General features: G+C 35.8%; 1 protein-coding gene across 1 annotated transcript; it reads right to left on the bottom strand.

Moving 5' to 3' along the window:
- Positions 1-21,690: 21,690 nt before the first annotated feature.
- Positions 21,691-51,603, bottom strand: LOC131982694 (heparan sulfate glucosamine 3-O-sulfotransferase 6-like). Its single transcript, XM_059347253.1, has 2 exons — positions 50,890-51,603; positions 21,691-22,367 (listed from the first exon to the last, which is right to left on the bottom strand). Exons 1-2 carry the CDS (start codon positions 51,399-51,401, stop codon positions 21,749-21,751), a joined length of 1,131 nt encoding a protein of 376 aa, XP_059203236.1. The 5' UTR covers positions 51,402-51,603; the 3' UTR covers positions 21,691-21,748.
- Positions 51,604-63,869: the final 12,266 nt, after the last annotated feature.

Here is a 63,869-nt window from a genome sequence, read left to right as displayed (position 1 = left end):
ATAAAACAATAACTTTGAACCTGACTGCAATGGCCAGATTTCTGTTCTGGAACTTTACCCAAAAAGGCAATTATTATCGTATTTATTTTTATGCATTTTCAGGACCTGTGTGTGTCAGCAGGTGGCAGTGCTGCGTCATCAGCACCATATTTCTGATTTCTGCCTTACAGTACTAGAGAATAAGCACAGTTTGGTTACACTGATTGATCTTATAAGTGTAAGTATGATCTATTTTACTGCAATATGTACTTAAACCAGCGAGAGATATGAAAATTCACATCCAAAGTGAGTCGACTTTTTGCCTGCTGGTTGATTGACATCAGAGTGGAAAGCTGCAGAGAACTGAGTTAATCTTGCAAAAATTAAATAGGAAAATAAACAAATAGAGGAATAAATGCAAAGGCAAATTATTACTTTTTAACCCTGTGATGCAGAACATATAAACACCTTCTAATGCACAACATGGGTCCAACATGACCTGCATTCATTTCCCATGCTATTTAATGCTGGTTGTGTGTTTGAATATCTTTTTTTATTTTTTCTAATTATTACAACAGATCATTATATACATTTTTCCTTTCATACTTTATGGAGAAAAATTGTTTTTGTATTATTACATCAAGTTTACACACACGGGTCAAAAATGACCTTGTGCATTAGAAGCGTAGTGATACAAAAAGTGATTCACTGAAATTAACAATTTGAGTATATGTGTAACTATGTTTGTCTTATTTTGAAGGTTTAACTTTAAAAGAGTTGTTAGAACCACCAGATTACATTGGAAAATCACATATTTTAACATTTGAGACTTATTAGAGCCACCAAATAATAATTTTCCATTGGAAAAACACCAATTTAACAAAAATAGGATAGTTAATATTTGTGTCTTCTTTGTCAGGTTTTAAATTGGTGACAACATATAAACACCTTCTAATGCACAACATGGGTCAAAAATGACCTTGTGCATTAGAAGCGTAGTGATAAAAAAAGGGATTTTACTCAAAAAGTAAGAAATGAAAACAAAACATTAGGATGTATGATGATCAAAAACAAGTTATTTTAGGAAAACCTGGAATACTGAATGATGAAATTAATTTATTGCAAAGATATAGAACATAAAAACTTAGTCAGGTCACTTTAGACCATGTTGTGCATCAAAAGGTTAAAAAGCTAATTTTTATGATTTATGTCTAATCCAGGGGTCTCAAACTCAAATTACCTGGGGGACGCTGGAGGCAGAATAAAAATGACCAAAAAAAAGACACAAAATTACAACAAAAGACACAAAATGATTTAAAAAAACACTAAATTACTTTAAAAAAAGGACACAAAAAGACAAAAAAAAGACACAAAATGACCAAAAATACACAGAATTACAAAAAAAGACACAAAATTATTTTAAAAATACACAAAATTACCAGAAAAAAGACACAAAATTGCAAATTACTTAAATATTTTTTTTCCTGTTGGTTTGTTGAAATAGATAGCTGCCAAGAGTTAATTTAGCCAAAAATTAAATAGGAAAATAAACAAATAGGAATTAAAACAAAGACAAACAAAAAAAGTATTTTTAAAGTCATGTTACATGTAATAATTAATTCATGCATTTGTAATATTTATGGTACATTTAATGATACATTTTTTTTTATTTTTCAAGTTTTTTCATATATTTTTTTATTTTGGCAGCTCCCATCCTCCATACAGTCACACCCAAAATGTCATCATGCTAATACTGATTATGATTATAAAGGCAGGGTAAAAAAAATATTCTGATAAATGCCAGCATAAAGAAAAAAAGCTGTGCTGTCTCCACACTAATAAAACCACGATGACTGTAATTTATTCTTGCTTTACTGAATCGATTTCATCTTTTCCTTTGGTGGCATGGTTTGGAAATCTTTCTTAAATGAACAGAAAAAACTCTCTGAAGCTAATAGTTAAACGGTCTCGTGGCTGATTGGTGAGTCACAGCTGAGACTAAAGTCTCTGTTCACCAAACGGTTTCAGAGAATAACTGAATAACTGGCTGGATTTTAAATGACCACTCCCACCCTCTGCAAAGTCAATTTCATAGTCTTAAACCAACTCTACCTACGGGTAGAAATAAAAGGAACCTGAACTTGATATATACACCACACTGCAAAAAAAACTGTCTAAAAACCAGATAAAAACAGTAAATCTGAGGGAAATGATCTTGCTTCATGGACAGATCACCTTTAGATTACCTTGACAAGATTTATTAAATTAAGATTATTAAATCTAGAAATAAGCATGTTGAACACTTAAAATAAGAAATTAACTTATCCAACACTTCTAAATCTTAAGTTTTTTTTTTATCTTGGTAAGAACCAAATAATCATCAGGTCACTCTGCTCGGGCCAGTTCATCACTGCTGGCAGCTTTAAGTCATTTTGTGTCTTCTTTAGTCATTGTGTGTCTTTTTTTTGGTAATTTTGTGTCATTTTTGTGTCTGTTTTGGTTATTTTGGTCATTTTGTGTCTTTTGTTGTGTCTTATTTAGTTATTTAGTGTCTTTTTTGGTCATTTTGTGTATTTTTTAGCCTTTTTTAAATCTTTGTAAGTAAGTCATTTTGTGTCTTTCTTTAGTCTTTCTTAGGTAATTTTTTAGTCATTTTGTGTCTTTTTTTAGTCCTTTAGTCCAACATCAAATGTGATTTTGAATCTTTTTTTTACTTTCAAAACACTATCATGCTCAATAAAGAATTTTAAATGTTGCAAATGTGACCAAAGGTGTCAAATCTACCATATAAGAGGGTTCCATCCAGTTCTATCATTTGATACTAAATCTATTTGAGCTTGTCTCCAGTTTTACTTGGTATATCATCATCAAACTGAAACTGGCCTCATGGAGTTTACAGCCAGAACTTTAGAGGTAAATTTACAGTAGGGCTCCACGCTGCTTTGTTTTCTAGTCTGGATGGAGTCAACAAGTCTGGATTATTTGGAGCTTTTGGAGACTCCAGAGGGTTAAAGAACATTTAAGTTGCTTCCAAACTTTTGTCCTGTAGTATATATATTACTGTATTTCCTCTGGGTGTGTACTTATGATAAGGATATTTCCTCCAGTCACATGAAGCAGCACAGTGTGAATAAATGTGCTGTCCCCTTCAGAGGCTTAAATGTGAAGTAGAGTTTATCCCAGATGAGTTCAAGTTGAGAAAATAGTCATGTTAGTGCGGGAGTTTAGAGGACTGAGGGTTTGGCGCCGGCTGCGTGTGGTTATTCATAAATTTGGAACACATTTAGCTGCTTGTTGGATTAGCTGGGATGTGTTTTCTTCACAAAGTTTGATGGAACACGTTTTGATGCATTTTTGTAGCTGCACAGTGAACCCTGTTGCCTTCTTCACTGTATGATGTCCGGTTCACAATTTAATACACCCAAAAAAAGACTCCTTTTGCCAATAACGTTTAATAAATCTGTGGTACACTGTAAAAAAATGTGTGTCTAAAAACCAGATAAAAACAGTAAATCTGAGGGAAATGATCTTGCTGCATGGACAGATAATTTACCTTGACAAGATTTCTATAATTAAGATTATTACTGCAAATTATTTGTTTCTTACCAAGATAAAAAATAAAAATAAAAACTTTAGATTTAGAAGTGTTTCTTTTGTAAATTTTTTGTCTCTTTTGGTCATTCTGTGACCAAAAATAGATGTAAAATGACCCCAAAAAAAGACACAAAAATGACCAAAAAAGACACAAAATGACCACAAAAAAGACACAAAAATTACCAAATTAATTAACAATCTTAATTTAAGAAATCTTGTCAAGGTAAATTATCTGTCCATGCAGCAAGATCATTTCCCTCAGATTTAGTGTTTTTATCTGGTTTTAGACACACCTTTTTTTGTAGTGTGGGGAGGTCATTTAATGCCTATTTTTGGTAATTTTGTGTATTTTTCTGTCATTTTATGCCTGTTTTTTTTTTGTCACTTTGTGTCTGTTTTGGTCATTTTATGCCTGTTTTTTGTCATTTTGTGTCTGTTTTGGTCATTTTTTGCCAGATTTGAGTCATTTTGAGTATTTTTCTGTCATCTTATGCCTGTTTTTAGTCATTTTGTGTCTGTTTTGTTCATTTTATACCTGTTTTTTTGGTCATTTTGTGTCTGTTTTGGTCATTTTATGCCAGATTTTTGTAATTTTGTGTATTTTTCTGTAATTGCATACCTGTTTTTTGTCATTTTGTGTCTGTTTTTTGTCATGTTGTGTCTGTTTTGGTCATTTTATGCCAGATTTTTATCATTTTGTGCAATTTAGATTCAGATTTACAAGTGTTAGATCATTTATCTTGTGTTTTTAGACACCCCCTTTTTTTGCAGTGTATTTCTGTTCATCAAGTGTAATTTTTACTTTCCGGCTGTGAAACCTTCATCGTAACCACATTCTTCCTGGACTGTTTAACATCTGTTCCAGGTTCAATTACAATTCTCCCACAGGCTTCTCTGTTTCCAGGATCAATCAGAGCCTCCATCAACCTGTCCCAGGCCGCTCCGCTGTAACCCGACTCCGTGTACATCATCGTCTCCCCACACCTGTAGGCCACGTTATCTCCCAGACTCACAGGACCCGGGAAGCCCGGGCCCTCAGGGGCCTAACGGGGTTATACGTGTCCATCAGTAGAGCAGTTATGACAGATTCAATTAGATTTGGGATCTGGGAAATGTTGCCTGAGAGAGTTAGGAGAGCGTGGCATGTGCACACAGGTGTCGTCTTTTATGAGATATGAATCATAGCGTTCATTGTCCCCGTGTGACTGGAGGTATTACAGCCTGGCAGCTTTTAACAAAGGCTTCAAAGCTGCTCAGCTCTGGTTTACCATTCAACCACATGAAGCGGCGTGTTGTAATGGAGCAGCAGCCGACCTGTGGAGGGAGATCTGACTCTTAAAGGGAGACTAAAGGGAGAACATGGAGACCTCAGCCTAACAACCCATCTAACAATGATGTCATCTGTGAGTTGAAATCAAGCCAGACAGCAGAGATCTCTTGTAAAAAAAAAAAAGTAGATTTTCTACCCTGCCCCATCTACAGGTACATCTCAAAACATTAGAATATCGTGAAAAAGTTCAATATTTTTTGTCAGTCATTTCAGAAAGTGAAACTCGTATATTATATATATTCATTACACATAGAGTGAAATATTTCAAGCCTGTTTTTCTTGTCATTTTGATGATTCTGGCTTAGAGATAATGAAAACACTAAACTCAGTGTCTCAGAAAATTAGAATATTTTGAAAAAGTTGAATATTTGAGTCCACAGTTGGTATTTTGTGTCTTTTTGGGTCATTTTTGCATCTATTTTTGGTCATTTTGTGTCTTTTTTGGGCCAATTTGTGTCTTTTTTTACAGGTACATCTCATAAAAATAGAATATCGTGAAAAAGTTCTATATTTTTGGTCAATTATTTCAGAAAGTGACACTCATACATTATATATATATACATTACACATAGAGTGAAATATTTCAAGCCTGTTTTTCTTGTAAATTTGCATGAATTTTTAGATTTTTTTTCATCAATTTGTATTTTTTTCTCTTAAATTTGTGATTTTTTTCTCACAGAATTTGTAAATTTGAATTTTTTTTACGTACATTTTTTAATTTTTTTCTTGTAATTTTATTACATAAGATCAATTTAAAAAAAAGGATATTTTAAACACTGGACCAGCATATTCAACTGACCATCAATATTCTAGTTTTATACTGACACACAGAGTTGTGTTTTCATTATCTCTAAGCCAGAATCATCAAAATTACAAGAAAAACAGACTTGAAATATTTCACTCTATGTGTAATGAATCTATATAATGTATGAGTTTCACTTTCTGAAATGACTGACAAAAAATATTGAACTTTTTCACAATATTCAAATTTTTTGAGATGTAGCTGTAAGATGAGATACATACAGTATTTGGTTGAATATGAATCTTGTTTAACACCGACTGTAAGATGCAACATGTGACTTATTACTACTGACATGCTGACAAACATCAGTTCATCAGTGGAGAGGAATCTATCATGCTGCAGGTTACTGGGTCAAATTTCTCAGATTCACACAGAAAACAGGTTGAACACAAACACGGGCTTGAACATGTATCCATCCATAGTTCATATGGATCCATGGATGGATTACTGGAACAGGCCCAGGGGCCCAAGGGGCCGAAGGGGCCTAGGGGATCACAAAATGATCACAACAAGCTGCTTAATGACTGAAAAAAGTGCAAAGTGACCAAAAACATACAAAACACTGACTACAAACTACCTAATACGACCACAAAGAGAACAAAAGTTACTATTAAGAGACGCAAAACAACTACAAGGAGCCGCAAAACGATGAAAATTTATGCAAAACCAGCTTCTTTAGCAACATGTAGTTTTTCTTTCTTTTTACAGAGTCCAGGAAAGCTAGTCTTTGTGTGAAGAAACATGTAGAAAAAAATAACCAACAATCTCATTTTGTTTAGAAAATGAATGCACATATGAAATACTTAACAGGAACACCCAACTGGCTATGAATGGGGGCCACTTTTGAAAAATGACAGGAGACAGCTCAAGTTATCCTCCCCCGGCACTTTAAAAAAAATATTTATAAAAAAGCTCTATTTTCTGTTCTTTTCTTCTTCTTCTTTTTTTTTTTTTGTCATTTTTCTGTCATTTTATCTACATTCACATTACAAAAAAATCCCCATTACGAATGTATTTATTTTCATTGTGAATTAGAAAATAATCGGTGGGTCACACAGCACCCTTTTTGTCCCCCAGGCCACAAGTTTAGTACGACCGAAAGAAAGAGATTGCGGATACAAGCGGCTGAAATTAGTTTCCTTTGTAGGGTGGCTGGGCTCTAGCCTGGGTTTACCCATAATGCCTTGTGCGCTTGATTTCATTTCGAACCTGCAGCCAGTCTGGAAACCACGGCCGTTTCTTAGCCCTGTTTTAGGGATCCAATCACAGAACGGGGAGGGACGGCAAGACGATGACGCGTACTACTCGGCAGACGGAAGCTTGTAGTTTTGTAGTTTTCTTACGGATCCAACATGGCTGCTGCAGACGAGAAGCTCTCTTTGGATCTAGCTGTAGACGCCGTTTTAAATAGTTTAGAGCAAAAGTTGATTTTAAAAGAACAACGTTTGACTTTAAACTCCTGTTTCACCACCAAAAAGGATGTTTTAGCCTTTCTTCCGACAGGATTTGGCCAAAGCCTAATCTACCAACTAGCCCCGCTACCGCTCACTGCTGTAACCACGGTGATCTGGCTACGAGCCGGGGGACAGCGGAGCCCCCAGAGACCCCCAGCAGCTCGTCTGTTGACCATAAAATCAGTGGATGTGTGTGGCTGAATGACATGAGGGGGAATAAGGCGTAAAAATAAATAATCTTGCAGAAAGCGAGAACTGGAGAAGCAAAGCAGCAAGCAACACTCACACACACTGCAGGTAGACTGTGAGCTGAAACTACAGAGCAGGCCCCCGGATAAGCGGAGGAAAATGGATGGATGGATGCTTTACACCATCCTTAGATGAATGAAAGGAATCTGAACATTTGAACAGCTTGTTCACTGACCTTTTATTTTGGTGCATTAAAGCTGCAGCCCACATGAAATGTATCCAACATGTGAAAATGATTTACAGCTTGGCAGAGTGTGTGTGTGTGTGTGTGTGTGTGTGTGTTCAGAAAATGACCATTCGTGATGCCTGGCCTTGCGTGCTGCACTGTATGTCACTAGACAGCGCTGCGGTGCGGCCATTCTTAGAAAAAACCACCAACACACACAACCATCGGAAGGGCTGAGTCAGACAGGATACATATGACATATCGCATCAGAAAGACACACACACACACACATGGCCAGGAAATTGATTTCATTTAACTTTTTGGAAAGTGAGTACGTTTACACTTGGAGGTCAACTCTGTGCTTTAATACACGCGGTCTTAGCCAAGGCACGCTCTCACTGGTTCTTTTGCATGTTATAAAAATCGCAAAGCATTTAATTAACCAGACTCATAATTAATAAACAAGTAGGTGGCAAGGTTATAATAGTTTTGGATTTTTTAAAATTAGTTTTAGTTTTAATTTCTTTGTGAATTCAGTTAGTTTTAATGAGTTTTTAGAGTTTGCTAGTTTTAATTAGTTTTTATTTTTCTGGGAAATGCTTAGTTTTAGTTTAATTTTTATTAGTTTTAGTGTTAGTTTTAGTTTTTTTGTAATGGGGTATTTGTTGGGTGCCAGATTAAAAAACAATAAATGTTCCTTTATTTCCTTTGTCTGATCCATCTCAGCCCCAATAAGTTTATTAAGTCATAAAACCAGATAGATGAAATAGATTTCATATCAACCAAAAATGTTTACGTATGAAAAAAGTTGACAAAGACATTTTCACTATAATTTTAGTTAAAGTTAGTTTTGTAACCACACAATACAGTTTCAGTTAGTTATCGTTTTTGAAAAAACTCTCGTTTTTATTTTTATTTCAGTAAAACGAAAATGTTTCGTTATGTTTTCGTTATTTCGTTAGTTTTCATTAACTATAATAACCTTATTGGGTGTCTGGAGATCAATATCACCATGCACTGTAAAAAATGTCTGTAGATTTTACGGTGAAAAACTGCTAAACCACGACAGTAAAAGACCGTAAAATTATGAATGGGTTAATTCAGTTTCACTAACAATGAAACACCATAAACGTATATATCAGCCAAAACAGTATTTTTTATAGTTTCGTTTTTTGAAACATACATTACTCCACTGTAAAATACTTTATTCATACAGTAAAAAATTTAATAAACTGGCAATCTTGAATGTAAAATCAACAGTGCTAATATCTTTTTACCATAATACTTAAAAAAGTTGCACCGTATTTATTACGGTAAAATTCTGGCAACCACAGCTGCCGGTTTTTACCGTAAAAACAACAGGGTTTTTTTTACAGTGTGGAGTAAATGAAGAGCCAGGAAGAAACAGGCTGGAGTGCTCTGAAGTTAAAAGGTGAGAAATGAACCGTGCTGACAGCCTTCTTTTGCCTCAAGACCAGTTGGCCTTGCTTGGCTTACGGGCAACTGCCGGCTGTTTGCACCTGAGAACTGTCCCTGATGGAGCTGAGACCAGAAGTGACAGTGGAAACAGAACTGGCCTTGGCACGAACTAGCTCTCCGGCATGTGGCGCATTAGTGGAAAGATAAAAAAGCCTTTATTCAGATGACAGTTGACAGTTTTAAAACATATGTACACAACCGGTCAAAAGTTTTAGAACACCCCAATTTTTCCAGTTTTTTATTGAAAATCAAGCAGTTCAAGTCAAATGAACAGCTAGGGAGGGTACAAAGGTAAGTGGTGAACTGCCAGAGGTAAATAAAAAAAGGTGAAATATAACGTACATTTCAGAATTATACAAGTAGGCCTTTTTTCAGGGAACAAGAAATGGGTTAACAACTTAACTCTATGGAGTCTTGGGCTATTTTGTCCATTTTTGAATTCTTTTCATGTCTTTGTAAGTCATTTTGTGTCTTTTTTTTTGTCATTTTATGTCTTTTGGTGTCTTTTTTTGTCATTTTGTGTGTCTTTTTGGTCATTTTGTGTCTTTTTTTTAGACCTTTAGTCCAACATAAAATGTGATTTTGAATCTTTTTTTTACTTTCAAATCACTATCATGCTCAATAAAGAATTTTAAATGTTGCAAATGTGCAATAATTTCAGAGTACACTGAGACATTAAACTGCATCATTTTCAATTAAATTCTGGAAAAGTTGGTGTGTTCTAAAACTTTTGACCAGTAGTGTATATCTTTATTTTCAAAGGAACAGACCTATTAAATGAATCAATTTGGCTGCGTCTGATAGTTTTTAAGCCCAGCTCTGTTCTTTTACCCTTACCTTAGTCATGTGGTTTTATTGGCCTTATTTAACCGTTTCCTGTGAACACGGAAGTTTATTTTGAAAAACCACGATGCATGTAAATAGGGGAATGTGACAAACTGTCCCTGACACGCCCAAGACCAAAGAAAATAGGTACTTTGTGCATTATACTAGTGCCTTGGAGCTTTCTTTTTTTTCTCCAAATCAATAACCAATTAGTGATTGTTTTATAAGCCAAACTTACGGGCTGAAATTCATTTTCGTAGAATAATGAATGGGTGCTTTGGCAAATGAAAGGAAACCATGCATGAAGGCCAGGTGTGAGGCTCCTTCAGTCCCAGTGATTGACTGCACCAAGTGTGTTCACATTTTGTTTGAAGAAGCAGGTGGAGGACGACGTGGGTAGCGTACCATGGAACAAACTGCAGGTTTAACAACTAAACGCAGCGTTTCATTAGTGAATTCTTTTTAACCCTTTATCGGGCGAAGAACTATATTTGGTAACTTCAGTGGATATCAATGAGGTCCCCATGTCTCTCTGTGAGGTCGTAGAACCACATGGATTTCTTCCAGCTAATCAGCAAAGATCAGGCTACCAATCAGTATGATAATAATATAATAATATTAACTTTATTGACCTTAATCTCCAAAGTAAAAGTGAAAAATTTAGGAAAAAAATATGCAAGAAAAAGTCGTACAAACAGAGTTATTCTTCAATGACTTGTTCCAGGAGAACTTGACTATGACGGCATATTAGGCCAAAATATGAATAAAAAATAAAAATCCCAAAAGTAGCAAATTTACTAGATTAAAGTGGGAAATGTACAAGAAAAAAAGTCGCAGATTTAAGAGATTTAAAGTGGCAAATCTGTGTGAAAAAGTCGCAGATTTACGAGAGAAAAAAAGGTGAAAAAAGCAACTTTTTTCTTGTAGATTCACCACTTTAAATCTCATAAATCTGCACATTTTTATATTCTCTAATGCAGTAGTTCTCAACCTTTTTGAGTCGCAACCCCCAATTTAACATGCATGTTGTCCACGACCCCCGCTCACTGAACAGAATTTCACACGCACAGTTCAGATCACCCAAAAAAAGAAACAAAATGACCAAAAAAAGGAAACAAAATGACCAAAAAAGACACAAAATGACCAAAAAAGGAAACAAAATGACCAAAAAACACACAAAATGACCAAAAAAAGGACACAAAATGACCAAAAAAAAGACACAAAATTACCCCAAAAAGAAACAAAATTACCCAAAAAAGGAAACAAAATGACCAAAAAAGGAAACAAAATGACCAAAAAACACACAAAATGACCAAAAAAAGGACACAAAATGACCAAAAAACCCCACAAAATTACCCAAAAAACACAAAATTACAAAAAAAAGACAAAATTACCAAAGAAGGAAACAAAATGACCAAAAAAGACACAAATTGACCACAAAATGATCAGAAAAAAGACACAGAATGACCAAAAAAGACACAAAATGACCCAAAAAGGAAACAAAATGACCAAAAAAAGACACAAAATGACTAAAAAAAGACAAAAAAAAACACAAAATGACAACCCCCCCCACAAAATGACCAAAAAAAAGACATTAAGTGACCAAAAAGACTAAAACACATTAACCCATGAACACTTTAACACAGTAGAGACAGAGCTGACTTCCAAAATGATTTGGCGACCCCCAGAAATCATCTCGCGACCCCAATTGGGGTCCCGATCCCAAGGTTCAGAATAGCTGCTCTAGGGTTGGAATGTGGAATTTGCAAGTATTTCAATGAGTGCCCTGTTAAGGGTTAATACAGATGTGTGTGAAGTTCCAAATTATGTTTTCCAGAATATTTTTTAATTGAAGAATGTAGTTTTATTTAAGTGTGAAAGGTTTCCATCCATTTGGCAACAGTGCAAGCTTCTCTATAAACTTTCATTGTTTTAAGTTTTACAATTTAAGGCCCAGTGAGCAGACTGGAGCTGGTATTTGCTGGCTAAAAAATGGAAAAACAGAAATATGCACTGAAACGTGTCCAGAAAAACAATGTTATAAAATCCTATTGTAAAAGTTCTTAATCCCATATCCCTTAAAAATGTTTTTAAAAAGTCCCCCAATTTTGAGCTGAGCTACCATGACCATTTTTAAAATCTCTGTAACCCAAATTACTCTCTCATCAATTAAAGATGGAGTCACAATTTAACAAGATGCTGTGAGGCCTAAACCACAGAGAAGAGAGAAAATCCCCGAGCATTTCTTCCCTGAATCGAAGGAGACTGCGGTACGGGTGGAAAATGTGTGGAGTCCTCAGTATGAACCGTCTTCATTTGTGGCTCCTCAAAGGAAAACCACTTTTACACTCTAATCCTACTTTTTATCTGCTGTGTAGAAGTCTGCCCCCCCTTTTCCTTCAGAGTGGTTCATCCCTCCCTCGGGGTGTTTCTGATTAGTCTGCCATGTGCCCATTATTCCAAAATATAAGAGCCACCGCACAAAATACATACACCCCTCATCACGCCTAATCTCGAATAGTCACAGTGGCCTGTAACTCAATCCACATTGGGCGATTTTCACTCATGCAAACAAATCCACAATGGTAGGAATTGATGGCATGCATTAAATTGTGGGCTCAAGTCCTTGGAAGCTGCACGCCAGCTAAAGCTAAACAAATTACTGTTCCCATGAGAAGGGAAGATCTGGAGCTCCACGGAACTTTAATTTATTGTCTTTGCCTTTTAGTCGTTTTGAACAGTTGTAATCCAGAATATTCTGTATTTTAAGCAAATTTGATGACGAATATCTTGTCCTCCTATCTATTTCGATTAAGTGAGTCTGAGATCTCTTTCTGACTTTAACCCTCTGGAGTCCACACCGGAGCAACACTTCTTCATGACGTTTCAACGTGAAAACGAAGCAGCATGGAGCCTGCTGGCAGCTTTTTTTTTTAGAAGTTTCCATGTTCAATTTAATGCATCAACCTTTTTTCAGCAAAGGTAAAAAAAACAACTCGACCAAGTGTAAGTTTTTGCAGAGGTTTTTCATATTTTGTGGCTTGCATTCAACATTTTTAATGCAATATTTTAATGCAATATAATATATATAATATATATTTTTTGTCTTTTGTCTGTTTTTTGTGTGATATTTGTCCATTTTTGTGTGTTATTGTGTATTTTTTGTGTGTTTTTGTGTGTGTTTTCTGTGTTTTTTTGGGGTGTTTTTTGTAAAAAATAATAAATAAATAAAAGAAAGAAAGTATGTTTTTACGTCTGATTTTGTGTTTTTTGTAAAAAAGAAAAAAAAGGGGGGGAAAGGTGTTTTTTATGTGTGTTTTTTTAATTTTGTGTGTGTTTTTGGTGTGTTTTTGTGTGTTTTTTTGTGTTGAAAATGTTGATCCATTAAGTCAAAATGAAAAAAATAATAATCAGGTCATATCGGTGAGGTTGTGCTGAAAACAATGACACCAACATGGCAGGTTGAACACTTTTTAAGTCGTTTATACAGGCTGACAAAACCAACAAAATAGTGCCAAACTCCAGAGGGTTAAGGTGTACTATCCACAATTTTCCTAAATACAATGAAAATACAATAACATTTGGTTGTGAAATAAAATAATCATTCCATTCAGGCAATATGGGGGTGCTAAATGTTTCATATTATATCCCTCTATGGTACGCATTATGATGCCAGTTAGGAAAAAACTTTTTTTTGTCTGAAAATAGACTAAATAAACATAATCTGCAGAAATTGTATAATTCCTTTTTAGTTTTTGGGGTTTGTTGTTGTATTATAACGTTGCACAAGTGAAAGAGAAAGTTTTCAAAGTTATTTTTAACATAATCTATTTAATAAACGTGAAAAAAAAATCAGTAGCTTCAACAGGGTACAAAACATAACATTTTAAATTTAAAAACATTATAAAAGGAACTTTTTTAACCAGTTTCTTGTACCATTGAACCAACGACCCATTGAAATTAATGTCTTGAACAGTCTAAGTGAATGAAACTATCAAAAATGAAGGTTTACTCACCTATCAGTAGGAATAGATTTATTTCCAGATGGAAAATGACCAGGAAATTATGGTCACAGCAAATCTGTTTCCTTTGGAAAAGTCTGCAAAATAGAGTTTCAATATGGCCTCCTGGAGGTCATGTGACAAATTAAAGTATTGCTATTGGTTCCCTATACTCTTCCCTGTTTCTTAAAGCATGCATCACTCAAAAAGATACATTGTAGAAATTTGACAGGCCAAAAATGGGGCAACACCGTACCATAGAGGGAAATATAATTTCTTGGTTTCTCACAATAAAGTATCTATTTTGGTATAAAGACCAGCCAATTAATAATACTGTTTATAAAAATGTGAAAATAACTCCCTCTGCTTTCAATCAGCTCCTTCCTGTGAGTGAATAAATCACAATGGTAGACTGAGGTTCAATGTTGAATGTTGCGTTTGCAAACCGTAAGCACCATATTTTGCATAGTATGCCTTTAAAAAAAGTGTCTTTTCTGATGCTTTTTAACACTTTTTCTGAGTTAATAACCAGCTCAAAATCTAACCAAGCACTGCTGTGGTTGTGAAGCTAAAGTTAAACAGCATAGCCTTTTTTTGGTGATATTTTAAACACTTTGTGATGTATTTTATAGCATATTAGCTACCCAGAAACCCCTCACAATGTTGAAAAATTACCGTCAGATTTATAAATTGTAAAACTATAAAGTTACATTTGTAATGGAAAGACGTTAAGGCGGCGGCCGTGAGAATGTCTGGAAGCGTGACACCACCGTACTCTGTTGAATCAACTCAAATCGTGAATTTTTTGAATTGCCGTACACCTAAAATATTGATGACAGAGTCGTAAAACATGACTAAGTGCTGGTGGTGTGTGCAGATTCTTGTGGGAGGTTGAATGTTCATGAGCTCATACAATATGTGCAAAGACAGACCAGAGGGAGAATGCTGTACACTGAAAAAAGTGTAACATGCAGTTGTTCATTCAAACTAATAACTGCCATTTAAAAGAGGATAAAATTATTGATTTGATTGTAAAACTCATTCTTTTTGCATTTAGAGACATCAAGTTTTATTTATACTGAACTAAATATACGTCCTAAGGATTTCTCTCAAGTTTTTATTTTCTTCTTCATGACTTGCAGGTAATATTTTTAGTTTGAGTCGAAAGCACTGTGTATGTAATATGTTGCATATAGTTCATATATTAAAGATTAATAAATACATTTAATGTAATCTGTTGGCCAAGGGTCTTTTTTTATAGAGTTTATAAGGTGGGAAACAAAAATGAGTTAAGTCAAATGAAATGTGAAAAATATAGTTTGGGTATATGTAAATAAATTAACTGGTGTCAATGCAAACATTAATTCAGTTAAAAGTGAATATATTAGGTAGGTTCAATTTAAATGTATTACACTGTAAAAAAAAATCTGTTTAATTTACGGTAAAATACCGGCAGCTGTGGTTGCCAGAACTTCACTGTAAAAATTACAGTGAGTGGATTTTCTATTCTAAATTTAAATGTAAATATCAGCAAAAACTGTAATTTAGACTGAGTATTCCTGTTATTTTTAGGGTAATTGTGTCATTCAATCACACATCATGGTATTTCTCCATAAATTTTGCATGAAAATGTTATATTTTTACAGCAAAACTGTGTGTTTCTTCCACTTTATGGCACAAAAAAGTAAAGGTTTTGTGCTATTCTTTGATTTGATTTTGATTAATTAAAAGTGTCTAATATGGTGATATACAATTTTTTATTTTAAGCCCTATTTCTGATGTATTTGACAGTGTTTTACTGTTATTTCTACAAAGATTTTTAACAGTGTAGTTTGGTTCAATAACTAAAATGTTAAAAAAATATTTTGGATCAAGGCAAAGAATTAAGGTTGAGTCAAATGCAGTTTTATTGTTTACATCAAGATAAAATAATCAGGTCAATAATAAGAAGTTACTCAATTTAGATTCTATGAAGTCAAATACTTTAGATGTGATATCTGGACATCATTTTTTTTAGTTTGAGCAACGTTATACTTTTTTCAGTGTAAGGCGTGTTTGCTTAGATCTCAGTTTTATATGGTTTATAATATGTGCAGAAGCTCATTTTGATGAATCTTCACGTCTCAATTTCAGGGACCGTGTTCTCAATTACTCCTTCATTTTTGTTGCTCCTTCTTCCTTTACCTCAAGTGAATTTCTCACATCATTACCAGTGTTTAGTGACAACCGTAGATTACACAGAATGTCCTGCTGATTTAATGAAACGTAACGACTGGGCTAGCCCTGCGAACATCGATGCTAACGTCTTCTGCAGATGGCAGAATGGGAAATCAGTTATCTTTAATGCCTGCTGCTGGGCTGGCACAGCAGAAACGCAGCACTATGACTGGTAATTCACAGTAATAAAAGTTGGCACAGATGAAGTGAGGCGAGCACATTTAAATTTTTAGCGAGGCCCACTAAAAACTAATGCCAGACATATAAAACACAGGGGGAATGTGACAGAAATACTGACTGGAATTAAAGGAGGCATGATGTATGGAAAGAGCCAAAGCAGTGGGATGTGTGCACGCACTAGCATGCTAATGTAACTACCACTTTCCACAAACAAAGCTTGATTGAATATTTTGGTTAATCATGAATTCAAGAACTGGTCAGCCATATTTCCATGCATTGTTTAAAACAATTAAATAAATAAAAACGTGCAGCTTAGTGTATTTTTCAGATTTTAACCCTCTGGAGTCTCCAAAAGCACCAAAGCATGACTTCTTCATGACATCCAGACTAGAAAACAAAGCAGCGTGGAGCCCTACTGTAAATTTACCTCTAAACTTCTGGCTGTAAACTCCATGAGGCCAGTTTCAGTTTGATGATGATATACCAAGTAAAACTGGAGACAAGCTCAAATAGATTTAGTATCAAATGATAGAACTGGATAGAACCCTCTTATATGTTAGATTTGACACCTTTGGTCACATTTGCAATATTTCAAATTCTTTATTGAGCATGATAGTGTTTTGGACGTTAAAAAAAAGATTCAAAATCACATTTTATGTTGGACTAAAGGACTAAAAAAGACACAAAATGACCAAAAAAAGGCACAAAATGACTTAAAAAAGACACAAAAAGACAAAAAAATTACTTAAAAAAGACTAAAGAAAGACACAAAATGACAAAAAAAAAAAAAAAAAAAGACGTAAAAAGACACAACAAAAGACACAAAATGACCAAAAAAGACAAAAAATTACACCAAAATGACACAAAAATGACACAAAAAGTTTTTAACATTTAGAATTTTTTATTGAGCATGATAGTGTTTTGGAAGTTAAAAAAAAGATTCAAAATCACATTTTATGTTCGGCTAAAGGACTAAAAAAAGACACAAAATGAACAAAAAAAAGACACAAAATGAACAAAAAAAAGACACAAAATGGATTAAAAAAAGACACAAAAAAAATACAAAATGAACAAAAAAAGACAGAAAACGACCAAAAAAGACACAAAATGAACAAAAAATGACCAGAAAAAAAGACAAAAAGAGAAGACAGAATGGCAAAAAAAAAAAAAAAAACACTGAAGACACAAAATGACAAAAAAAGGACACAAAAAGACTTATAAAGACACAAGAAGACATGAGAAGGATTAAAAAAATGGACAGAATAGCCGTATAAGACTCCATAGAGTTAAATGGGTTCCATGTTTGGTTGTTCCACCAGAGCAGATGTTTTCTTTTTCTTCCCTTTTTCTTCCGTACAGGATAGCGCCGATGAAAGAGAAGAGCTCTGCTGCTAATTCTGAGCCCAGAGAGGAAGGAGGGAGGGCCATCTGAGTGAGCTGACATCTTTCATAATTAAAGGCCTCAGACTGTACATGTGGTCTCACTGTGGAAGTGGCGACCGGGAGAAGTAGTGAGAGAGAAGAAAGACTTCTAGCGAGAGCCTGAGAGCATAAATAAAGCGTGGGGAAAGAGTGAGGAACAGCACAACAAGGTCTCAGGAGAGAGATTTGGTTTGTAACAGGGTTACCATGGAAGAACTGACCATTCACTGAATCTGCCCCCTTCAGTTTCTGTTATATTTGTCAAGTTTTACTTTAGAGACACAGCAGTGCCACAGTACACAACCATGGACTGAAACGCTAACAAAATAGCAAATGTCTAGCTAAAACTATGAGATTTAAGCACATCGTATGATTAAAACCCATTTTTATTCACTGGCTTTTAACTCAACATGAGCCTTTGCTCTGTTTTATTTGTTTTTATTTGTTCTTTGTGTTTTTTTAAAATTAAGATTCATTTCAAAATTGAGATTCATTTTAAAACTTATGAATTTATTTACTGTTTTTTTTTTTACCCAGCTTGAGACTCGCTTTGTTTTAGTTGTTTTTGCTTGTTCTCTGTTTTTATTGTTGCTCTGTCCTGCCATGTACAGCTAACGCTGTCTTAAAGGGCTCTATAAATAAAGCTGATTTGATTTGATTTAATTTGATTATTTTAGGACTCTATGCACCAGAAAGGACAAGTAAGCCATTCGCTAGCTAATGTTAGCTTTATGTTAGCAAGCTAATGTTAGCTATATGTTAGCAAGCTAAGGCACTAAATACTGCATATCTTTCTGAATGATCCACATTCTACTACAACACCAGTTACATAGAGTCAAATGCTTTAGCTGGTAGTTAGCCTAAAACTGACTTTGGATAGTTTCAGGATCACAACGTTTTCTCCATTGCAACTGTCCCAAGTCTGTTTATGTCTGAACCCACTTTAGTCCTCTTAAAAGTTCAGTTTTTCTGTTTGTCAGCTTATAAAAACTTAGTTATGGGTTCTTCACCCTGTTGGTAGTGCATTTACCCTTTACCACACAGCAGCTTTTCTCATTTATTGGGCTTAAGTGTGCTCCATCTCCTTTGAGACACAGCGCTATTTAGCTGTAGTATCATAAGTATGCAAGTATATAGCGTAACTGTATCCTAAATCGGACACCGTTCGGCTAAGATTCTATCAAAATTTCACATCAACAACTAATATAAATGATCATGTTATGCTTCCAATCAATTAAATTGTGTTTAACTAAAGTCTAACTTCTAATCTTTCTAACCGTATATTGTTTTAACCGTGTAAGTTAGCATCGGGTTTACCAGAGTCGGCTAAAGGACGCTAACGCTGGTGAATTAGCCACTAGCACTAACTGTATCCCAAATCGGACACTTGGATATCCTCGCTGTAAAACAATGGAGGCTGCTGAGTTTTGGGGGGGAAATTGGATGTTTCTGGCTAAGCCAAATAAATAACACCATTATTAACTATTGTTATCAACACACCCGGACTGTACTTCTGTCCTTCACAATAAAATACAGTCCAGTAAAAACACAGATGTACTTTTAAGATCGTTGAGTGTCGCCCAAGCGTTCTTACTGCTTTCTCTCATCAGATTTACTTTCATATTGTAATTAAACATGCAAATCTCAATGTACATAAATTAAATTTCACATGTAGATTGTAAAATATGTATACATCAATTATATCTACACTGGTGGCGGCGATCTTATTCAAAATGACAGTGAACACACCGGAAAGTTTGCAGATGTGTCCGATTTGGAGTACTCTATAGCTTACATACTTGTAAACAGTGTGTTCTACTTTTGACTAACCAATGTTTTGGACAAACTTAAAGGTACTTTTTGACTGCTAGTACTGCTGTGTAAAAATTATTTTATGAGTAAAGAAGAAAAACTTTTTGTTAATTTAGTGGAACCCTTAACCCCACAAGCTAGTTTGAACGTTGGTGACTGTTGGTAGCTAGTTAGCGGACATGCTAACACCTGTTTCATCCATATTTAAATATAAAAAATACTTTTGCTTGTGTTTTTGGTTTCGTAAAGGCTGAATTATTTTTCTAGCGGTCTAAAAACATCCTCAGTTTGCTTGACAACTTCACAGTAACACATGAAATGAAAACGGATAAATATCGTGTCAGATAAAACTTTACTTCACAACACAAAGCATCAGAGTCAGAATGAAGGTTTAATACACACCGTTGGCTTTGTGTACTTTACATTTTGAGTTTTAAATGGTTCAAAATAATCACAGATCAAAACAGTCATTTATTTGAAGTGTAACAGCAAATATAGTTCGTATTGTCCAATGCAATTCCAGCATGTGTTGCTTTAAGGAGAGATTTATCTACAGATGTTTATAAATGGAATGTGTGTATGTTGGTTTCTGATATTTGTTACAAATTTAATATTTACAGATGAGGTATCATTGGTATATCAACTGCAATGTACAGAGAAATACCCTGCAACATCATAGAAAGATATGTGGCATTTTAAAAGATAAGACATTTGGAAACAGTAAATGTAATGAAAGTATAAACGCAGTCAAAGTAACACTGCTAATGATTAAAAAGACATAGTGGTTTATCATGGAGTATGACTTTTTTTTTCCAATGTCCTGTCAATGAAAACATAATTCAGTTTTATGTCTTGGCTTGTCGTGTAATAAATACATTTCTCTCATAAAAAGAAATCTGTTACTGTTGCATTTTAAAAATATCAACAGAAACTATAAATATCAGCTTATTTTATTTTTTAAAACAAAAATTAAAAAATGATGGTCAAAGGCAATGTTTTTTTTTTTTTTTTAACTTTCCCTTTGGTTTGTATTTTCTAACTTCTGTATAACATTAACATACAAGCAAGAAAATGGTTTAATGGTTTATTAACTAAGCCATCGTGTAACTTGCATATTGGCAGCACTGTGTTCATGTTCGCTTCCACAAAAACAGTGACACACTGCAAAAAGGTGTCTAAAAACCAGATAAAAACAGTAAATCTGAGGGAAATGATCGTGCTGATTTCTTAAATTAAGATTATTAAATCTAGAAATAAGCATGTTGAACACTTAAAATAAGAAATTAACTCTTAAAATAAGATAAATTATGTAACACTTCTAAATCTAAAGTTTTTTTTTTATCTTGGTAAGAAACAAACAATTGTCAGTGAACTCTGCTCGGGCCAGTTCATCGCTGCTTGCAGCTTTAATTTTTATCTCTTTTGTACACTTTTGGTCAGTTTGTGACCAAAAGAAGATGTGAAAAGACACAAAAGACGTAAAATCACAAAAAAGACACAAAAAGACAAAAAAAACACCAAAAAAGACACAAAAAGACAAAAAAAAAACCACCAAAAAAAGACGTAAAATCAAAAGCGACACAAAAAGACAAAAAACATCAAAAAAAGACAAAAAAGACGTAAAATCACAAAAGGACATAAAAAGACAAAAAAAACCCACCAAAACAGACACAAAAGACATAAAATGACCAAAAAAGAAACAAAAGACGTAAAATAACAAAAAAGATATAAAAAGACAAAAAAAAAAAAAAAAGACAAAAAAGACACAAAAGACGTAAAATCGCAAAAAGACAAAAAAAAAAAAAAGACACAAAAAGACAAAAAAACACACAAAAGATGTAAAATCACAAAAAAGACATAAAAAGACAAGAGTTAATTTCTTATTTTAAGTGTTCAACATGCTTATTTCTAGATTTAATAATCTTAATGTAATATTTAGATTTATTAATCTTAATTTAAGAAATCTTGTCAAGGTAAATTATCTGTCCATGCAGCAAGATCATTTCCCTCAGATTTACTGTTTTATCTGGTTTTAGACTCCTTTTTTACAGTGTAGTTCATGTGCTGCATGTCACGTCGAGTCCACTGAGGCTTGTGGACGTCATATTCTTCTCCCCGTCCCTGAGAACGTTAGTCCCGTTAGTCCCGTTAGTCCCGTTAGTCCTGTTAGTCCTGTTAGTCCTGTGGAGCGTTAAACAGTCACTGACTTTTATCCGGGCTCTGACAGGAACCCCAGCATCAGTCCCAGCCAAAGTCCTGTCCACTCATCTGGTAGAAGCGGTGGTTGAAGGGCCGGTAGAAGTCCCTGAGCCTCTGCAGGACCTTGGGGGGGATCTGGGGATGAGGTCTTCCTTTAGACTTCCCCAGGCAGCGAGGTCTGCTGCTGCCCTCCGGCTTCTTCAGGCAGGGGAACCCTTTGGTCTGGTTGAAGTAGAAGTGTTTGTCTGAAACGACCCTTTTCAGACCCAGGAAGTCCTGGACCCGTCCCATCTCCCCGGCCGGGTCCGACACCAGCCGCTCCCCGCTGACAAACAGGAAGTGGGACAGGGGGAAGTGCTGCAGCCAGTTCTCCAGGTGTTTGGCGTAGAGTCCTATGCGCACGGCGCTCCACGTGGTGTCGATCAGCCCCGTGGTGGCGTTCTTCAGAGCCAGACTCTGGAAGGACGGCAGCCCCGGGTTCTTGGACAGGGTCTGGGTGTAGTCGGACACGGCCCGGGTCACCGGGTCCCGGACCACCACGATCAGCTTGGTCTGGCAGTTCATGGTGCAGACGCGGCCCGGAGCCTCCTTAGTGACGAAGTAGCTGGGCGTCTTCTCCATGGTGATCTGGCCGTCCAGCGTCCGAGGCATCAGGCTCCTGGAGGAAGAGAGAAAAGTGGTCAGACAGAATTCTGAGTCATTTCTGGAAGCAAAAACCAAAATGGTGGAGACTGTCCTTTTTTTGGGTAATTTTTTTTCTTTTTTTGGGAATTTTGTCTTTTTTTTTTAGTAGTTTTGTGTTTTCTTTTGGTCATTTTGTTTCTCTTTTAAGTAATTTAGTTTTTTGTCTGTCATTTTGTGTCTTTTTGGTCATTTTGTGTCTTTTTTTTGGTAATTCTGTGTATTTTTTGGTAATTTTGTGTCTTTTTTGGTCAGTAAAAACACCAAAATAGACACAAAACACGTAAAATCATTAAAAACACCAAAATAGACACTTTAATTTATCTTAATTTAATATTTAGATTTAATAATCTCAATTTAAGAAATCTTGTCAATTATCTGTCCATGCAGCAGGCATCAGGCTCCTGAAGGAAAAGAAAAAACTGGTCAGACAGAATTCTGAGTCATTTCTGAGAGCCACAATGGTTGAGACTGTTTCACACTGTTGTATATACAGAATCTAGCTAATGTGACACAGTTTGAAAGCTTCATTAGTGGTGCTCCCACATGTTGATCTTTTCTCAAGCATTTTTAACCCTTTGATGCACAACATAGGTTTAAGCATGGGTCTCAAACTCGCGGCCCACGGGCCAATTGCGGCCCTCGTGACGATATTTTGTGGTCCTCACCTTGATATGAAAGTTTAATGTGAGTTTTATATGAATGGCACTTTACCGTGTTGTGTGTCGAAGGTCCCTTTATTTGCTTTTTTTGGTAATTTTGTGTCTTTTGAAAATAATTTTGTGTCTTTTTTAAGAATTTTGTGGGGGGGTTTTTATAATTTTGTGTCTTTTTTTGGTAATTCTGTCTTTTTTAAATCATTTTGTGTCCTTGTTTGTTAATTTTGTGTCTTTTAAAAAAATAATTTTGTGTCTTTAAAAAAAATAATTTTGTGTATTTTTTAATAATTTTGTGTCTTTTTAAAATAATTTTGCGTTACTTTTTGTATCTCTACGCTTCTAATGCACAAGGTCATTTTTGACCCATGTGTGTAAACTTGATGTAATAACACAAAAACTATTTTTCTTTTGTATGAAAGGAAAAAATGGATATAATGATCTGTTGTAATAAAAAAAAGATATTCAAACACACAGCCAGCATGAAATAACATGGGGACGTAAAATCACAAAAAAAGACAAGTTAATGTCTTAGTGTTCAACATGTCTATTTCTAGATTAGAACAATCTTAATTTAAGAAATCTTGTCAAGGTAAATTATCTGTCCATGCAGCAAGATCATTTCCCTCAGATTTACTGTTTTTATCTGGTTTTTAGACAGTGTATGCAGTTAAATCACATGTGGGGTACACACAGACTTCAGTGAAAAGAACATGAAGAGATAACGTAAACACATTATAGACGCTAAACATTAAAGCAGCGCACAATCTGTGTGATTAAAGCTCCATACGCTGCAGTGTGTTTATGTACGAGGGCCCAGCTGAGCCTGTTCACCAGCACCATCCACTCTCTATGGGCCTGATGAGTCAAAACCACAAAGCCTCAACAACCACTTAACAGCAATTTCCTACAGATTTCCTACAGGCCCCCTCCTTTCTTCCTGCAGGAGAAGAGTAGCCCACCATGCCACCGCCACCCGCCACCACCCTCGCCTCCCCTACGGGTTCCTCCGAGGACCCAAACACACCAAAGTCAGGAAGTGGACCAGGATGGAGAGCTGCTGAGCTCAGCTAGTGAGTTAAACATATGGCTGCCATGAGGAGAGATGCTGGGGCCAATATGGCGTCTTATATATGGCCAGAAGAAATAAGATGAAGACGTTCATGTTTTTGTAATAATGGCACTTAGTTGGAATATAGGTGACTCTTGTAAGGGCCAATAAGGGCCAGTTCAGCAATAATAATTTAAGTTAATAACAGTTAAAAAAATTAATGATGAGAATTTCATTGTAATTCATGCAATGCTTAGAGTATGTTAGTTTAAAATATACAATTAGTAATGTTTAAAGGGTTAATAATGTTTCTATGCTTAAAATTTTACATTGTTATCATCAAAATGACCAAAAAAAGACACAAAATTACAAAAAAAGACACAAAATGACAGAAAAAAACCCTAAATTACTTAAAAAAGACACAAAATGACCAAAAAAGACACCACATTATCCAAAAAAAGATGCAGGATTACCAAAAAAGACACAAAATTATTTTAAAATATACACAAAATGACCCAAAAAAAGACACAAAATTACAAAAAAAAAGACACAAAATTACCAAAAAAAAAGACTCAGAATTACCAAAAAAAGGACAAAATTACCAAAAAAAACCCCACAAAATTACCAAAATAAGTAATTAAAGGGACCTTCCACAAACAACACGGTAAAACTCCCATTAAACTTTCATATCAAGGTGGGGGCCACAAAATATCGTCAAGAGGGCCGCAATTGGCCCACGGGCCGCAAGTTTGAGAACCATGCTATAGATCAATTTTGCATATTAATTCAATGTATTTTAATCTGTAATCCAAACCAGATATATCTTCTTCCATTCATATTTGAACTTTTCTTTGTTTCTTTGCTTCCTCTCTACAATACTTTACTAACATCTGCTGTCCTATAAACTCTCAGTATGATCTGGAAAAAGGCATTGTGGGTAATATGGTATTCCACATATCCGCCGTTTGTTCGTTTGTCCACATTTCTGACGTTGAGGCAGAATTAGGGTTTTGGTTTGATTAGGAGTTCCGAGACAAATTGTTATGCATGACAAATGGATGATGAGCAATGTTTAAAACAGCAAACAGACTGTCTGTAGTTCATTTACTCAACACATCTTATTATGGGACTGGAAACAGAGAGCTTTCATGTGGCTTCCTGTGAAATAAACAAGTAATGGAATATGTGAGCTTTAATGGTTTTAGATTAAAAGTCTGTTTGGAGTCTAAACATCAATGACAAGAGGCCGTTCAGAAATATTTACTGTAAGTAGATCACTGATGGACTCCCAAGGGAAATTTAATTCAATTTTGTCTGTTTTTCTGTGGTCAAACACTGATTAGATGATTAATAAAAAGCGAACTGTATCATTCATAAAGTAACGGTCCATTAGGCCCATTGTTTGATTCCAGATGTTGAGACAAAAATAACAACTGTGAGCCTTTAAGATGAAAAATTAATGGCAAAAGCAAAACATTCAATCAGTTTGATTGAGTTAACTCTTTGGAGTTTGGGGCTATTTTGTTGGTTTTTGACTCTTTTTCATTCTGCCTGTATATGCAACTTAAATAATGATCACCATGACATGTTGGTGTCATCTTTTTCAGCACAACCTCACCTGATTATTATTTTGTCATTTTGACTTACTGGATCAACAATTTGAAACACATAAAAAACATGCATAAAACAGACAGAAAACACATAAAAACACACAAAAAAACACATAAAAACACACAAAAAACACATAAAAACATGCATAAAAACACACAAAAAACACACAAAAAACATAAAAACATGCATAAAACACACAAAAAACATAAAAACATGCATAAAAACAAACATAAAAAAACACACAAAAAACAACACACAAAAACACATAAAAACACACAAAAACACATAAAAACATGCATAAAACACAGAAAAACACACACAAAAACACACACAAAAATTACAAAAAAAACACATAAAAATACACAGAACACACAAAAAACACAAAAAATTATAAAAAACACACGAAATACCCAAAAATAACAAAACACACAAAAAACTGAAAAAATTACAAAAAACACACAAATAATACACAAAAATCACACAAAACAGTAAACACAAAAGATTGCATTAAAAATGTTGAAATGCACACTGGAAAATTTTTGCCTTTGCTGAAAAAGAGTTGACGTGCTTTTGTGGACTCCAGAGGATTAAATTAATAAATAAAGTCTTGTTTGGTGAGTAGAATCTCACATTTATAACTGTATGCCATCATAATATTTTTAAAACTATTTTATTGATTGATTTATGCCATGTCAGGGACAACGTGCATGTCGGTCACATTAGAGCTGGCGGATGCTTTTGCTGGCATTTTTAAATTGAAGTTTAATCACTCGCTGGTTTTATAAATTGTTACTGTCCAGATTTGCACGCTAATGTCAGACAGTCGCCGCTTGTATTCAATCACTCAAACATTACAGCAGTTGTTTAAAATGTTTAATAATGTCCGCCAGCTGTGGAAAAGCTTTGTTGGTTCATTCATTATAGTGGTAGTTCACTGTACAATGCAACTTTTTGGTCAACATGACAGGACAATGTGCTGGAATTAATGCACTCTGTACTGGCATTGTTCATTCTGCACAAAGTCAAATCACAAGAATGCATCTTGAATGGTAGCGGAGAACTAAACAGAATAGTTTTGGAGTTTTGGAACAACACACAAGAACCCTGTTACAACCAAAGTGTCTTTCTTCACGAGAAAGGTAACAAACTTCACCTGCAGATCTCTCTCATTAACAGGTCGTGTGTGGTTCATTTAATTTTAACCAAAGTGTAAAAGCAAAGTGTAAAAGCACACGGTGGTTACTTAAAAAACATTGTTTTTACACTTTGGTTTTTGTAAGGATTAAATTAAACAAGAAATAATGAGCTACAGAGGAGTTGGTACACTGCAAAAAAAGGCAGCTTGTATTTTTTGGCCTAAAACAGTGATTTAAGTTGGCAAAACTTGGAAATATAAATTATTGACATTTAGGGCAATAATGTAAGTTAGCACAACAAAGGAAGCCAGTTGTCTGCTCAAAAACAAGTTGGTGAGTTGTTGTTACTTATATCTTTAAGTTGGGGTTCACAACAAGGGACAATAGTTCTGCTAGCGGCTAACTGATGCTAGCGGCTAACTGATGCTAGCGGCGCTGCTTGTTACAGCTACAAGAGTAGCCATTAGCGTATCAATGCTAACTCAAAATTGTGGTTACAACATTAGCTGACATTTCATAGCGGCGTTACAATTGTGCCAATTCAGCACATTGCAGAAGTAAGGATTAAAAGTTATTACAATGTAAAATTGTAAGTTAGTACAACTTACAGTTGAGTTGAGCAAACTCAAAAACAAAACTTAAAATATTTAGTTTAATTGCCCAACTTAAAATTTTATCGAAGTTTGTTGCCTTGAAATTTTGAGTTCACCCAACTTTTCTTTTTTTGCAGTGTAGGCAGACTTTTCTGTTAGCCCTTGTTTCTAGTCTTTGTGCTAAGCTAAGCTAAGCTAAGCTAATTTAAGCTAAGCAAACTAACTGCTGACTATAGCTTCATACTTAGCATACAGATAGCCAATTTCCCAAAATGTCAAGCTATTTCTATAAAGTTTAAAAAGAATACATCAGGATTATGAAATATAAATGGACGTATATAAGCCATCTAGAATACAGGTACATCTAAAAAAAATTGAATATCATTGCCATGTCTCTACACTGTCAATCAATATGCGCTGTGTGTGAGTCTGAGTGTGTGTTTGTGTGCGTACGTGCCGATGTGTGTGTGCATGTATGTGTATGTGGGGATGGGTTTTTATTCTTATTTTTTGTAAAGCACTTTGTGTTACATTTCTATGTCTGAAAAGCGCTTTATTAATAAAGTTTGATCATGAAAAAGTTAAATATTTTTTGTTATTGTTTAAAATATAATTTTTCTTTATTGATCTTATGTATTATATATTCTAATTTTCTGAGACACAGAGTTTTGTGTTTTCATTATCTCTAAGCCAGAATCATCACAATTACAAATTCACTTTCTGAAATAACTGGTAATTTTTGTAATTTTGGTAATTTCTTTTTTGTAATTTTGTGTCTTTTTTTGGTAATTTTGTGTCTTCTTCTAATAATTTTGTGTCTTTTTTAGTGATTTTGTGTCTTTTTTTGGTCATTTTGTGGCTTTTTTAAAAGTAATTTTGTGTCTTTTCAGTCATTTTGTGTCTTTTTTTGGTAATTTTGTGTCTTCTTCTGATAATTTTGTGTCTTTTTTAGTAATGTTGTGTCTTTTTGGGTCATTTTGTGTATTTTTTTGTCATTTTGTGTCGTTTTTTTGTAAATTTGTGTCTTTTTTTTAGTAATGTGTCTTTTGGGGTCATTTTGTGTCTTTTTTGGGGCATTTTGTGTCTTTTTCTTTATTCATTTTGTGTCTTTTTGGTCATTTTGTGTCTTTTTTTAAGTAATTTTACGTGTAATGAATCTATATAATACACGAGTTTCACTTTCTTAAATGACTGACAAAAAATATTGAACTTTTTCATGATATTCTAATTTTTTTTAGATGCACCTGTAAGTCATAAAAACAAGTATTCATGTGAATATTTCAATCAGTGTAAACATCAAATCACTTTAATGAAGAGCTGGGAAAAGATCATACACAAGGTGAATATAATATAATGAATATAAGGCACTTAACAGGGAAACAAATGGTAAAAGTGCATGTTAAAGAGTTTGTGTATTTAATATGCTGCAACTTTAAAGAGACCTTCTGTCGTTCTGTAATTATGAAAAAGTAATTGTTGTCACATGTTCATGACCATGAGTGTGAAGGAGGGGAAAAAAGACTTCCTGTTCCTGTTTCAAGTTCCCCCTTTACTTAAAGTTAAGCCATTTCAAGCCTCCCCCATTAAATGATCCCCATAATAAAAGACCATTAATTGATTATTATCCAAGTACAAGAGCTGCAAATGGCCTTTCGCTGCCTGTCTGTCCCCTGTTTATCTGTGTCTAATCAATACGTCTGTCTCTATATGACAGATTGTTCACCGTGTGTGTGTGTGCGTGTGTGTGTGTGTGTGTTCTTGTACTTCCTACATAGTGAGGACCGGAACATGTTTTTTTAACCAACAGAGTGAGGACATTTTTGCAAAGTGAGGACATTTCGGCTGGGCCTCACTTCTTTAAAGGCTTTATGGAGATTTCAGACTTTGTTTTAGGGTTAAGGTTACAATTAGGTTTATGTTAGGGTTACCATGGTTACCTTAGGGCAAGGGGCTAGGGAATGAGGTTATTATAGTAAACGAAAACTAAACGAAATAACAAAAACTAGAATTGGAAAAAAAGTTTTTGTTAACTGAAATAAAAATGAGTATAATTAACTGAAACTGTATTTTGTGGTTAGAAAACTAACTCAAACTAACTGAAATTATAATAAAAATGTCCTTCGTTTTCGTCTTTATCAACTTTTTTCATACATAATGAAGATGGATAAGACAAAGGAAATAAAGGCAAAATTTACTGTCACAAGAATGTGTGTGTTTGTGTGTGTGTGTGTGTGTGTGTGTTCTTGTATTTCCTACCTAGTGAGGACCACAACACGTTTTTAACCAACAAAGTGAGGACATTTTTGCAAAGTGAGGACATTTCGGCCGGTCCTCACTTCTATAAAGGCTTTTTTTTTTTAGATTTCAGACTTTGTTTTAAGGTTTAAAGGTTACATGATAATGATAATTAACTGAAACTGTATTGTGTGGTTACAAAACTAACTAAAATTATAGTGAAAATGTCCTTCGTTTTCATCTTTGTCAACTGTTTTCATACATAATGAAGATGGATCAGACAAAGGAAATAAAGGCAAAATTTACTGTGACCTCTTTTAATCTCTCACCCAACAAATACCCCGTTACAAAATAATGAAACTAAAAAAAACTAAACTAAAACTAGAGCATTTCAAAAAATAAATACTAAACTAAAACTAGCAAACTCACTCTAGAAACTCATTAAAACTAGCTGAAAACAAAAATTCACAACCCAATTAAAACGAAAACTAATGAAAAATTCAAAAACGATTATAACCTTGAATCCACTATTCCAATGAGGGTCCTCACAAAGATAGAAGAACAAGAATGTGTGTGTGTGAGGTGTCAGTGTTTAGTGATGAGGAAGCGAGCGTCTGTCCTCTCCTCTCTCATCCATACTCGTCTCCATTTGTCCTTCACTCCTTCACACTGGTGTCACTCCACTAATTGACCATAAGTTGTCTTTCCATACTCATGAATATTTAATGACTTGTTCTCTATCTCCCTCATCACAATCTGTCTCATTATCACACAATCAATAAGAGATATTTTCCATCATAAATCTGCTGCTGTATGTGGTGTCAGGAGAAACTGTAAACAGATCAGGGATGATAAATGCATTTCTTGTCATGCATGTAAATCTATTCTTATGTTATATATCAGGGTTCTCAAACTCGTGGCCCACGGGCCAATTGTGGCCCTTGTGACGATATTTTGTGGCCCCCACCTTGATATGAAAGTTTAATGTGAGTTTTATATGAATGGCACTTTACCGTGCTGTGTGTGGAAGGTCCCTTTAATGCTCCAGCTGGAGCTTTGTTTCACTTGTTTCTATGACGACGTTAACAAAAAGAAAGGCAGCTGCTACCGGACCGTTGATTATATGATAATTTTTTTGCTTTTTTTTGTAGTTTTGTGTCTTTTTTACGGTAATTTTGTGTCTTTTTCTAATAACTTTGTGTCTTTTTTTGGTAATTTTGTGTCTTTTTTTAAGTAATTTTGTGTGTTTTTTGGTAATTTTGTGTCTTTTTCTAATAATTTTGTGTCTTTTTAGTAATTTTGTATATTTTTTGGGTCATTTTGTGTCTTTTTTTTGTAATTTATTGTTTTTTCAGTCATTTTGTGTCTTTTTTGTAATTTTGTGTATTTTTTGGGTAATTTTGTGTCTTTTTTAAGTAATTTATTGTTTTTTTCAGTCATTTATTGTTTTTTTCAGTCATTTTGTGTCTTTTTTTTAAGTAATTTTGTGTCTTTTTTTATAATTTTGTGTATTTTTTGGGTCATTTTGTGTCTTTTTTTTAGTAATGTTGTGTCTTTTTTGGTCATTTTGTGTCTTTTTAAAGTAATTTAGTTTTTTTTCTGTCATTTTGTGTCTTTTTTAAGTAATTTTGTGTCTTTGTTTGGTCATTTCCAGCAGCCCCCAGGTAATTTCAGTTTGAGACCCCTGTTATATACGGTTTACAAATGCAGCCTGTTCATTTAACTGAAAGAAAACTGCCTTTCACACAAAGATGTTTTCTATTTAGCACCAGTTATAGGAAAGCCTCAATGACTAGCCACATTAGTCTGGAGCTCCCTGCTGCTTAAAGGATGTTGTACTTTTCCTCCCTGAAGTGCTACACCGCTGATTACACTACTGATATGTTCAGGCAGTCTGGATCAGGAGATTAAATACTAACCCTGGCAACAAGGATGTGGCCAAGAGACTTCCTGCCCCCAAGATTATGGGTTCTCCCGCTGCAGCGCTGCAGCTCCGTCCCCTGTAGCGCCCTAAAACAAAAGGCATTCTGCTCAGAATGCAGAGCCGACGAAAATATCCCAAAAATCCAATTATCATGTCATTCCCTCAAAACAAAAACATCTAAATTTCCAATCTATTTCCGTCTCCTGGACCATCTACGCTTAACACGGACTTGCCGAAGGAGACTTCTGCTCTGGCAGACGTCTCAACGTCCAAACGCTTTCGGAGCTAAAGCCCCAATTAACGAGGCAGTGGAAAACCAAGGTCGTAAAAATGAGGAGGAGAGCAAACAACAAACTGGAGGAAAACATTTCCCGGCAGTGCTGCTGTGCTCAGAGGGTGACAGAAGGAGCCTCGGGGCCACGGCCGGCCCGTCACACTGACAGCAAGAGTGTGGGAACCTCGATTTACGCCTTCATGCCTGGACGAAGCATGCTGCTAGTCTCCTCTGAGCAGAAAACAACAACAAAAAGCACAAAGAAGCAGATAGAGCAGTTTGAATAGTCGGACCTTTTGGGAAATAAGCTTATTAGTTTTTACTGAGAGTTAGAGGAGAAGATTGATACTGATCTCTTTCCATTGTGGAGACTGAAATAAATCAAAAAATCTAAAGAGTTAATTTCTCAACATGTCAAACAATTGGTCTAAAGGTATATTTTATATTGTAGATGGTCAACCCACAGAAACCCGGCAGAAACATGTATTTTAGCCATCAGACAGAGCTGTAACTTCTGGATCCCTGGAGGCATTTTGGGGTAAAAGTGTTTTCTTGGTTGTTCCTCTAGTATTTTTTGTGCTGAATCCATTTCTGCTGGATGTCAAGCTGTAAAAGTGACGGTATCATTGTAAAGGAGGATCCATGGCTTTCATTGAAGCCCAAAGTTGGATCTTTCTGACAAACTGCTCCAAAGAATGAATGGAGGTGAACTGGCCTGAGCCGCTGACTTCTAATTTAAGGCTCACAATAACCTCTCACTAAGAAATAGTTTGGGTATATTATACTTTTCCTGAACTGACAGAGTCTATTAAGTATTGCAGTTGTTGGTTTTTGGGTCCCTGATGTCCCTTGATCCTACAGGGATCCTACAGGAGAGTTGATGCCTGGTTCTCCAAACTGGGGGCATGCTGACCACCGTCTGCTGTTGATAATACACCGACTATGGATAAGACTTTGTACAACCCCACTTCAAAAAATCCGAACTATCCCTTTAATACGGTGGCCCTGAGAGCTCACAGCAACTACAACTTCAGAAAACACATGCAAATACACAAAACACAAGCAAATTGATAAAACATCTTCATCAATTTGACAACACAAGAGCAGCATTTAGAAAACGTGCTGCAAAGACCACAACACAACAGAAGTGTTTCCAGAGGACACTTAAAAGTGATGCACACGTCTGGACATGCTAGCGCATATCTATGTGCTAGCGTTAGCGGCCGATCGTAGCGTGCTAATGTTAGCCGGCGATCGATAGCGTGCTAGCGTTAGCGGGTTAGCAAGACCAAGACCAACTCGGTGCCGTTGAGAGAAACCAACTAAAACGTGTATCAATAATTTATTTGATTTGTTTAACTCCAATGTGATTAATACGGGCTAGCAGGCTAACACTATACAGTACAGGCCAAAAGTTTGGACACACACCTTCTCATTCAATGCGTTTTCTTTATTTTCATGACTATTTACATTGTAGATTCTCACTGAAGGCATCAAAACTATGAATGAACACATATGGAATTATGTACTTAACAAAAAAGTGTGAAGTAACTGAAAACATGTCTTGTATTTTAGATTCCTCAAAGTAACCACCCTTTGCTTACTAGAATATAAGACATGTTTTCAGTTATTTCACACTTTTTTGTTAAGTACATAATTCCACATGTGTTCATTAATAGTTTTGATGAATTTACAATGTAAATAATCATGAAAATAAAGGAAACGCATTGAATGAGAAGGTGTGTCCAAACTTTTGGCCTGTACTGTATATCATGTTATAACATGAAAATATCATTATCATTAAAATAATGTGGTAATTTCACATTATAACCTTACGATGTGAAATTATAATTATCTTGAAATAATGTGATAATATCACATGCGTGTCCAGACGTGTGCATCACTTTTAAGTGTCCTCTGGAAACACTTCTGTTGTGTTGTGGCCTATTTGCAGCACTTTTTCTTATTGTGTTGTGTTGTGGTCTTTGAAGTGTTTTCTAAATGCTGCGCTTGTGTTGTAAAATTGATGAAGATGTTTTCTCAATTTGCTTGTGTTTTGTGTATTTGCATGTGTTTTCTTTAGTTGCAGCGCTGTGAGAGAGCTCTCAGGGCCACCGTACTTTAAGGGATAAATACAGTGACAAAGCACACAGCTTCACCATGAGACCATGTGGATGTGAGACTACCAAAGACCCTGCACAGTGTACACACTAGAGTCATTACTGTCAGTGGGACACTTAAAGGACGTGCCGCCATGCTGTCTACGTGTTCTTTGTCTAAACAGAAACCTGAGCAAGCCAGCAGGCCTCAGAGCATCATGGATGCCACAGTTGGAAAGAAACACAAATTGAGAAGAAAGAAGAAGTAGCCTGAGGCTTCACACTGAGCAACATTATAAACAACTTTTCACAAGTGACACAGTGACTATAACAGCTAAAGTCATATTTAACAAACACAAACACAAGAACTTGAAGCCCGGAGGTGAATTTCTGGCGCTTTTGCAGACACCCATCACCTCCCTCCAACAGCAGAGAGGAAGTGGATGGTTAGACCCCTCTGGGAAACCACATGACTGGCAGAAAGGCTGCTGCCACCCACAGATTTTAAATACATTGTTATCAGATGATTCCCCCCCCCCCCCCCCCCCCCCCCTCTTATGAATAATTATACAGTAATGGAGGGAGAGGAGGGTTTTCTTGACAGGAGGTTAGCTGAAGTGCTATACTCCCACAGAGACTTCAGCGTTTTACATTTTCATCTTTGGTGGTTTGCAGCAGGATACCAATGTAATGAGTCTGAATATGTGTGTGTGTGTGTGTGTGTGTGTGTGTGTGTGTGTGTGTGTGTGTGTCAGAGGGTGGGTGGGTGGTTGAAATCATGCCCATGTGTGTGTGTGTGTGTGTGTGTGTTTTGTGCCTGTGTGTTCTATAAAGATTTGAAATAATTTGTCGGTCAATGGCTAATTTGTGACTGCATAGCATCTGAGGGTCCAGTCATAATTAAGATACATAACAACATGTCATTGATGCTTTTCTGGAGAATTAAGTAATAACTTCAGCATTTGGCACATGAAAGAAGCTAGAAAACTTGACACTGATCAAGCTGGAAGTGTTAGTACGGAGGGGTTTGAAAATGTTCTTACTTTTTTAAAAGAGGCTGTACGAGACATTCAGAAAATGTATATAGCAGCAAGCAAATATTTGCTATGTAAATATATAGTGGAGTATGTTCATGACACAGCAACTGACACAGCTGCTGCTCTGCATGCTGAGATAAGCGCTCAGACAGAAGTTACCTGCTGATAATACCAGCAGATGGGACAAGTCATTTTAAAATGTACATCATGCTGTATTGAAGAAGACATGAAACTAGAGATGAGACCTTAAACTCATTAGGGAAACTCATTGAAAAGGGTAATTTTGTCACACAGTGCGTTCAGATGCACAGTTTAATCGAGCTATGCTTAAAAGTCGATTCTGGCGTCTAATAGGACTTCTGTCCTTGTTCCAGTTTACATGCAACTGAAAAAATTTAATAACTGACGGGAACGTGTCCCCCTCCTCAACACTGTGTGGCGTTATGCTTCGTTTCAGCAGGTTAATATGGCGCCCTTTCTGTTGACCTCAGTTCGACACTTTGTGCCATCGCTACTGACTGGCAATTGGCTAATGCTACCGGCTAATGCTACTGGCTAATGTGACCAGCTAATGTGACCGGCTAATGTGACTGACTAATGTGCGATCGGCTAATGTGACCGACTTATGCGACCGGCTAATGCGACAGGCTAATGCGACAGGCTAATGTGTCTGGCTAATGTGCAACCGGCTAATGTGCAACAGGCTAATGCGACAGGCTAATTTGACTGGCTAATGTAAGCGGCTAATGTGCGACCGGCTAATGTGACTGGATTATGCGACTGGCTGATGTGCGATCAACTAATGTGACCGACTTATGCGACCGGCTAATGCCACAGGCTAATGCCACAGGTTAATGTGCGACAGGCTAATGTGACCGGCTAATGTGCGACCGGCTAATGCGAGTGGCTAATGTGCAACCGGCTAATGCGACAGGCTAATGCGACCGGCTAATGCGACCGGCTAATGTGCAACCGGCTAATGTGACAGGCAAATTCGACCATCTAATGCGCAACAGGCTAATGCGACAGGCTAATGCGACCGGCTAATGTGACAGGCTTATGTGCGATTGGCTAATGTGCAACCGGCTAATATGCGACTGTCTAATGCGACCTGCTAATATGAAAATCGACGACTTCAGTCGAACTAACACGTTTGCATGCCCTTCAGTTGTCCAGTTGTAGTCAGATTAAGGCAACAATTCTAATACAGGTTTAAAGCACTTCTGCATTGGCTTCACCCTTCAGGATTTGTGTATAATATTGTGTATAATAGTTATGAAAATCAAACCCAGAATAGTCTTTTTTTCTATACAGAAGTGGATCCATTCAAACCATGCAGCCCTTTCCCATTAAATGACCCCCGTCTGTTTCCCACCTCGTGTTATTCTTGTCTTGAAACGACAGAACAACTGAGCATGACTAGCGAGCATCTGAAACATTTCATGTCGGCCAACTGAAACAAAACCATTATTTCTTCACACACTATTTTCCTCACGAGCTAACTGCTCTCCAGAGCTAAAACGACACGACTGAAACCTCCCCAGAATTTTACAGGCGCCCCCAAAATGCACCACAACGTGCCTCGAATTATTATAATTCCCACCATATGGGGTGTGTGAGTGTGGGCCTTTTCAAACCTTATAACACCACCTAGACCCAACTGCAGCCAAAACCCACCACCATTAAAACACAATGCAACTCAACACTACAGAGACCACTTCCTGCTCTGCTACACCAATCAGTCGTGTTCTGCCTCGGTCACTAATGGCCTCGGGGCGGACACGCAACGAGGTGTCAGGAAAATCACCCTCGCTCTGGAAAACGTTGCCCCATGCGCCTTACAGTCCACTTTCACCATTTCAACTGTCAAATATCTACACGGACATGAGTTTGAATCTGAAATACTGAAATAAAACAGCAGCGTGTGGAAGACTTTAACCCTTTATCAGGCGAAGAACTACATTTGGTAACTTCAGTGGATATCAAAATGGGGTGGAGAAAAAAGTTGTAAGTTTGCTAGATTAAAGTGGCAAATCTACAAGAAAAAAAGTTGCAGATTTACGAGATTTAAAGTGGCAAATCTGTGCGAAAAAAGTCGCAGATTTACGAGATTTAGAGTGGTGAATCTGCTAGAAGAGTTGCTTTTTTTTTGCTTTTTTTATGTTTTGGACTGAGTTTTTATTACTATTTTATTCTATTTTATTTTATTGTTTTACTGTTTTTAGTATTTTATTGTTTTCATTGTTTTTATTTATACCTATTTGTGTATGATTTATTCTATTTTAATAACTGTGCAGCACTTTGGTCAACTGAGGTTGTTTTTAAATGTGCTCTATAAATAAACTTTGACTTGACTTGACTTGACTTTTTTTCCCACTTCTTTCTCATAAATCTGTGACTTTTTTCCACGCAGATTTGCTACTTTAAATCTCTTAAATCTGCAACTTTTTTTCTTGTAGATCTGCTACTTTAATCTAGTAAATTTGCAACTTTTTTCTCAAATTTTTTTTATTTTTTATTTTGAATATCAGCTGAAGTTACGGTTAGTTCTTCGCCTGATAAAGGATTAAGGTAAAAAAAAAAATTCTAAAAAAGGAAAAGCAGCACAGCACAGTAGGGCTGCAAAGATTTATAGATTTTCTGTCAACTATTAAATTAAGCAGCACCTATTCTGATCACTGATTAATCAATTTGAGTCAGTTTTAAAAGAAAAAAAAGTAAAAAATTTTGTCTTCCAGCTTCTTAAAGCTTTTTTTCTTCCTTTTTCTTATTCTTTTTTTCCCTTTTTTAGCTCTAACTCTGTTTTTATTGAGTTTTTATTACTATTTTATTGTTTTTAGAATGTTATTGTTTTCCTTGTTTTTATTTATTGCTATATTTGTATATGATTTTATTGTATTTTAATAACTGTGCAGCACTTTGGTCATCTGAGGATGTTTTTAAATGTGCTCTATAAATAAACTTTGACTTGACTTAAATGTGAATATTATCTTTTTCTCTCTGAATATCTGAATATCTTTGAGTTGTGGAAACAACAAGACATATGAGGACAGTGAACAATCAACAATCAACAGTGAAAATAATTGTTTAGTTACAACTAGTAACAACTTTTAACATAATTTCACCTACCAACAGCTTGTAATTTAATCTTTCTGTTCATTTGTTACTTTAAATGACATAATTTAAAAAGTCATCATTATCAAGTAATGAATTTATGTTCATAAACACAGATCTAACAACAAAACTTATCAAACTAACTACATGTATATTGAAAAAAACAACAACACACACTGTAAAAATGATGTGTCTATAAACCAGATAAAACAGTAAATCTGAGGGAAATGATCTTGCTGCATGGACAGATAATTTACCTTGACAAGATTTCTTAAATTAAGATTGTTAAATGTAGAAATAAGCACGTTGAACACTTAAAATGAGAATTTAATTCTTAAAACAAGATGAATTATAGCTGCCAGCAGCGATGAACTGGCCCGAGAAGAGTGACCTGATGATTATTGACTTAATTTCTTATTTTAAGTGTTCAACATGCTTATTTCTAGATTTAATAATCTTAATTTAAAAAATCTTGTCAAGGTAAATTATCTGTCCATGCAGCAAGATCATTTCCCTCAGATTTAGTGTTTTTATCTGGTTTTTAGACATCCTTTTTTACAGTGATCCCATTTTATTTTCACCTGTTGTCGTCACTTTATATCCTTATTGATAAAAGAAAATCGAGGACCAATATATATTTCAGCGGTGCTGTCATTTCTCCTCTCCCTTAAAGGATTTATACTACAGTTTAATAGCAATCCGATCAGCCGTGGCCTCTGGTGTCGAGGCTGTAGGTCAGCACATTGACAAGCTTTCAAAATATTGATGGAGCTGGTGGACTGTGGTTTTTCCTTAAATAGAAATTCAGAAGTGCATCTTTTAATGAATTAACTATACTGCCCTACCAAGACTAACTGCAGTAACTAAATTTATGGTCAAAATTGAGTTATAACTAAAAATTAACTCCTTGATGTCTGTTTTATCTTGTGACAAAGTTTTAGATTTCAATTTTGCTTTATTTCAGTGAAATAATAATATAAAAAACACAAAATCCAACTCAAAACCAAGCAGTAATTGCACTTACCACAGTCTGCTTTGGATATATATACTAATTTAAACATAAAAATAATATAAATTATAAGTTTATTTGCAAGAGAAATGATTATCTAGATAGTGATGAAGTAAAAAAATGAGATAAAAAGATATTAAGACTAAAGTATAACATTTCTTTATAATATTATTTCTAAAATACACAAATCTTTGAATAGAGTTGTTAAACACTTTTAAATACACTTATAAAATCAATCTGAAAATGTTTATTCACTGAAAACTAAACATAAAAGCTAAAAGAAGACGACAACATTGTAGTTACTGCACTCTGTTTATAATTACTATTAGAACCTTTTACAGCATGGGTCTCAAACTTGCGGCCCGCGGGCCAATTGTGGCCCTCGTGACGATATTTTGTGGCCCCCACCTTGATATGAAAGTTTAATGTGAGTTTTATATGAATGGCACTTTACTGTGTTGTGTGTGGAAGGTCCCTTTAATTACTGTTGTTGGTAATTGTGTGTCTTTTTTTTATTATTTTGTGTGTTTTTTGGTAATTGTGTATCTTTTTTTGGTAATTTTGTGTCCTTTTGTAATAATTTTGTGTCTCTTTTAGTAATTTTTTTTTTTTTTTAAATTTTTTGTCTTTTTGGGTAATTTTGTGTCTTTTTAAAATAATTTTGTGTAATTTTTTGTAATTTTTGGTCTTTTTTGGTCATTTTGTGTCTTTTGTGTCTCTACCCCTGTTTTACAGCAATGCAGTAACTACGTTTTTGGGGTCAAAGGTCAAATATATGAAAATTCATAAAAATGAAATCATCAATACATGTAGAAATAAGTGTCATATCACTTATCTACCTATAACCCATTTGGCTGGCCAGTTAAAAATCTTTAAAAAACCTTAAAGCAGTTTTTCTCAGTTTGACCCTGCAGTTACACTTTATAGGGCTGAATAGAGACAAGTCATTTGTTTACTAGGAAGTTATTTTGGATCTTGTTCTGCTGTGAGACAACAATAAATGTTCCTCTTTATAGCGTCATCCAGGAATTGAAGATGCAACAAACACAAGAAAGACTTTTATGAGTTGCTCATTGCGCGCCACGTCATGGTGACAAAGCCGTGACAATCACAACCATTGTGCCTCGGAAATCTGAGGTTTTTCAGCTTTCTGCGGCGGCTCTCAAGTCCCATATGAAACCCATCACTCCATGAAGTCCCCTTAAAGCCATAAAACAACACAGAATATTCATTAAATCTTTGCTTTATTCTGCATGCACTATTTGTGGCTTTTCCATTCCCGTAATGGGCTCGTATGCACACATGCAAAAGAGAGGAGGACTGAGTGGATCAGGCCAGATAAAAGCAAAATGGAAAACACACATGAATGTCTGAGTTCGTCTCACACAAGACAATAACTGCTGGAACAACATGCACGGGAGGGTGGTGCACTGAAAAAAAAAGGTGTTTAGTCTAAAAACCAGATAAAACAGTAAATCTGAGGGAAATGATCTTGCTGCATGGACAGATAATTTACCTTGACAAGATTTCTGAAATTAAGATTATTAAATCTAGAAATAAGCATGTTGAACACTTACAATAAGAAATGAACCCTTAAAACAAGATAAAAAATTAAAGCTGCCAGCAGCGATAAACTGGCCCGAGCAGAGTGACCTGATGATTATTTGTTTCTTACCAAGATAAAAAATTATACTTTTTACATTCTTTTTTTGTTTTTTGTGTGTCTTTTTTGTCGATTTTTTTATCTTTTTATGTCTTGTTTGTGATTTTATGTCTTTTTTTGGTGTTTTTGTGTCTTTTTTTGTCTTTTTGTGTCTTTTTTGATGTTTTTGCTTCATTTTTGGTCATTTTATGTGTCTTTTTTGCTGATTTTTTAAATCTTTTTATGTCTTTTTTGTGATGTTATGTCTTTTGCTTCTTTTTTTGGTCATTTTGTGTCTTTTTTTGGTCTTTTTGCGTCTTTTTTGTCATTTTGTGTCTTTTTTTTTGTCTTTTTGTGTCTTTTTTGGTCTTTTTGTGTCTTTTTTGGTCATTTTGTGTCTTTTTACATCTTCTTTTGGTCACAAAATGACCAAAAAAGACAAAAAAATTACAAAAGAGATAAAAAAAAATTGCAAGCAGTGATGAACTGGCCTGAGCAGAGTGACCTGACAATTATTTGTTTCTTACCAAGATAAAAAAAAAAAGATTTAGAAGTGTTAGATAATTTATCCTGTTTTAAGAGATTTAAGAGAAGAGAATTTCTTATTTTAAGTGTTCAACATGCTTATTTCTAGATTTAATAATCTTAATTTAAGAAATCTTGTCAAGTGAAATTATCTGTCCATGCAGCAAGATCATTTCCCTCAGATTTACTGTTTTTATCTTGTTTTTAGACAAACCCTTTTTTTGCAGTGTACTGCTGCTGTGTGTGTGAAGTGTTTCCAGCGTGAAGAGCCAATATCTGACACAAATATATGACCGTGCATCTGCTGAAATGGCCTGTGCTTATTTCTCCGTCCAACACATGTGGAAGCAGGCGCAGCATCACAACACACAAATTGTTGTCAGATTTGATAATCTGACTCCGCTGTGTCTTGTGCAAAGGCTGTTTTTTATTACGACTCGTCTGCAAAATGATTAACTGTTGTCTGATTTTTTGATATTGATTAATGCTGCACGCAAAGGTCAGAAGCAGCCGAACGGGAGAGTCGATAAAGTAATAAGACAATGTAGGTTAACTGGTGCCATGCTAAAATTAAATGAATGATCCAGGATCATATTAACTAGTGCAGTGCCTGTAGGAAGTATGTATTCATATAGTGGGAGATTAAGTAGACTTTTCAATTCTTGTGTGTGAAAGTGGGATGTACAATGAGGTGTAATACTCAAAGTAATAGTGTTAATATACAAAGTGCGTATTGGGTAATACATGGATGTACATTGAGATATAAAGAGACACAGAAATAGTTATTATAAGAAGAAGAAACTTAATCATTCAACATGGATAGACATATATCTATAAAAGCAAGAAGCGTCTGTGTGTGTGTGTGTGTGTCTGTGTGTGTGTGTGTATGTCTTGCGCATGGCACGAAGGTGTGCATCCTCGATTTTGAAGATTTTTTAATTAAGTTTTCAAAATATCATTATTTACATAGGATGTGTTGCAGCATTACACTGTTTCCGATCGGACGCCTTTTAGGGGAGCTCCGCCCCATTGTGTGATAGGCCTACACCTGGTCAGTTACACAACTCACTCTGGATTTCCACCCTGACTCATCTCATCTGAAGTCTATTTAGCCTACCTATCTTTAGGAGTTTTAAAGTGGCTACAAGGTTCCATTTAACAATAATATTCTAATAGATTCCAGCGAATATCAATGTTCAATGTGCATGTGCTGGATGGTGTGGTACCTTATGAAAAGTAAGTGTTTAATGGAGTTGCAGACGAATACATACTTGCCTACGGGCACTGCACTAGTCTGATAAACACAAATGTTGTAAAAGGGACCAAAAAATGACACAAAATGATCATAAAAAGATACAAAATGACAAAAAAATGACAAAAAATGATCATAAAAAGATACAAAATGACAAAAAAATGACAAAAAATGACACAAAAGGACCAAAAAATGACACAAAAGGACCAAAAAATGACACAAACTGACCAAAAAAGACACAAAATGATTTAAAAAAGACACAAAATGACCAAAAAAAGACACAAAGTGACTGAAAAAGGACACAAAATGACTAAAAAAAGACACAAAATGACTAAAAATGACCAAAAATAGACACAAAATTATCAAAACAGTTTCCTCACATGTACATATTGAAGTATTGTGATTTTTCCAGCCTCTCCTGTCCTCTCCTCTCTGCTCTGTGTAAACAGCCTATCAATGTTCAATGTGTATGTGCTGGATGGTGTGGTACCTTATGAACAGTAAGTGTTTTATGGAGTTGCAGACGTTGTAGTGGTCTGCATGTAATGTACGAATACATACTTCCAACGGGCACTGCGCTAGTCTGATAAACACAAATGCTGTAAAAGGGATCAAAAAAGACACAAATGACCAAAAAAAGACACAAAATGACAAACAAAGACACAAAATGACCATAAAAAGATATAAAATGATAAAAAAAATACACAAAATGACCAAAAAAAGGAGGAAAAATGACACAAAATGACCAAAAAACAACACAAAATGACCAAAAAAGACACAAAATGACCAAAAAAAGGAGAAAAAATGAATGCTACACATATTGAAGTATTGTGATTTTTCCAGCCTCTCCTGTCCTCTCCTCTCTGGTCTGTGTAAACAGCCTATCAATGTTCAGTGTGTATGTGCTGGATGGTGTGGTACCTTATGAACAGTGTTTTATGGAGTTGCAGACGTTGTAGTGGTCTGTATGTAATGTACGAATACATACTTCCAACGGGCACTGCGCTAGTCTATACAGACACAACATATGAAGTGAGTAAAGCTAAATCTCCGCTTAGCATGCTAATAGCAAACAACAGAATTTGCATTATAGATAGATATCTATATGTATGGTAGAAGTATTTGTTGACCTGAGAGCTGCAGATGAAGCTTTGGGTTTGTTTCCCAGAGTTTGTCATACACAGCAGCTTCCAATCAGATGGGAAGTGTTTGTTTGTGTGTGTGTGTGTGTGTGTGTGTGTGTGTGTGTGTAAGCTTCCAGATGTGACAGTGAGATGACCTGCTGCTCACTGACAGTCAGCTGAGGAGAACTCGCTTGTTCCACATGGATGAGCTCCTGCTGTCACACACACACACACACACACACACACACACAAACACACACACACACACACACACACACACACACACACACACACACATACACAGCCGAGCTCCATGACTTCCTGAACTTTCCCTGTGGGTCGCTGCAGATGACAGCAAACAGATTTTCCCCAATTTCTGAGACTCAGTGACAACGAGGTGTCGTCTTCCTTCCAGTGATGTCACCAGGATCACGTTGCTGCTGTCGCTTTTGTTGTTAATCCCTCCGACTCTTCTCCACCCTCACTTTACTTCTACCCCCAATACAAAACAGCCAATATTCTAAAATATCAGTATTCTTATAGATCACACCCTTCGGAGCTGAATTATTAGATGGACCACATCTCCAATTATCACTGAAATTATCAATGTATTCTCTTGATCTTTTATTTAACCTTCTATGGTACACATTATGATACTAGGCAGTAAGGAAAAAAAGTTTCAAGGTTTTTTTTGTCTTAAAATAGACTAAATAAACACAATTTGAAGAAATTTTTTTTTTTTTTTTTTGAAGTTTTGGGGTTTGTTCCCCGTATAACATTGTACCATAACAGTGCACAATTGAAAGAGAGGTTTTTCAATCAATAAATTTAAAAACATTATAAAAGGAACTTTTTTAACCGGTTTCTTGTCTGAATGTTGCCTGTAGGAAACACTGAACCATTGAACCAACGACCCATTGAAATGAATTTCTTCAACAGTCTAAATTCACAGTTGCATTTTAACAAGTTGACATTATTTAATAAGAAAATAAATTGCATGAAACTATCAAATGAAGTTTAACTCAGCTAACAGTAGCATGTTTTAAACACAAACTGACTGGTTACGCACTTTGTTATGGTTAGAAAAAACAGGGTTTGTGTTAAAAAAAAATACTAATAATAGTCTTTTTTTTGTCATTTTGTGTCTTTTTTGGTCATTTTGTGTCTTTTTGGTCATTTTGTGTCTTTTTTTAATCATTTTGTGTCTTTTTTTAGTCATTTTGTGTCTTTTTTTGGTCATTTTGTGTCTTTTTTAGTCCTTTAATCCAACATAAAATGTGATTTTGAATCTTCTTTTTACTTTCAAAACACTATCATGCTCAATAAAGAATATGAAATGTTGCAAATGTGAACAAAGGTGTCAAATCTAACATATTAGAGGGTTCCATCCAGTTCTATCATTTTATACTAAATCTATTTGAGCTTGTCTCCAGTTTTACTTGGTATATCATCATCAAACTGAAACTGGCCTCATGGAGTTTACAGCCAGAACTTTAGAGGTAAATTTACAGTAGGGCTCCACGCTGCTTTGTTTTCTAGTCTGGATGTGGTGAAGAAGTCTGGATTTGGAGCTTTTGGAGACTCCAGAGGGTTAAAGCAAAAATGCCAAACATTTGCTGGTTCCAACTCCTCAAGAATTAGTTCCTTGTCATAAATATTAGCAGACTGAATACTTTCGAAGTCTCCTGCTGTCAATTGACCAAAACAGGAAATTTAAATAAATCACCTCCGGCTCAAATTATAAGTTACAGCCTCTTGTTATGACTGATTTGACTTCCACAGACCATGTTGGTGTCGCTGCCATGTTACAACACCAACAAAACTAAAGCATTAAAGCATAACAGCTTTACTGCACCAGTCAGGCTAATTAAAACACACAGAAACACACATAAAACATGCCCTGGAAACACCGGGGCGGCCACAGGTATGTGCACATAAAGTCATCCTGAAAGAAGAGCGAGGAGGAGTGAAGTTAGAGGAGATGGAGGGAGGAGAAAGTGTAAAAAAGAGGAGAAGTAACCTGCACGGGGATGTGATGCATGTGTGTGTTTATGTGCTCCGGGAAAAACAGAGAGGAAGCTAAGCAGCATGCTAAAATTATCAGTGGTGAAAGTGTTTCCATGTGTCCTTATGTTCGCAGTTAAAACACAGCTAAGGGGGTTGAAGAGGAAAAAAAAGTCAGGAGAAGATTAAATTACACCTTTAGAGTTTCAATCATGCTATCAGAGAGCTTGTTTATCAGCTCCTCATCCTGTCAGACCTCCATCTTTTCTTATGGAACATTTTTGCTCCGCACTGTAAAAAATGTTTGGAGAAATTACAGTAAAATACTGTCAAAATCAACATGGTCTCACAGGAATCCGTGAAATAGCCACAGATTTGCTTAACTCAAAATCCGTGGAATATCCACGGAATCACTCAAATTTCCGTGAAACTGACACAGATTTCGCTACAATGCAAGTTAATGACAGTCATATCCCGTGGCTATTCCAACATACAAAGTGATTATGTACATTCACTGAGTGAATATTTAGAAAATAAAACATATATTTCTCGCTAGAAATGTGGTCAAAATCCATTTTTATGCAGAAACTAAGTCAAAATATTGATTTTTTCACTAAAAATGAGAGAACTGTCCGCCATGTTTTTTGCTCTGACGTGTCACGTGATTTGGAACAAACCAATAGGAAAAAATATTAACTTGCATTGTAGCAAAATCCGTGTCAGTTTCACAGAAATTTGAGTGATTCCGTGGCTATTCCACGGATTTTGAGTTAAGCGAATCCGTGGCTATTTCACGGATTCCTGTGAGACCAGGTTGGTCAAAATGCATCAGAAATAGGGCGTAAAATTAGAAATTGCATATCATCCTAGTAGACACTTTTAATTACCGTAAATCAAAGAATAGCACAAAACTTTAACTTTTACTGTCATAAACTGTGGGAAACACACAGTTTTATGGAACCTTTTTGCTCTACACTGTAAAAAAAAATGCATATCATATCATTATGTCAAGATGATGGCTCTAGCATTTTCTGATTATTAATTCAAGAATATTTTTCAACATATTGAGAAAATAGGTCACGTGTATTTCATTAAAGTCAAGAAAAATGCACTTGATATTAGTTAGAATACATTAATTCTAAGGTATTTTTGGGTTAATCAAGATTAGATATTTTTACTTGTTTTGAAAAGTCTTGACAAGACAAAATTTCTTGTTCCGTTGGCAGATAATTTTGCTATTTTTAAGCAAAATACACCTAATTTTTCTACTTTTTTTCTTGTTTTAGTGAGGTGGTCTGTATCTGTATTTTTCACGGTGAAGTTCTGGCAACCAAAGCTGCTGGTATTTTACCGTAAATTAAGCAGATTATTTTTTACAGTGTGCACAAAACAGTCTCCTGACACTGCTGGGATGTTTGAGCAGAGCTGGGATGTTCTCCAGGAGCTTCGTAGAACATCTGGAGATGATCAGAATCTGCTCCATCCAGACCTAAATCCTTCTTTAGGGCCTTAACTACACACAAATGATAGCTCTGGTCAGCCTGGTCGCACAAATCAGCTGCAACAGTAGCCGACGTACGTTTTATGTGCAGCATCAGACCTGCAGTAAACATCTGACACCACTTGATTGCATTAATCCTATTAAGCGCATTAGAATAATAATGTGCTGTTTGCATGCAGAACAAGAATACAGGATGTCATGCTGCAGGCTGTAAATGGTGTTTAGATGAGTGTCAGGATGATGAAGTGCTCCTCAGAGACCCCAGCAGCCTTTTGATCTACAGGCTGGAGAATATTGGCTTATGGAGATGTGAATATATGAGCCAGCCGTGTGTAGAGTGGCTGTCCGCTCTATTGACAGTTGCATTTTAACAAGTTTACATTATCTAATAAGAAAATAAATTGCATGAAACTATCAAATGAAGGTTAATTCAGCTATCAGTAGGAATATATTTTTTCCAGATGGAAAAGGGCCAGGAAATTATGTTTTAAATGATTTTTTTCAGTGCAAAATGGCAAAGCTGTGGCAAAAGTCTGCAAAATAGTGTTTCAATATGGCCTCCTGGAGGTCATGTGACACATTAAAGCATTGCTATTGGTTCCCTATACTCTTCCCTCTTTTTAAAAGTATTGCATCACTTAAAAAGATGCATTGTAGAAATTTGACAGGTTAAAAATGGGTCAACACCGTACCATAGAGGGTTAACAGTAGCATGTTTGAAACACAAACTGACTGGTTACGCACTACAACTACTTTGTTATGGTTAGAAAAAACAGGGTTTGTGTTAAAAAAAACTACTTTAGAAGAAAAGCAACTACGATCCCTATTCCAAAAAAGATAGATGTTGTCTTAAACATAAATTAAACAGAATGCTAGAATTGTCTAATTGTTTTGACATATATTCAACTGAAAACTGTACAAAGATCCTGTCATCCAGCTCTTTTATTTGTGTCTTGTGTGTTTAGCGTAACAATTTTGGTCATTTTGTGTCTTTTGTTGTGTCTTTTTTTGGTCATTTTGTCTCCTCATTTGTTTATTTTTTGGTCATTTTGTGTCTTTTTTTGGTCATTTTGTGTCTTTTTTGGTCATTTTGTGTCTTTTTTTTGGTCATTTTGTGTCTTTTTTTAGACATTTTGTGTCTTTTTTTAGTCATTTTGTGTCTTTTTTAAGTCATTTTGTGTCGTAGCCAGCAGCCTTTTGATCTACAGGATGGAGAATATTGGCTTATGGAGATGTGAATATATGAGCCAGCCGTGTGTAGTGTGGCTGTCCGCTCTATTGACAGGAGACATCAGCACTTCTTCTGCACACAACTGTGACACAAGTGCTTCCTGGCTGACCCTCCTCCACCCCGCCATACATCACTGCACCGTCTGAGCATCCACAGCTTCTTTGTAAAAGATTTAAAACTCATCATATCGGGACTCAGAGCACGTCTGGGGCATCGAAGAGGTAAACAGCAATCTGCTGCTGTTTATAGGAGATTAAAGCTCATATTTTTGGCATCTAGTACTCTGTTGTGTTTATTCTGACCTGTTATAACTTTTTTGGACCAAATGTTGTATAAAACTGTGTTATGTAGAGTCGTGGCAATCAGCTAGATTTTGATATAAGATTTTTTTAACGTAATTTCATCAGAAAGTCGGGTCAAAAGCAGGGGCGCAGATGGGATTTTTGGAACGCTTTTAAATGAACTGTAGTGTAAACAACAACCAACATATTTACATCAATAAAAATAAGTTTGTACATGAAATTTCCAGTGCAGCCAAACACATTTACCGACTTGAAGCTGACTCAATGAAGAACCCAAAAACATCTCTCCTCCTTTATCACCCTGAACATACTGCTGGGTGATTTCCTGTCTGTCAAGATTTACTGAGACTATGATGGGGGACCCAAAGAAAGTAGGGGGTTCGGGACCATGCTCCCCCGGAGAACATTTTTGTCCTAAAAGCCTAAATTTGGTGCCTCTCGCACATTCTAATGCCACTATTCCATATTGTAAAGGAGAATAAGGGTTTTTATGTTTTATTTATGGTGTCATATTTTGACAGTCTTCTTGTATATTCTGTGGTGGACTCTGCTAACACATCCATGTGCTCTTATTTTGAAATGTGTGAAATGTGTTTGCTTTTATGTTGAAGGTGTGTCTAACACGTTCTTACTGTAACGCCTTACGGTGTGTTTAATTTACACTGAAAGTCTGAACTTGGAGCTCGGAACAACGTCAAAAATTCTGACATTCGTGTAGACCTTGAATGCACCATTAGCCACCGGACTCTCTATGTGCTGCAATGTAAAAAGTCTAACTAACGGAACATTAATCCTCTGTTTCAACGTTGTTCCGAGCTCCAAGTTCCAACTTTCAGTGTAAATCAAACACACCATAAGGCGGTATGGTAAGAACATGTCAGACCCACCTTCAAAATAAAAGCAAACACATAGCTTTCAAAATAAGAGCACATGGATGTGTTAGCAGAGTCCACCACAGAATTTACAAGAAGACCGTTAAAATATGCCTTTAATAAAACATAGAAGAACCATTATTATACTTTACAATAATTCATTAAAATATGCAATGATTTAGATGGAATAGTGGCATTAGAATGTGCGAGAGGCCCCCGGACCCCCCTACTTTGTTTAGGTCCCCCATCATAGTCTCATCAAATCCTGTGGGCAGACAATAAATCACCCAGCAGTATGTTGAGGGTAATAAAGGAGGAGAGATGTTTTTGGGTCTTTCATGGAGTCAGCTTCAAGTCAGTAAATTTGTTTGGCTGCACTGGGAATTTCATGTACAAACTTCTTCGTATTTATGTAAATATGTTGGTTGTTGTTTACACTACAGTTCATTTAAAAATGTTTGAATAAAACATATTTTGATTAAGGCATGGAGTGGAAAAATAACTCATTGGGTTGGAATCGTTTGGTGAGCTTCGTCCTCCCCAGTTCAAAAATCCCATCTACGCCCCTGGTTTAAAGTCCACCTGTCAGCCAAAGAACTATTAGACATTTAGGCGAGTAAATCCACTCCCACCTCCTCAACTAACAATGCACCTCTGACTTTAATCATCAGTCACATGATTCTGGAAAAGCACTAAAACATATTTATCTTACAATATTGCTGTAAGAAAAAAGCCATATTGTGACAGTAACATACTGTTTTCCATTAAAAAGGTATTATACTGTAGAAAACAATGCATTCTGGGCGATATTTGTACGTAGCTTGCCGTTTTCCATAAAATATATATATATATGATATTTTCTAAGTCTCTTCATGTCCACATTTTTTAATGGCTAAAGTGAAGACAGCACTTAATTCATAGTAATTGGCTTTCAGACAGTAATCTGCTCCATTTACAAAAAATGACTGCATTGTATACTGCAACAATATTGCAACTAGCTTCAGCACTATACTGTGTTTTAGTATACTGAAAAAAATCAATGAAATGCAGGATTGTACTGTAATTCAGTATGTGGTTTTATCACAGTAACAAATTTAACAGTAGAATGCTGCCAGTAGTTTATTGTTAATTAAAAGACAATTGTTTCCAGTGTACAGAAGTCTAAAAAGTGTGCCAACCAACCAGTCTCCCCCAAAAAGGATCATGCAACTGTCCTTTTGTTTTAGTTTTGCTGCCAGACTGTGGTGCGTTAGTGTGTGTGTGTGTGTGTGTGTGTGTGTGTGTGTGTGTGTGTGTGTGTCCCCTACCTGTACCACTCCAGTCCTTTATCATAAAACCTGTCGAAGAAGTGCGGCTCCGCGCCCACCGCCCTCACGTCCGGGTGGATGCGCAGAAACTCCAGCAGTGCGCGCGTTCCTCCTTTCTTCACGCCGATTATAATCGCCTGCGGAAACCTTTTGGTGCCGAAAGTGTTGGACACGGGCATGCCGTTGCTCTGGGCGCTCTCCGCGCGCTGTCCCGGCGCGTCCACCTGCCCCGCGTCCGCGCCGGAGGATGTGCGGTTCCGGTGAGACGGCGCGTCGGGGCGCAGGAGGAGGAGACGCGGCGACGGTCGCAGTTCGTCCAAAACGCGGCGATGATCGTCCAGAATGTCATAATCTGACGCTTGTTGTCTGTATAAAGACCTCGGAGCCGAATCGCAGAACCCGGTGAGGCAGTAGAAGAAGTAGGTGAAGATCAGGAGCATGGTAAAAAACACCGAGACTTTGGAGAGCACCTTGCCAAAGTTGAACCTGACTCTGCATCCACTACATCCCATGAGTTGATCTCCTGCTCGGCGTCAAAGCTCCAAAACGGGGACAACAGCATGCTTCTTCTTCTCCTGCATGGGTCGGAGTTGTTTTTACATTTATCTCTCGGAACCTGTTGCGCCAAAGTGAGGCATCACATGGAGAGCTTCAGAAGGAAAAATCCTCATAATCTTTGTCTGTTTCTGTCAGAAAAAAGGCAGAAATGATTCCTCGTCCAGGAAGAAAGTTTAATCATTGAACATGACTCGTTAATGAGCAGAGAGATGAACCTCCAGCCTGCTGCGTGTCTGAGTGTCTGAGCTCTCCAAGCTCTCATTCAAGGTTTCTCCTCTGTTTCCTACGCCCTTTTTACACGTCTCCACCCTCCCTCCCTCCTCCAGCTATAGATAAACATGCCTCCTGTGGACACACACACACTACATATAGAGGCTCGGCTATAGTAGTCTGTCTTTATATTCAAATATATTTTTACTTAACATAAATTACGCTGTGTGTTGTTATGATGAATCATCGAGAAGGAAACCACTTGATGCTATGGGCGGATTATGAGAGCAAAAGGCCCCATGACCTGGAGGAAGACACACTTTCTCATGGTTTTGCCTTCTTGGTTGTTGTTGTTGTTGTTTTCCATCTTTTTGTAACAGTTACATCATGGGTTTGGTCTTTTGTGTCTCTTTCTCGTCATTTTGTGGTCATTTTGTGGTCATTTTGTGTCTCTTTGTAGTCATTTTTTGGCCTTTTTTGGTCATTTTGTTTCACTTTTGAGTCCTTTTTTTTAGTCACTTTTTTCTTAAGCTTACAATAAACACATCATACCTCCTTTGTTTAGTCTGTATAAAAACCAAAGCGTAAATCATCAAATAGACTTTTTACCTGGGTTATATGCTGGACTAGAAGTCATGGAAGCCAATGGAGACTCCAGGAAGTAACTAGTCCCAACCAAGGCACAACGTCTGAAAAATGCAGTTGGATGTTGTCATTTTGCATCACTTTGTTATGGTTACGTCATGGATTTGGTCTTTTGTGTCTCTTTATTGTCATTTTGTGGTCTTTTTGTCTTATTTTTTGTAATTCTGTGTCTCTTTGTATTCATTTTTTGGCCTTTTTTGGTCATTTTGTTTCACTTTTGGGTCCTTTTTGTTTTGTCACTTTTTTGTTAAGCTTACAATAAACACATCATCCTTTGTTTAGTCTGTATAAAAACCAAAGTGTAAATCATCAAATAGACTTTTTACCGGGGTTATATGCTGGACTAGAAGTCATGGAAGCCAATGGAGACTCCAGGAAGTAACTAGTCCCAACCAAGGCTCAACGTCTGAAAAATGCATCACTTTGTTAGGGTTACGTCATGGATTTGGTCTTTAGCGGGTCTTTTGTGTCCCTTTCTTGTCATTTTGTGGTCTTTTTGTCTTCTTTTGGTAATTTTGTGTCTCTTTGTAGTCTTTTTTTGCCTTTTTTGGTCATTTTTGTTTCACTTTTTTCTTAAGCTTACAATAAACACATCATACCTCCTTTGTTTAGTCTGTATAAAAACCAAAGCATAAATCATCAAATTTACTTTTTACGTTATATTTGGTGGCCTAGAAGTCTGGAAGCCAATGGAGACTCCAGGAAGTAACTGGTCCCAACCAAGGCACAACGTCTGAAAAATGCAGTTGGTTGTTGTCGTTTTGCATCACTTTGTAAAGGTTACGTCATGGATTTGGTCTTTTGTGGGTCTTTTGTGTCTCTTTCTTGTCATTTTGTGGTCTTTTTGTCTTATTTTGGTAATTTTGTGTCTCTTTGTAGTCATTTTTTGGCCTTTTTTTGTCATTTTGTTTCACTTTTGGGTCCTTTTTTGTGTTTTTTTGTGTCTCTTCGTAGTCACTATGTGTCTTTTGGGGAATTTTGTGTGTGGTTATAGTACTTTGTGTCTTTTAAAGCTGTTTGATGTCTCTTTGGGGCCTCTTTGAATCTTTTCGCAGTCATGTTGTGTCTGTTTTCATTTGGGTCTCTTTGTAGTAGTTTTGTGGTCACTTTTTCACCTTTTGTCTTTTTTGGTCATGTTGTGGTCACTTTTTTTGAGGAGGGGGGTCATTTCGTTTCTCTTTTTTTACTTTTAAAAAATAATAATTTTTCGCCATTTTGTATCACTTTGGGGTCACTTTTTTTGTGTTTTTTTGTGTCTCTTTGTGGTCGCTTTGTGTCTCTTTAAGTGACATTTAGTGACCATTCAGTAATGTAAACATGCTTTTACTAAAAACCCATTTGCAAAATAAAAATCTCTGGTCTATGAGTCAAATATGCCTGAAGTTATTTATATGCTCTATGTTTATATGGAACCTTGTAAAATGAAAAAAATATATTGAACACTTCATTATGAGCTACAGCTCCTAATTTTATTTAATGCATTATTTATCCTTTATTTCTAAAATTGTCAGGAATTTACTCATACTGAACACACAATAATGATGTATATTTAGCTGTTTATTATATGTTTATTGTTTATTTCTAGAATTGGTTGCCAATGTAATACACTGTGTGTATAATGTAATAATAATAATGTTAAATATGCTTTTATAAAGTTATTTTTTCTACCTTTTCACAGTCATGTTGGTGCACAATCCAAACACAAAAGGTCTATTTTCATCCCAACTCAAATATTTACTATATTGGCCAACATATTTGTTATCTGTTCTCCCTCTAAAGTCAGCAACAGTCTGAAAGATTCCATATCGCTGGAGCACTAAGCTACATGCACATGAGTGTTTTACAAATGTAAGCTGATCCTGCAGAGGAAAATCCTCCTTGGCCCTTTGAACCCAGATGATAGATGTCTCTGAGAATAAGAGAAGCCCCGAGGATGTCTATCCAAAACCTCTTGTACTCTCCGTGCACCCTGAGACTCGACACAGAACGCAGCACGTAGCCGACACGGTGACAAGTCTCCCAACACAAACGTCCAGAACAATGGGCCCGAAGCCAGGAGGGGCCCCTGTGACTGCTCGGTCCCATAAATACAGTATCTGAGGGCCCTCGGGGGCCGTACAGGAAAGGATCAGCACCGCCGTGTTTCCTCGACTTTGGGAAAGCTGGAGCAGGTGTAGAGTTTCTCCTGGTGAAGAGGTGGAGGCTGAACTTGAGATGAAGTTCAGACTTTGAAGCTGACGAAGACACCGAGCTGCTGTTTGAATGGATGAGGGTTTGAAAATAGAGAGAAGAATGGTGACGGGAAACTGAGGTAGATAATCAGTTAGAGACGGAGGTGAACGCTGAGCCCCGGGGCGCCGTGTGCTTCAGACGGAGATAGTAAATTAATTTGGCAAACTCACTGTGTTGGATAATTGAGGATTTTATATTTATTATATCTATACTCAGATCTCTTCCTGTATATCCTCTGGGAAAATAAAGATGGCTTGGTTGAAAAAACTTTACTTAAAAGTTTGACATTAATGCCACTCTCAGCTTAGCTTAGCACAAACACTGGGAAAACGAAGGAAACAGCTAGCTTGACTCTGTTCAAAGCAGGCGGCAACCTCCGGGTCTGAGCAGGGAGGCAAACCAGGAAGTGCCTTAAGCTGCATTCTACCTAAAATTCCAGCAGGGGGCGCTAAGTTTGGCTGCAAAAACATTTTTGTCCATTCATTTCAGTACAAAATGAGAAAACTTCTCACTTGATTTATTACCTCAGAATATTTTTTTAGGAGAACACTATGTACTCAATCACTAGTAAAAAATCTTCTTCAAGACAATTTGATGTTAATAGTGTAAATAATGGCCCCATTTAGAAGAAAGTAGAAGATAAAGAATCGTATGATTTGGGGCGGGGCTACCTTTGATTGACAGGTGGTGAACAATACGTATCCACTGCAATATACGGTCATATTCGGTTACATATATGTGTCTCTTTCTTGTCATTTTGTCTTATTTTGGTAATTTTGTGTCTCTTTGTAGTCATTTTTTTTGCCTTTTTTGGTCATTTTGTTTCACTTTTGGGTCCTTTTTTGTGTTTTTTTGTGTCTCTTCGTAGTCACTTTGTGTCTTTTTTGGGCACTTTGTGTGTGGGTATAGTACTTTGTGTCTTTTTAAGATGTTTTATGTCTCTTTGTGGGCCCTTTGAATCTGGAGGAGACTAGAAATCATGGAAGCCAATGGAGACTCCAGGAAGTAACTAGTCCCAACCAAGGCGCAACCTCTGGGTCTGAAAAATGCAGTTGGTTGTTGTTGTTTTGCATCACTTTGTAACGGTTACGTCATGGATTTGGTCTTTTGTGTCTCTTTCTCGTCATTTTGTGGTCATTTTGTGGTCATTTTGTCTTATTTTGGCAATTTTGTGTGTCTTTGTAGTCATTTTTTGCCTTTTTTGGTCATTTTGTTTCACTTTTGGGTCCTTTTTTTGTGTTTTTTTGTGTCTCTTCACAGTCACTTGTGTCTTTTCTGGGAATTTTGTGTGTGGTTATAGTACTTTGTGTCTTTTTAAGATGTTTTATGTCTCTTTGTGGCCCCTTTGAATCTGGAGAAGACTAGAAGTCATGGAAGCCAATGGAGACTCCAGGAAGTAACCGGTCCCAAACAAGGTGCAACGTCTGGGTCTGAAAAATGCGGAAGTGCCGTAAACGTGCATTCTTTCTAATGAACAGCAGGGGGCGACTCCACTCAACTCAGTCACCAAAAATGTTAGCATTTTACGTTTCTGCAAACAACAGATACTTTGAAGCTTGTTTTTGAACCATAATTTTGTTGAAAATTATCATTTCTGCACTGCTACAACCTGTTGTAAGTATGACACCTGATGGCTGCAGCTTTAAACATGCTGCAAACACTTGACGACAACCAATGTAGTAAACGTGGCGATCGCTGTTTTAAATACTTTTAAACACTAAAAACAAAGTGTTTAAAGAACGCTTGAAAGTTAAAGGCACTAAAACCACTTGGTTAAGTTAAAAGTAATAACTAAAAGTAAGAAAAAAAAAGGCTTAAAATCACATTCCAGACATAACGTCCAACAATGGGACACTAAATTGCTTTTAACATCACAATGCTTCATCAACAACAACAACAACAAAAATAAAAAGCGTTTCCAATCAACGTATTTGTGGTTTTCAGAAATGTTAAATGCACTTTTGCATCCTTAATTATAATGGAATCTATTTCAGCAAAAGTACTCCCATGTGCACAAAGTCTAGATATAGTGTGTAAGAAAAACTCTCTCTTCAATGTTTTTTTTTTTTTTTTTATTTCTTCATGTTTATGTTTAGACAAGCCCACATCCACAAAAGGAAATTAAACATTTTAGTTGCGGGAGGCAAATGGGATATAAACTTTTAAAAAGTGAAGCATTACAAAGCCTGTGATTGCAATTTATTCTGAGATGAAAAAAAGAAAAAAAAAAGAAGTGCTCAAACAAAGGTTCTCTGCGGATTCTGACATGACCCAAGCAAATATAGAATAATGATATGTTTTGCAGCACAAACAGGCATTGTAAATCCAGCCTGGCACGGAGGAATTCACAGCTCTGGAAAGGACCGTCTGCATGCTGGCTGCAGCGGAGGATCCAGTCAGAATGAGGTCAGGATCCAGGCTTTGCTTTCATCAGACGTTTTATTTGCTTTTCCCTCACACTAATTGCTCCAGTTGGAGTTTTACTGACAGGTTTGGACGCGGAAATATAAACAGCGAGATTAAAGAAACAAACAGGCAGCAGCAGTGTTGAGGAAACAAATATGATCTGCGAGTCATGAACTGTGGAGGAGGATGAATCCACGTTAATGTGTTTGTGTTCACGTCTTGTGCATGTGTCGGCATTTATGCGTGTGTGTGTGTGTGTGTGTGTGTGCAGCACATACATATCAACTGTGGTGCCTTCAGGTGCTGCTGCTGCTGCACTGCAAAAAAGGTGTCAGGGTCACAAAATGACCAAAAAAGACAAAAAATTTACACAAAAGATGAACAGCGATGAACTGGCCCGAGCAGAGTGCAAATTATTTTTTTCTTACCAAGATAAAGAAAACTTCTTGTGCCTTTTTTTCTTCTTTTTACGTCTTTTGTTTCTTTTTTGGTCATTTTATGTCTTTTTGTGTCTTTTTAAAATATTTTAAGAATCTTTTTTGTGTCTTTTTTTTGTCTGTTTTGTGTCTTTTTGTGTCTTTTTTTGGTAATTTTGTGTCCTTTACATCTTCTTCTGGTCACAAAATGACAAAAAAGACAAAAAAATGTACAAAAAAAGATAAATTAAAGCTGCCAGCAGTGATGAACTGGCCCGAGCAGAGTGACCTGATGATTATTTGTTTCTTACCAAGATAAAAAAAAAAACTTTAGATTTAGAAGTCTTAGATAATTCATCTTGTTTTAAGAGTTAATTTCTTATTTTAAGTGCTCAACATGCTTATTTCTAGATTTAATAATCTTAATTTAAGAAGTCTTGCCAAGGTAAATTATCTGTCCATGCAGCACGATCATTTCCCTCAGATTTACTGTTTTATCTGGTTTTTAGACTAAACACCTTTTTTACAGTGTGTGTTTGTGTTCACGTCTTATGCATGTATGTATGTGTTTGCAGCCCATTCATTTTAACTGTGGTGCCTTCAGGTGCTTGTTGCTGCTGCTGCATCCCTGATAGAGGTTTCCATAGCCAGAGGCCCTCTGATGCTGTGTACATGTGTCAGCCATTACAGCAAATTACAAATCGTCCAGAAAAAAAAACAGCAGAATGTTCCACTCTCATTTAGTAATTTCCAGTATGAGGAAGAAGCTGTCGGCCATTAGCGATAGCCGCAAGATACCCGGCAGCATCTCCATAAAGCCGCCATGACAGATCTTTGAAACCAGGAGAGGCTCATTTAGTGGTCCAGAGGTATGGCTGGAGTTTCCTACAAATGGAGCCTTTATATTGTGTCTGGAATGAGATATTTAGTAAAAAATTGAACACAGATTGTCGATGTAGATATCAGAGGGTTTTCCTACTGTTTGGATCTGGTTTTTCTCTGCACTGATGTGGTTATTAGCTCAAAACAATCCGTTTAACTCTATTGAGTCTTCAATCCCTTTCATGTCTTTTCGTGTCTTTGTAAGTCATTTTGTGTCATTTTCTTCATCTGTGTCTTTTTTGTTTCTTTTTTGTGTCTTTTTCTGATATTTTTGTCTATTTTGTGTCTTATTTTTTAGTCATTTTGTGTCTTTTTTTAGTCATTTTGTGTATTTTTGTGTCTTTGTTAGTGATTTTGTGTCTTTTTTTAGTCATTTTGTGTATTTTTGTGTCTTTGTTAGTGATTTTGTGTATTTTTTTGGTCATTTTGTGTCTTTTTTTAGTCATTTTTTAGTCTTTTTGTGTCTTTGTTAGTGATTTTGTGTCTTTTTTTAGTCATTTTGTGTCTTTTTGTGTCTTTGTTAGTCATTTTGTGTATTTTTTTTGTCATTTTGTGTCTTTTTTAGTCATTTTGTGTCTTTTTTGTCATTTTATGTCTTTGTTTGTAATTTTATGTCTTTTTTTGTCATTTTGTGTCTTTTTTAGTCCTTTAGTCCAACATAAAATGTTATTTTGAATCTTTTTTTTAACTTTCAAAACCCTATCATGCTCAATAAAGAATTTTAAATGTTGCAAACATAACATATAAGAGGGCTACATCCAGTTCTATCATTGTGTCTGGAATGAGATATTTAGTAAAAAATCAACTCCAGATTGTCGATGTAGATATCAGAGGGTTTTCCTACTGTTTGGATCTGGTTTTTCTCTGCACTGATGTGGTTATTAGCTCAAAAACAATCCAGTTTAACTCTATGGAGTCTTGAATCCTTTTCATGTCTTTTCGTGTCTTTGTAAGTCATTTTGTGTCTTTTTTTTGTTTCTTTTTTGTGTCTTTTTGTGTCTTTTTTGGTTCTTTTTGTGTCTTTTTTTTGGTAATTTTGTGTATTTTTTGTAATTTTGTGTCTTTTTCTGTAATTTTGTGTCTTCTTTTAGTCTTTTTGTCCGTTTTTTGTAATTTTGTCTGTTTTTTTAGTAATTTCGTGTCTTTTTGTGTCTTTTTTTTAGTCATTTTGCATCTTTTTTTTTTTTGTCATTTTGTGTCTTTTTTTGGTAATTTTGTGTCTTTTTTAGTCCTTTAGTCCAACATAAAATGTGATTTTGAATCTTTTTTTAACTTTTGCAAATATAACATATAAGAGGGTTCCATCCAGTTCTATCATTGTGTCTGGAATGAGATATTTAGTAAAAAAATGAACTCCAGATTGTCGATGTAGATATCAGAGGGTTTTCCTACTGTTTGGATCTGGTTTTTCTCTGCACTGATGTGGTTATTAGCTCAAAACAATCCAGTTTAACTCTATTGAGTCTTCAATCCTTTTCATGTCTTTTTGTGTCTTTGTAAGTCATTTTGTGTCTTTTTTTTGGTTCTTTTTGTGTCTTTTTCTGTAATTTTGTGTCTTCTTTTAGTCTTTTTGTCCGTTTTCTGTAATTTTGTCTGTTTTTTTAGTAATTTCGTGTCTTTTGTGTCTTTTTTTTAGTCATTTTGCATCTTTTTTTTTGTCATTTTGTGTCTTTTTTTGGTAATTTTGTGTCTTTTTTAGTCCTTTAGTCCAACATAAAATGTGATTTTGAATCTTTTTTTAACTTTTGCAAACATAACATATAAGAGGGTTACATCCAGTTCTATCATTGTGTCTGGAATGAGATATTTAGTAAAAAATCAACTCCAGATTGTCGATGTAGATATCAGAGGGTTTTCCTACTGTTTGGATCTGGTTTTTCTCTGCACTGATGTGGTTATAATCCCAAAACAATCCGGTTTAATGCTCACATTGTGGTGTCTGAGTGCAGCTCCTTTGAAGAAATAAAAGATGTCACACACACTCTGTGCTGTGTGTTAGATGCTCCGTGGCCGGGCCCTCAGGTGGAGAGGCTCTCTGAATACAAAAGCCTAGAACAAAGCGTCTGTGAGGCCCCGCCCTTCTCCCGGAGCCTTCTCCAAACTTTCATCTGCAAACGTAAGCAAAGTCAGTAAGAATGATGGATGGTCGGAGAACAGAATCACTCTGATCTCTCCATCCAGCAGACAACCTCCCTCCTCCTCCCACATCTTCCTCTCCTCCTCCCACCCTTTATCCCTCGCCTCCCGCCACATTCACACAGGTGCATCGGCCTTTTTTTTTTTTTTTTTCTGCCTGCAGGAGAACTTTCAGACTCCCAGACTTGCCCTGCAGCTTTATAGAGACATCAGTGGAAGGATGAGTGTGCTAAAGATGTGAGAGGAGAGATGTTTGCTGCTTACGCAACAGCCTCGGCAGCCTTGGACGCATTAAACAGTGTTAGACCAACATAATCATTCAACATGGGAGCAATTTATATTGGAGGAAAAGTTCGCCGCCAGTCATTTGAACTTCATGAGGGTTCCTTTTTTTCTTCTTTTTACGTCTTTTGTTTCTTTTTTGGTCATTTTATGTCTTTTTGTGTCTTTTTAAAATATTTTTAAAAATCTTTTTGTGTCTTTTTTAAAAATCTTTTTTGTGTCTTTTTGTGTCTTTTTTAAAAATCTTTTTAAAATCTTTTTTGTGTCTTTTTTTGGTCATTTTTTGTCTTTTTACATCGTCTTTTGGTCACAAAATGACCAAAAAAGACAAAAAAATGTACAAAAAAGATGAACAGCGATGAACTGGCCCAAGCAGAGTGCAAATTATTTTTTTCTTACAAAGATAAAGAAACCTTCTTGTGCCTTATTTTCTTCTTTTTACGTCTTTTGTTTCTTTTTTGGTCATTTTATGTCTTTTTTTGTCTTTTTTAAATCTTTTTAAAAATCTTTTTGTGTCTTTTTTAAAAATCTTTTTTGGTCATTTTGTTGTTGTTGTTTTTTTTTTTGTTTGTTTTTTACATCTTCTTCTGGTCACAAATTGACCAAAAAAGACAAAAAATGTACAAAAAAGATAAAAAATTAAAGCAGTGATGAACTGGCCCGAGCAGAGTGACCTGATGATTATTTGTTTCTTACCAAGATGAAAAAAAACAACTTTAGATTTAGAAGTGTTACATAATTTATCTTGTTTTAAGAGTTAATTTCTTATTTTAAGCGTTCAACATGTTTATTTCTAGATTTAATAATCTTAATTTAAGAAATCTTGTCAAGTGAAATCATCATTTCCCTCAGATTTAGTGTTTTTATCTGGTTTTTAGACACACCTTTTTTTGCAGTGTGTGTGTGTTCATGTCTTATGCATGTGTCCGCATTTATACATGCGTGTGTGTGACACATTCACACAGGTGCATCAGCCTTTTTTTTTTTTTTTGTGCCTGCAGGAGAACTTTCAGACTCCCAGACTTGCCCTGCAGCTTTATAGAGACATCAGTGGAAGGATGAGTGTGCTAAAGATGTGAGAGGAGAGATGTTTGCTGCTTACGCAACAGCCTCGGCAGCCTTGGAAGCATTAAACAGTGTTAGACCAACATAATGCTGCTCAGTTCAACATGGGAGCAATTTATATTGGAGGAACTTCATGAGGGTTCGATTTGGGCAGCAGCCAAAGCTGAAGGAGCTTCAATTACATCACGGATAAACACACAGGGGTGGAAAGAAACTCTTTTACTTTAATTCTCTAATTAACCCTATGAAATCTTCGGCTATTATGTCTTTCATGTTAAAAAATCTGTTAAAAAATCTTCACCATGCCATGTTGGTAGTTTTTTCAGCTTTACCTCACCTATACAGTACAGGCCAAAAGTTTGGACACACCTTCTCATTCAATGCGTTTTTCTTTATTTTCATGACTATTTACATTGTAGATTCTCACTGAAGGCATCAAAACTATGAATGAACACATATGGAATTATGTACTTAACAAAAAAAGTGTGAAATAACTGAAAACATGTCTTGTATTTTAGATTCCTCAAAGTAGCCACCCTTTGCTTACTAGAATATAAGACATGTTTTCAGTTATTTCACACTTTTTTGTTAAGTACATAATTCCACATGTGTTCATTAATAGTTTTGATGAATTTACAATGTCAATAGTCATGAAAATAAAGGAAACACATTGAATGAGAAGGTGTGTCCAAACTTTTGGCCTGTACTGTATGTCCTGATAATTCATTTTTAACTTTGACTTTCTTGATCAAGATTTATAACCCAAAATAAACAAAAGAAAACATAAAATCTGATCTTCAAAATGATGTTTCACACACAGAAATGTACATGTTGCAAATATGAACACAGGTTGCAAATATCACATATAACAGGTAAAATGAGGATAATCTATAGTTCTATATTTTTATACTAAATATATTTGACATTATCTCTGGTTTTACTTGGCCGAATATCATCAAAAAAAAGTCTGGCATGGAGTTTCAAGGCAGAACTTTAGAGGGAAGCTGATGGAGAGACTCAATGTTGCTTCATTTTTATGTCTTCATGTCATGAAAAAGTAATGTGCAGGTTGTTTCATGGACTCCAGAGGGTTAAGTTGTACTATACTCTTTTTTTAGCTGTATACTTCTCTACGTTTCAGAGAGAAATATTGTACTCCACTACAATTATTTGACAAGTGTAGTAACTTTCCAGATGCGGAAAAAAATGTAATTAACAAATACAATGGGATGTAGATATTAACAGAGAGAAATAAAAGCCTGGAAATGGGCGTGGTTCATCCTGAAGGTCACATTAAATCAAGCAAACATTTTTTTTTCTAACCTGATATTCACTGGCAATGCAATTTTTGTGCTTTAACCCTCTATGGTACACATTATGATGCCAGTCAGGAAAAAAATGTTTGGAGTGGGTTTTTTGTCTTAAAATAGACTAAATAAACATAATGTGAAGAAATTTTATAATTCTTTTTTTTTTTTTTTTTTTTTAAGTTTTTGTGGTTTGTTGTCCGTAGGCAACATTGTACCATAACGGTGTACAAGTGAAAAAGAAAGTTTTTAAAATTAATTTTAACATAATTTATTTAATAAACATGTGTAAAAGATTCAGTAGCTTCAACAGGGAACAATACATAACATTTTAAATTTAAAAACATTATAAAAGGAACTTTTTTAAACGGTTTCTTGTCTGAATGTTGCCTGTAGGAAACATTGAACCAACGACCCATTGAAATGAATGTCTTCAACAGTCTAAGTGTATGAAACTATCAGAAATGAAGGTTGCCCTCAGGCAACATTCCCATTTTTGGCCTGTCAGATTTCTACAATGCATGTTTTTGAGTGATTTGATACTTTAAAAAAGAGGGAAGAGTATAGGGAACCAATAGCAATGCTTTAATCTGTCACATGACCTCCAGGAGGCCATATTGAAACCCTATTTTGCAGACTTTTCCAAAGGAAACAGCTTTGACATTTTGCGCCACAAAAAATCACTCAAAACATAATTTTCTGGCTCTTTTCCATCTGGAAAAAAATATTCCTACTAAAAGGTGGGTAAACCTTCATATCTGATAGTTTCAGACACTTCGACTGTTGAAGACATTCATTTCAATGGGTCGTTGGTTCAATGGTTCAATGTTTCCTACAGGCA

This window comes from Centropristis striata, chromosome 13 (assembly GCF_030273125.1).
Source record: "Centropristis striata isolate RG_2023a ecotype Rhode Island chromosome 13, C.striata_1.0, whole genome shotgun sequence".
NCBI lineage: Eukaryota > Metazoa > Chordata > Actinopteri > Perciformes > Serranidae > Centropristis > Centropristis striata.
The sequence above is the reverse complement of the archived record's forward strand: the minus strand, read 5'-3'. Positions and strand labels throughout refer to the sequence as shown.

Coding starts and splice junctions, on each gene's coding strand:
- LOC131982694 (XM_059347253.1), bottom strand. CDS start 51,401: ATGGGATGTAGTGGATGCAGAGTCAGGTTCAACTTTGGCAAGGTGCTC. Junction 22,368..50,889: donor AAAGGACTGGAGTGGTACAG/GTAGGGGACACA, acceptor CTCTTCCTCCAG/GAGCCTGATGCCTCGGACGC.